At 47.0% G+C, this 71,708-nt stretch overlaps 2 protein-coding genes across 2 annotated transcripts; both read left to right on the top strand.

Moving 5' to 3' along the window:
* Positions 1 to 2,490: 2,490 nt before the first annotated feature.
* LOC121152403 (L-amino-acid oxidase-like) lies at positions 2,491 to 9,065 on the top strand. The gene is made up of 7 exons (XM_040974467.1): positions 2,491 to 2,532; positions 4,300 to 4,514; positions 4,857 to 4,969; positions 6,051 to 6,252; positions 6,715 to 6,783; positions 6,961 to 7,094; positions 7,575 to 9,065. Exons 1-7 carry the CDS (start codon positions 2,499 to 2,501, stop codon positions 8,428 to 8,430), a joined length of 1,623 nt encoding a protein of 540 aa, XP_040830401.1. The 5' UTR covers positions 2,491 to 2,498; the 3' UTR covers positions 8,431 to 9,065.
* Positions 9,066 to 23,914: 14,849 nt separating this feature from the next.
* On the top strand, positions 23,915 to 43,984 carry LOC121152164 (enhancer of rudimentary homolog). The gene is made up of 2 exons (XM_040974045.1): positions 23,915 to 24,270; positions 43,888 to 43,984. The coding sequence occupies exons 1-2, from the start codon at positions 23,915 to 23,917 to the stop codon at positions 43,982 to 43,984; spliced, it is 453 nt and encodes a 150-aa protein (XP_040829979.1).
* The last annotated feature ends 27,724 nt before the right edge of the window (positions 43,985 to 71,708 follow it).

Below are 71,708 nucleotides of genomic sequence, written 5' to 3'. Positions count from 1 at the left end.
TAAAAAAAAATTCAAGAGTTAAAGGACAACATTTAATAGCTGAATAAAAGAGGAGTGCCGTGAAGGCATGGGGGGAAAAAAGCTGGGTTCAAAGTTGCATTCACTAAAATGATTGAGAACTTCCATAATATGAAGAAAAAATGGGGAAACAAAATGCAGGAGGGCACAGAACTCGTAGTAGAGTCAGCCAAAAGCTATCCTCACCATAACACATAATCAAGCTCTTTTCATTTGAACATAAGGAAAAGACACTTGAATACATACATGAAAAAAAATCAATTAACCTATGGAGGAACCCCAGTCAGAGTCACAGCTGACCTCTCAGAGGAAACACTACAGGTCAAAAGAGAATGGAGCAACATATTCCCAATTCTAAAAGGAAAAAAAAAAAAAAGGTCAGCCAGGAATAACTACCTAGGCTTTCGTTTGTCTTTGAAAATGAAATAAAATTCTCCCACAGCAAGAAAAGCTTAAAAACTTTGCCTCTACCAGACCTGCCCTATAAATGTTGCTTAAAGATATATTCCAAACAGAGAAAAGGAATAGCACCAACCAAAAGCAAAAGCAACCTGCAGAACAAGCCAATAAAACAAAAGAAGACTAAATCAAACAGTGAACAACCCATTGCTAAAATGACAGGACCAAATCACTGCCTATGGATAATAACCTTGAATGTAAATAGCTTAAACTCATCAATCAAACATCATAGATTAGCAGACTGAATCAAAAAATAAAACCCATTTATTTGTTGCCTACAGAAGACACATCTCACCAACAAAGATATACAGAAACTGAAGGTGAAAGGATGGAAAATGGTATTCCAGGGTGATGGAAAGGGAGAATGCGCAGGTGTAACCATTCTTATGCTGGATACTGTAGACTTTAGTGTGAAAAGCACCACATAATGACTAAAGGATCCACTTAACAAGAAGAAATCACCATAATAAATGTATATGCACTATACATCTCCTTCTCTCTGTGAATCTGTCTTTCCAACAAAAACATTTTTTAAAAAGAAATAATCAAAACAAGGAGGCAAACAAACCAAACAGAGATCAAAAGAACCATACATAAGGTCAAGGAATCAAAGAGCTGTTTCTTTGAGAAAATCACCAAAATAGACACCCAACTAGCCCAACTAATAGAGGGGGGACATATGAATCAAAAACAATCAAATGAAAGGAAATATAACAACAGATGTCTCAGACACACATAGAATAATCAGGAAGTATTATAAGCAGTTATATGCCAACAAATCAGAAGACTTAGAAGAAATAGGTAGATTTTTGGAAACATGCAATCTACAAAAATTGAATGATATGGCAATTAATAATCTAAATAGATCTTTACCAGGACAAAGATTGAAGCAATAATTAAATCCTTCCCAACAGAGAAAAGTCCTGGACTGGATGGCTTCTACTAATCATTTCAACAAGAACTTACTCCAACCCTCCACAAACTACTCAAAATAATAGAAAGGGAGGCAGTCCTTCCAAACTCTTTCTATGAAGCCAACTTCACCTTAATAACAAAGCCAAATAGAGACACAGAAGAGAAAAAGAACTACAGAATGATATACCTGATGAACATAGACACAGACATCCTCAATAAAATACAATACACCAGACAGACCATTCACTCAAACCAGGTAGGATTTATCCTGATTTGCAGGGATGGCTTAAAATAACCTCTGCACACCACTGGGTGTTCTCGCTTCCCCCTGGATCCTCCGTGCTGCTGGTTTGGTGCACACTAAGCTTCTCTTGCCAGCCAGCCTGCCTCCACCCTGACTGTACACAGAGAACAAAAGCCTGTCTTGATACTGCAACCAGCTGCCCCACTACTTCGCAGCAGGAATTCCAGGGTCAGGGAAACCTACCTATGCTTAAAGAAACTGTGAGGGATCCAGAGGAAGGGGAGAAAAGCACTCTGTCACTTTCATATGAGGCCTGGGGACTATGCCCTGCCTGCCAATGAGTCGCTGGAAGAGACAGAGAAGGGAGTAGGCTCCAATACGAACTGCTGGCCCAAGTCCCAACCCTGGACAGACTCACAGGGGAACAGCAATGGCAGCAGGCACATTTTCTCATGGGAGCATTCAGGAGATTTGGTTCTGGGATCCCAGCAGTGGGCATCTAATGCAGCCCAGATGATCAGTCTCAACTTCCATTTCTTTCTGGGAGATATTCACAGCAGCTTTGTGGGGGCCCATCTGGCTCCCACAACCCTGCCTTTCAATGGCACCAGATGTACAATGGTGTGAGCTAGGCGAAGGGATGCTCCCTGGGAGGGTATATGATCAGGAGGAAGGTGAGGATGCATAGGATGAGGTCAGTGACCACGATCATTCATACCTCATAGGACACATCTTGACTGACAGGTCTACCCTGCTTGGCCCAGCCAATGAGGACAAGGGCAGGCTAGTGGGAGGAAGGCCAATTCCTGTTGGGGTAGATCTGGCTCTTCATAAGGAAAATGAAAGCTAGCCAGGATTCAGAATGAGCTGCAGCAGGGCCATGGTCAAGATGAACGGTAAGTGGGATCCCTTTAGTAGGTCTGAGAGAGGGGAACCTGAGGAGGTGCTGGATACTGGAATAGGGAGAGGAACTAGACTCAGGGTAGAAATACCCAAAGGATTTGAGATGGACTTCAGGATGAGTCTGGTTATGGGGTTATGCCAGGGGGAGGAACAGGGACTGAGACAGGGGAAAGGAGTTCAGTTGGGAGCTAGGAATGGTGAATCTTCTGAGAGGGGGTTAATCTAAACATATGGGACTGGTCTCTGAGGGTTGGGACTATTCAAGTGGAAAGATGTGGAATGGAAATAGTTCGGAAAAGTAGGAAAATCTGCTCAAGTTGGAAAATGGGTTGAGAGGTTGAGGTAGGTCTGGTAGGTGGAGAAAGGGGCTGAGCTGGAGGGACTGAGGTTGCCCCTGTACTTGACCCAGCTGGGGTTCTTGGTTCTCCTTAGTGGGTGGGCCCTGAAAATCTTTTTCTGTCACACTTGTTTGAAGACAAGCCTAAGGGGGAAGAGAGTGTCATGTGTGCCCTCCAAAAAAGCCTAGTGCTAGGAGAAAGAGGTAAGCATGTCACAGTTCCTGCCTGTGTACATGTGAGGTGCCGCAGAGGAAGCCACACCACTCGGCCCCTCGTTTCAGACTCTCAGGTGAGTTTCTCTGAACACCCGACTGCTTAATGGTGGAGAAGATCAAGTCACTCGGGACTTGACACCTGGCAGTTACTAGCTATCTGAGCCAAGGCTTGCAATCTTGGCTACACATTAAATACCCGGAAAGCTTTGGGTGGATAATTCTGTGAGGCTAGAGAAGAACAATAGGACTACAACTTCCCCCAAGGGAAACTTCCAATTCCCCACCCCTCCAAAGAATTGTATCTTTCTCCTTCTCACACATACATGTACACCGTACCTCAGAAATGCACACTTTTCCAAGAACACAGCCAGCCTCTGGCTCTGCTAGAACTCGGCCTTGTGCTCAACATGCAGTTAATAAAGAGCCCAGCACCCATTTTCTCACTCACATTGATATACTCAGTTCTACAATCCACCTCAGCTTCCCTACAGATTGATATTTAGTCATCCACGCTGTTCCACAAACACCATCCTCACACAGAGACATCACACATCATCCAAAGCAAGAACCACAAACTCAACTAGTCTCCTACACGAAATGACGTTCACACTCACAGACAGGCTCACACTCACATACTCACCATCAGAGCAGACACACCAACAGTCAAATTTGAACCTGCCCACCTTCTGAATTTCCAACTGCACGAACACATGTAAACCTGTAGCTCACATTCACAATCATAATAGTAATAATGACACAATGCTGCAACTAACACCACCACAGTTCATGCACACATTTATACCTCACCCAACACAACTGCCCCCACATACACACAGGCCCAGATAGAGAAGAGTTCAGAAAGTACAAGGAAAATGGAATTAAAAGGTAATCTTATTCAGGAGCAAATACTTTTGAAATCCATACACATAAGGGGTCTTCAAGAATCTTACAGAAAAAGTGCATTGTAAAAAAATTATGCATGGATTTCATGTTTTATTACCAACGCAAACTTACCTCTTAATTCTGTGCTCCTGGTACTTTTTGAAAGTAGCCTTGTACACGTATTTACAGCCACACACTCACCAGACATTACCCTGACCTGACCACTTTACAGTCATCCATGCAATCACATTGCCCCTGGGTAGGCAGGTAGGGCACAAGCCGAGGCCCCAGTACTATCATTTCCCGTTGCTTTCTCTGCCCCCAGGCATCCTATTCTTGGTGCTCCTGTTGGCTGCTCCCAGCTGCCTTGGTTACTTTGAAGACCTGGCCAAGTGCTTCCAGGACCCTGCCTATGAGTCGTTCCTTGTCACTGCCCAGAACGGGCTCCACCCCACCCCACTGGCCAAACGCGTGGTGGTAGTGGGAGCTGGCATGTCTGGCCTGGCTGCAGCCAAGACCCTTCAGGATGCTGGCCACCAGGTGAGGGAGCTTGGAGGGGGCTCAATTGTTTGTTTCCAGGTTGCTTTCTCAAATGGGAAAACATGCAGGGCAGTACAGTCACTCTTTAAACAATTATATGTAACCCACTGGATATCTGAAATCCATAACCACTAATCATTATTCATTGCAATTTGTGTTTTTATGGAGGAAAAGTGAAGTTAAACTTACAGGCAAGGGCCAAGAAGTGCTCTGCTCCTTGGGAGCTATGTAGCATCACTCATATGATCAGGGTCCCCCGGCTGGTTATCATCCACATCAAGAGACCCAGGGCTGGGCACACAGGATGTCTCTGCGCATGACAGCAGCTTCTCTGAACTCCAGGTGACCGTCTTGGAAGCCAGCAGCCACATTGGGGGTCGAGTGGTTACATTCAGGAACAAGGAAGAGGGCTGGTACTGTGAACTGGGACCCATGAGAATCCCCAAATTCCACAGGTGAGTGGGGGGAGGGGCGGTGAGGAGCAATGAGTAGGAAGAATGACAGGGAAGCAGGAAGGGCCCTGTTGACCTCCTGTCAAGGCCCTTTCAGGTTCAGTGTGTCCTGTGATTCAGCTCCGTGGAGCAGGACTAACACACATCTTCCATGTATCAGAGAAGAGCATGGCTCAGAGCCCAGAATCTCATGGAAAGTAACAAGCCCCAAAGTGACAGTTATGACAGTTGCTCTTAGCTTATACTCTTCTATGTCAATCACTTTATATTAAGATACAAAAATATTGTTTATAAATAATAATGGTTATAGTGAACACTTACTATCTGCTATAAGCATTTTATGTGAATATTTTTAAAGTTTGTCTGAAAGGCAGAATGCCAGAAAAAGAAAAACAGATCCTGAGATCTTCCATCTGCTGGTTCACTCCCCACAAATGGCTTCAAAGGCTGGGCCCAGATCAAGCTAAAGGCAGGAGCCAGAAACTCCATGATGCTCTTCTTTGTGGATGGCAGGACTCAATGACCTGAGCCATCTTTTCTCTTCCCAAGAGCTGTATTAGGGAGCTGGACCAGAAGTGGAGCAGCCAGGACTCCTATCAACACTCACATGGGATGCCAGCATCACAGGCAGCAACACAGCTTGCTGAACCACAACACCAGCCCCTGAATGGGCATTATTTAATTGACTTAACCCTGTAACTTGATACTCTTACCATTCTCATTTTCAAATCAAGAAACTAAGTATGTGACAGTAAGTGACTCGCTCAAGTTTCTCCCAGGAGGTGATAAAGTGTCTCCTTTAAATCAAGAAGAAACCAGATGGGGCTGGTATGGTTCCTGTCTCTACTTCTTAGTCCTATGGGCCGGGTTTCCCTAACGAATCCAATGCAGTGTGCTTAATCTCCCCGCTCCCTACATCCCCCAGGCAATGAGCACCCCCAGAAACAGGAAGTTAAGATTTGAGTTGAAGAAATAGTCAGCCCTTCCAGGCACACTAAGAGACACGGTTTTCCTGGAAATGTTTTCTGTTGTGACACCAACAGGAAAGAGAACAAGGGCTGTGTTATTTCTGTCTCCGCTCCAGGTTGGTTCATACCTATGTCAAGAAGCTTGGCCTGAAACTGAACAAATTCATCCAGGATGATGACAACACCTGGTACCTCATCAATGGAAAACGCTACCGCACCTGGGAGGTCAAGGCCAACCCAGAGCTCCTGGGCTATCCCCTGAGCCCCACAGAAAAGGGCAAGAGTGCAAAGGACCTCTTCCACCAGGCCATCACCAAGGTGTGCCTATTGCCTTAGCCCTGCCAGGGTTGCAAAAGAGGAGGGGCTGGCCTTGGGATACCTAGAAAGTGAATGGATGGGCACAAACCATCTATCTTCTAATCAAGCACTCTGATCTCCTTCTCCTAACACCCTCTGAGAACAATGCCACCTCTGTTCCCTTGTGCCCAAGTTGTCCAGGGGCCTTCAGCACGGTCAGTGCAGTGAGGGGAAAGGGAACTAACCTTGGTAGTGATCAGTCCTCCGGAATCACAGTGAATGTCTTCACCTTCAATTTTACTCTCCAAAAGTCTTTAAATGAAGGAGAGAGAGGGAAGGAGAAACACTTACAAAATTCCAAAATTACACCAGCCCTGGGCTTTCTGTTCCATTTCCTTGCCCCTACCCTCATCAGAAGTCATCCAAAAAACCAGAAGTACTAGCTCTAATCAAAAGCATCTCCTCTCCCCTTCCTTTTTGCAGCTCAGACAACATCTGAAAGCATCCAACTGCAGTCACCTGATATCCTTCTATGATTCTTACTCCACCAAGGCAAGTGAGGTGAACAAAACCCAGGAAGGAAGGGTTGTCCTCTAAAGCTCTTTTTCCATGGCCCAGATCTTCACCTCCCCAGAGCCCAGTCCCTTGTCTTGGCCATGGGACTTACTGGGCCCCTTTCTACTGTGTCTCCCACCCAACATTTCCATCTTTGCTGTCCCCCTTCCCTAGGATTACCTGCTGAAGGAAGGGAAGCTGAGCAGAGGAGCAGTGAAGATGATTGGGGACGTGCTGGATGAGGATGCTGGATACTACAAGTCTCTACTGGAGTCCCTGTGGACTAGCATCATCTTCCAAAGTGACGAGTAAGGCTGGTCTGGGGTCAGGACTGAGCTCAGCTTCCTCCTCCAGCACTCAGAGGAAGGCAGCTGCGATTGCTGGCAGCTGGGCCCCACACTAAGCAGATTCCCCCATGTAGGGAGTACCCATTCAGAGTCTGTTCATAGCCTGCAGAGGCTGCAACATTCTAGAGCGTCACCAAGGTCCCACAAGCAGGACAGTGGCTCTAGGGCTCCAGAGTTGCAAGGTGGCTGAGTCCTTGGGCTTCCACACCAGATGCCTATGGAACCTCAAGAACATCACTGTCTCTGGGCCTCAGTTTCCCAAGCTGCCAAACCAAAGATGCTTTATCTAAACTGTGCCTTAATACAGGTGAGGAACCAGAAGCCTGGAGCTCAGAGAGTGGGACAATGGGCCCTTTCCAGACTAGGTGTCTGACCCACAACTGGAATCAAATTTGGAAATGTCTCCTACCCTCATGCCTCCTCCTTTTTTCACTCCTGCAGCTTCTATGAAATCACTGGGGGCTTTGACCAACTCCCCTCTGGCCTCAGCGCCACCTTAAAGCCTGGCACCATCCACTTGGAGTCCAAGGTGGAGATGGTGATGAGGGATGGCTGTGAGGTGCGAGTCTCCTATCGTGCAGGCAATGCCAGTTCTGAGCTGCACAGCCTCACAGCTGATTACGTCATTGTCTCTGCCTCCGCCAAGGCCACACGCCTCATCACCTTCCGTCCACCACTGTCCACAGACAAGATGTATGCACTCCGCTCAGTGCACTATGCCAGCGCTACCAAGGTGGTGCTGGTCTGCAATGAGCGTTTCTGGGAACGCGACGGCATCCAGGGTGGCTTCTCCATCACTGACCGGCCCTCACGCTTTATCTACTACCCAAGTCACAGTTTCCCTGGAGGTAAGGGCACCCTGCTGGCCTCCTACACCAACAACGATGATTCCCTCTTCTTGTCCGCCATGAGTCAGGAACAGGTAGTAGATCTCGTCCTGGGTGACCTTGCAGCCGTGCACCAAATACCCAAGGAGGAACTGCGTCATTTGTGCCCCTCTTCTGTGGTCAAGCACTGGTCACTGGACCCCCTCACCATTGGTGCCTTCTCTGAGTTCACACCCCATCAATTTGTGGAGTACTCAAGGCAGCTCTTCCAGCCAGAGGGCCGCATCCACTTTGCGGGCGAGCATACCAGCCTGCCTCACAGCTGGATGGACATGGCCATCAAGTCTGGCCTCCAGGCTGCCAGGAATATTCAGGCTGCTGTGGATGCTGAGGCCAGAGTGGAACAGGTGCCTCCACATGAGACGTTTGCCAACCTCCGGAGTGAATCCCCACCCAGGACCAATCCCTGAGGGAGTCCGGTGGGAGGAGCCAGCTGGCAAGTACAAGGAAGAAGCAGAGACCCAGGAGAAAGCTCGCCGTTGGTCTCCCAGACAAACACTCAAGCCCTGGACCACTTTATTTCTGTTTTCCATTCCCTGCTACATTAGTCTAGACTTTTTTAGTTGTAAGTAACAGCCATTAATCTCAGACTCACTTAGAGAAATTTTTTTCTCCATTGATCTTGAAACTTTAGGGTGAGGTTGGTCTTGCTCAGAGTGACTGGGCTCAGAAAACTGAAAGAGCACCACTCTCCACTTCCGGCTATGCTCTCCTAATATCGTATCTGCTCAGGCTTAAAGCATGTTCCTCTAAATTCATGGCCACTGGAACCTACAAGCGTGACCTTCACTGCAACAGGATCCCTGTAGGTATAATCAAGATCCCATCAGCCTGACTTAGGGGGCGCCCTACTCCAATGGCTGGTGTCCTGATAAAAGAAGAGGGCAGTGAGGCGCACACTGAGGAAGACAGCCATGTCAAGATGGAGGCCGGCTGACACACCGACAACGTGGGGAGCAAGCTTAGTAGAAACCATAGAAAGCTAGGAGAGAGGCATGGAGCATCAGGTCTCTGAAGCTAGAAGAAAATAAACTTCTGTTCTTTTCAAGCATCCAGTTTTGTGGTCATTTGTTACAGCAGTCTAGGAAATAAAGTTTCTTACCTTCTTCTGCTTTTCTTCTGGCAGGGAACTCAGAAGCAATTCCAAAGATTATAACTTTTTAGGTTGCTATTCCAAGAAAACAAAGGGCTCCTGTCTCACAGAATTATCACGTATGTTTCTGTCTTACTCACTCACCTGCTTAATCAGAGACTCATTCCTGTGCCTAAAAAGTGGATCGTACAGGGAAAGCATCGTTGAATAGGTGGTTATGATCACTTGGGACACCCACAGCCCTTGCCTAAGTATCTGGGCCAAGTTCTGTCTACTGTGCCTGGGAAGGCAACAGGTGATGACCTAAGTGCTGGGATTCTTGCCACCCGCAAGGAAGACTCAAACAGACATCCAGCCTGCTGGCTTCTGCCTTGCCTGGCCTTGCCTTCTGCAGGTACTTGGGGAGAAAAACAGTGGATGAAAGACCTCTCTCACAATACCTCTTTTTCAACCCCTTTCTCTCTCCTCTCATCTCGCATGCTGTCTTTCTTTCTATCCCTTCCCCTACTCTGGTCTCTTCACATTTTAAACAAAAGAGAAAATGAATAAAAAATTAGAAATTAGAAAATAAATAAGACTACCCTGGACAACTGTGTACAACAAGGTGTAACTCCTTCAGACCTGCAGGATAGGGTAAGGAATATGGGGAGCTACTCCAGGGCTTGGTTAAGCCAGCTCCCTGGGAGTTTCCAAGGCAAAATGGGCAGCACCAATAGAGTTATAATTTACATAGCAAATGACAAGCAAGGTAAACTGAACCATAGAGTCTGGCTCCACTGAGACAGAAGTCTTTCTCCAAACTGTCCCTGGAGCCATTTAGACTGGGTAATATCCCTAGCATTGTGCCAAAGACATACATTCCCTTTTTAAAGAGTTACTTATTTTTATTGGAAATTCAGATATACAGAAATGGAGAGATAGGGAGAAAGATCTTCCATTCGCTGATTCACTCCCCAAGTGGCCACATCGGCTGGAGCTGAGCCGATCTGAACAACTCTTCGTCAAGCTTTGTCCTTCACCCAGAAAGGCACAGGGTCTGCAGAGGAGGGATCAGAATGAGGACAGAATGAATGGTGGAAATTTGGTTCAATCTGTGGCTTGCAGGCAAGTGTCTCTAGCATTTGGAAAGAAATAAGTTGGAGAGGAAATTGAGGAAGAATATCACAATGTTCACAAAATCAATAGGCAGGATCAAAACCAGTCTTGGGAAATGAGTTAAAGCCAAGGCAGGTAAGGTAGCCTGAAGCACAGTCAGGGCCATGCCACTGAAGCAGCCACCTGCTAAAACGGCACCATGGCCACTGAACACAGGGCACGGCTCCTGGGATCACTACCACTAGCCACAAGATACTCCCACTTCTGAGAGAGGAATTCTTCTCAAGGGGCAGGTGCCCTGGTGTAGTAGGCTAAGCCTGCAGCTGCAGCATCGGTATCCCCTTTGAATACTGGATGGAATCCTCGCTGCTGCTTGCCTATGGCTGGGGAAAACAGCAGAGGATGTTTTATTTTACTTAAAGTGGGAGGAAATTTATGGAAGAGTAAGTGCAAATAATGACCACATACAGAACACATGGACTTAACAGAAGTAAATGACTGTGGTAACTACCAAGAGAAAAGCATGCCCCATTTCTCCCTTGAATATATCAACCACAGAATCCATCAGATTGACTGGGAATTCTGGACAAAAGCTAACTGTGGGGGCAAGGAGAGTCCTGCCAACACCGTCCCTTGCATTGCCTGGACATGGTGCCTTCTCTGCTAGCCCCAGGGGTCATCTTAGCCTCTAGGCAGTATACCAAGGGCCATGCACAGAGCTACAAGCAAAAAGCAGCAAGATGTGGAAGTCGGGCCCCCTTTGCCATCCTTCCCGAAGCCCTTCTGTACTCATCACTGAGATGTAGACATCTGGCTTAATAGAGAAGAAGTGAGAGTCTGAAGGGGGATCATCTGACCCAGGGCTCCCTAGCATACAAGTGGGAGATCCTACGCCAACTGATGATCATAACAGGCAGTGAACTATCTGAATGCATCCTCTTTATAACTAAATCTCCATCCACAAGTAAGTTCTGTGAAATACAGGCAGCTGTTGTGAGCGGCATGTTAAGCTGCTGCTTGGGATGCTTACACACCAGATCGCAGTGCCAATTCAAGACCCAGCTATTCAATTTCTTTTTTTTTTAATTTAGTTATTTATTTATCTGAAAGGCAGAACCACAGAGAAGGGGAGGGCGAATCAACGAGAGAAAAAGATCTTCTATCCACTGGTTCATTCCCCAAATGGTTTCAACAACCAGGACTGAGCCAGGTCAAAGCTAGGAGTCAGGAGCTTCATCCAGGTCTCTCATGTGAGTTCAGGGGCCAAAGTACTTTGGGGACACTAGCAGGGGGCTAGTTTGGAAGTAGAGCTGCCAGACTTGAACTAGTACCCTTATAAAATGCCAGTGTCACAGGCAGTGACTTAATCCATTGCACCACAATGCCAACGCCCTACTCTGCTTCTGATCCAGTCATCTGAGAAGGTAGCAGATGATGACCCAAGGGCTTGGGTCCTTGCCACCCACGTGGGAGATCAACACAGAGTTCTGGGCTTCTTGTCCTAAGCCTGGCCCAATGCCAGCTGTTATAAATATTTAGAGTAATGAACCAGCAGATGAAAAATTTTCTCTGTCTCTCCAGCTCTGTGTTACTAGGTCTTTCAAATAATTTTTTAAATATCTGATTTTTACAAATAAAGGAATTGACAGCTAGAAGAACTGTTTTGTTGTAAGTTGCAAAAGACACTTTACATGTCTGCATGGATTTGTAACTTTAGTATAACCTGTAAATTAAATCCAAAGATCTCCCAAAGCCCCTGTTACAAAGTGATGCTGTCTAAAATATAGCCAGACCTAGTAGTGTCTCCAAAATCACTTTAGAGCTGGCACAAAGGCTCAATTGGCTAATCCTCTCCTTGTAAGCATCAAGATCCCTTAAGGGCACTGGTCCAGCCTCTCCATTTCCCATCCAGCTCCCTGTTTGTGGCCTGGGAAAGCAGTAGAGGATGGTCTAAAGCCTCATGACCCTGCACCCACGTAGGAGACCTGGAAAAAGCTCCCAGCTCTTTGCTTTGGATCAGCTCAGCTCTGACCATTGAGGTCATTTGGTGAATGAACCAATGGATGGAAGATCTTTCTCTCTGTCTGTCCTTTTTTTTTTTCCCCTGTAACTCTGCCTTTCCAACAAAAATCAATAAATCTTAAGGGTAAAAAAAAATTCAACCAAACAATTGAAATGCTCACTTTTCCTGAATTCCTAGCTATCCGAAGAGCTTCTATTCAGTACATAGAATCTGGCTCATGTATTTCTCCTTAGGACTAGACTTTCCTTTTCATTTATCTTTGTGATATTACAAAAAGATGCAAACTGAAGCAGGGTAAGCTTTTTTAAGAAATGCCTTAGAAAAACTGGAAAATTGCTTTCCTTGGAAGGCCCTACCTTGGTGTCCTGTGAGCACAGGAAGGTTAGCTCTGCCCTCCAGGCTCTTTGGCACTGGGCACACAGTTGGAAGCAAAGTGTTCCAGACTCAGCCAGTGCAACACACACAGTGGCTCCTTCATGTTGGCAGACTGGGATTTCCGGGCCAACACTGAGCCCCTGAGCCACTCAGAAGAGGACAAGTCCATAAAAGAGCTCGCATCCAAGATCCAGTTTGCAGAGGTGTGTCACACTTCACCCCAAGGAAAAGTTGGGGATCGCTTAAGGATTAAAAACATCCTAGCCTCCAAACTGAAAACAGCAAAACTGGAGCGCCTCAAGGCAGAAAGCAACCCCTGCGAGGCCACACAGCAGATCAGTGCAGGGCAGGGTCCAGGCCCTACCCTGCCTCTGTTTTCCTTCTGGTATCCAATCTCTGGCCCTGTCTTCTTGACACCGCAGAAGATACATGCAGCCTTCCTCTCTCCTGGAAGCATTTCTGTGTCATCGTCCTCAGAGCGTTGCAAATGTTCTGTGACACTGAAACCTTGTATTCTGTGACACACACCCCAGTGACTCATTAACTCTCCCGAAATTCTTTGCATCTTTTCACTGAATCATGCACATTCCATGTGCTGGCTCTGTGGCTCCGCAGGTTAGGCTGCAGCTTGCAGTGACAGCATCCCACATGCGCATTGGTTCAAGTCCCAGATGTTCCCTGTTAATGTACCTGGGAGAGCAGTGAAAGATGGCTCAAATCCTTGGGCTCCTGCACCCATGTAAGAGACCCAGAAGAAGCTCCTGGATCCTGGCTTCAACCTGGCCCAGCCCTGGACATTGTGGCCATTTGAGAGTGAACCAGCAGAAAGAGGATCTCTCTCTCTCACACACACACACACGCTCACACACACATACATACACGTTTTCTCTCTCCCCTCCTCTCTCAGTAACTTTTTCAAGTAGGCAAATAAATCTTTAAAAACCTAAAAATAAAAGCAGCTTTAATAAGGTGTGGAAAGTGCTAAAAGCTTTTCCTCTAAAAACTTTCCCTCGGGCCCAGCGCGATGGCACAGTGGTTAAGGTCCTCGCCTTGCACGCCCGGGAACCCATATGGGCACTGGTTCTAATCCCGGCGGCCCCGCTTCCCATCCAGCTCCTTGCCTGTGGTCCTGGAAAGCAGCAGAGGACGGCCCAAAGCTTTGGGACCCTGCACCCACGTGGGAGACCTGGAAAAGTGTCCTGGCTTCGGATCGCCATAGCATCAGCCATTGCGCTCACTTGGGGAGTGAATCATTGGACGGAAGATCTTCCTCTCTGTCTCTCTTCTCTGTATATCCGCCTTTCCAATAAAAATAAATCTTTAAAAAAAAAAATTCTCTCTATAATCAAGAACAAGACAAGGATGCCTGCTTTCAGCATTCTATTAAACATAGGACAAGAAGCCCCAACCAGAGCAACCAGGTAACAAGAATAAAAAGATATCCAAATTAGAAATGAACAAATAAAACTATCTCTGGTCACAGACAACATGATCTTATATATAGAAAATTCCAAAGATTTCATTTAAAAAAATGCTAGAAATAAATGACCAGAGCTGGGTTTTTTGTTTTTTGTTTTTGTTTTTGCTTTTGTTTTTGTTTTGTTTTGCCTTGTGCTTAAGCAAATGTTATACTGCTGGGAGAAAAGCACCCAATTACTGGCAGACATTCTGGGTCTGGTTAATGCCAGCATGGCCAGTGTGTCAGCATAGTTACCTATTTTATTTTTTTAAACATCTGGGCAGAGAGCCTGCTGGGGCCACCCTATTAATGCCACCATGAGTGTTAGGGGAAGGGCTGTGTATTACTAGGGGTTGAGGGATTGGGGATGGGTCGGAATGAGGGCCACTGAGGGCTTGTTTGACACATATAAAATGATTTCTGAGAGCTTCATGCATTGGGTCACTGCACTCACAGGTAGTCAAGGGAGCTGAGATGGATCAAAAGAGGGGATCCAGAGGGCTTCCCTGCGTCAGGCCAAAGCACCTGCCAACAAAAACCAGAGTTGGGACTGGAGATGGACCAGGCCAGGCTAGGTTGTAGCACTGCCGGTGCTCACAAGAGCCGTGTTTTGGGGTGGATCTGGTAAAGTTTCTTAGAAGTCACCCCAACTAGGCCATAGCACCTGCTGGCAAATATTGACTTGGGGACAGGCCACACTGGGCTGGGCCACAGCACCTACCAGCATGCATGAGAACTGGGATTGGGAGCAGACCTGGTAAAGGATGATTGGGAACACCATGCTAAACTACAGCACCTGCCAGTGCTAGAGACGAGCATAATAGGAGTTCATATGGGTCGCCTAACTAGCTCAAAGCACCCATCAGTATGCACAGGCAAGGTCTTGTGGGAAGGTTGGGCTGGACTAGGCTACAGCACCTGCCAGTTTGTATGAGAGCCAGGACTGGGGTGGGACTGACCAGGCAGCTGCACCCACTGGTACATGCATTGACTGGTACGGTGGACAGACAGATTGAGCCTAACTCTGTATCAGCTGACACACAAGAGCAAAGTTTGAAGACTTCCCTGGTGAAATTTTTTAGTGGATGCTACAACTAAACCATTCTGCTCCATCCCTGACATCAGGGAAAATCACAGCTATGTGATCCAATTCTGGAGCCCATGCTGTAGGACTGGACCACCTCAGGGGCTTACTATCACACAAGAATAAAAAACACACACAGATGAACATGAGAAACAAAATAATCAGCTCATCTAAACCAACAGAAGGCTTCTTCAAGTTCCTCATCAAAAGGCAGGAAAAGTCTGAACAATACTCTTGACCAGATTATGCAACAGGTCTGCGGACACACTGAGGTAGACAAGGACACGCCTTAGAAACAATTTCTTACCTCTAGTTTAACAAAGCCAACAACTTTTCAGAACAATCAAGGCCACTCCAACAAAACCCTGGAACATTCTTCTCCATGTTAGGACCGCAAATGACTGTCTTGTCCCCAGACACTGTTGTAGTCTGACAGAGAGGAGCTATCACTTCCCCCAACACACAATCCATTGACACAGGAAGGAAGACTGAATCATTTGTCTCACTCACCTACCCGCAACTCCAACCCCCCATCCTAAATCAAAGGTATACATGGATCTGTAACCCCCCACCCTTGTAATACAGATTAAAAATAAACATTTTAGTATCAAATATAAATAACAAACAAATTCAGCAAAGATGCAGGCTTTTAAACCAACACACAAAAACATACATATGAACAATCCAAAAAGAAATTTAGGGAAAAAAAATTATCAATAAAGGTTAGAAGTAAATTTAACTGGGGGGGGGTGGTGAAAGACTTGTATTTTAAAAACCACAAAACATTGCTGAAAAAAAGAGTGAATGGAACAAAATCCTGTGTTCATAGATTTAACCCGTCAATACTATGCAAAGCAATCTACAGGTCTGATATTATGACTGAAATCCCAGTGTTTGTTTCATGGGAACAGAAAAATCCATCACAAAATCAGGTGGCACCCCAAAGATTCCTGCCACTAGGCCACTGCACTGGACCCTGCACGTTTTGAAATCAGAAAGTGCAGTATCTCAGACTTGGTTTCAAAGGCTCTCGAAACTACTCAGGATTTCTGCCCCTAATTTTTAAGGGCTTATAAATCCCACCCCAACATCATTTAGACCGGTACTACCTGTAGCGTCTAGTCCTTTTCCCAGCTTGGAAAGCGAATAAAGCCTACATACTCGGGTCTTGTGAACCTTTCCCAACCCATTCACTGGCCATACAGACCAGCCTTTTCATGGCTTATCCGTGATTACATTTTCCATTGTAGGTGCCTGCAGCCAACCGTGGCCTGAAAGTTTTAGGTGGAAACTTACAGAATTAAATAGGGTATAAGTTTGAAATTGCAAGCTGCTGGGGCTGGCATGATAGTGTAGCAGACTACATACAGATGTTATTAGCCCCAAACTGTGGAACATAAACCCCTCTCAAGCACTCACTGAAAACTTGGCCACAGCAACCACAGAGGGCTGAAATCACACCACATATTTGCTTTTGCCACAATATGGTTGTTCCAGAAATCTGCTTTCTCCACTTTGTGTTCTGCTAGAGGAAGGCTGAGCTCTGTTTTGGGGGCGGGGGTGGGGGGCTCTCTTCAGTGTAGTTCTGCTGGTGTCTAAGGAAGTTTGAGCTACTGCTGAAGCATTTCCCACTGCACATCCGATGGAGTCACCAAGCTTGCACAGCTAATGCGAACACATGCTGAATAAGGCATGCGCTGCAAGAAGCTCCTACAGCACGTAAACGTATGAGTGTGCGTGCACACACAGAACCCTCTGTGACTTGCAAATGGCCTTAACCGATCCTTTCCGTGGTGGAGCTTCCCTGATATTCCAGGCATGTTAAATCACAGACAAGCGAAGTCTTTCCTTTAATAACACTGAACATAAACAAACAAACAAAAAAAAACACATCATCTAGCAAAAAAAAAAATTTTTTTAAAAAACTCTTTTATATTTTCTCACCTCTGACCTCATAGATGGAAAGAATGAACAGAAAATGTGGTAAAAACTGCTCCTGTTACCTGGATAAGATTAGAATTAGAGTGAAGGGATCCCCACTGTTTTGTTGTTAAGAGTTTCTCACCTCAGGGTACTGCATGAACGAGCCCTAAAAATGTAGACATTCCTTCTCAGAATTAAAATAACTTTTTTCTGATGATAAATTTACTATATGCTTTTTGTAAGACAGCATCAAGGTAGACATACTATTTGATCCACTTCCTTTTTCCCCAGCATATAATACACATCTTCTCTTGAGGAAGCTGCTTTGTATCCTGGTATTGTAAATATAGACACCCCGCAGGCCCCTGGGAGGGGAAAGGAAGCCGGCATGGAGCAAGCCTCCAGGACCCCTGAGGGAGAAACATACATAAAGTGATCTCCAGATGTTTGTTGCATCTGCCAAATGGACCTGACTGAGCCCTCTACAAACTTCTGTACAGAACCGGTTACACCAATGTCAGTCTCCTGATTGGTTCATGAGCTCATTAGCAAACACCTACCAGGTCAAGTGAAGTTTCCTCCTTTAGACATGCATGAAGAATCAGAGCCAGGCAATCTTGAGAGGTAGGTCCTGCCAGCCAGCCTCTCCCACCCAGGCAGCGTCCTGCAGGCCTCCCCCAACCCCTGCCTCCAGCTTTATTTCACTTTGCTCATCCCTGTGTCTATGTGCCTCATTCTTAGTAGTCACAAGACAAAGAACCCCAGCAGAGAAGACAGAACTGTGACTCACAAGACTGCTGCACTCCTCAATAAGCCTGGTAGAGAAGAGAAACTGGAATGAGAAGAAGCTGTGGCCCAGTGGGAGAGGAGAGGTTGTAACATGAAGAGGTGTAACTCCCAGAGCAGCAGCACAGTGTGCCACTTCCAAACCCGGTGAAAAGAAGCATCTGCCACATTGCTTGAGGGTGACAGACCCACACAGCTGGAGCTGCAGACTCCTCCTTCAACACCAGTTCCAACGCTCCTGCAACACTAGCACCCAGGTTACACTAAGGTGGTTCCAAGCATCTCCTTAGAAATCCAGTCAATCGTCAGTTCAAATCCTCACTCCAACAGGTCAGTTATTTGGGTCAGTTGTTTAATCTCTCTCAGCTTTAGCTCCATTGTCTATGAGAGGAGCTTGTAGCATCAATGTGGGAAATAATGTCCGCAAGAACTTTTGGGATGCCTCACATAGGATAGTAGGTGAATAGATAATGGGAACTACCTTAGAAAAGATATTAAGGACAATGTCTTTTCCTTTAAAATCAATGCCACGTTGGTAGGTGTTTGGTCTACACCTGATACCAAAGTGCCTGCATCCCAGCTCCAGCTCTTTTCTTGATTCCAGCTTCTGGATAATGAGCAGTGCGAGAGGCAGCAGGTGATGGTTCAGGAGATCACGTCCCAGCCACGCACGGGTGAGCCCTGGATTGGGTTCCTGACTCTTGGGAAGATGCAGTGTGTTATAAAATAAAGCACACTGACACAGTATAGTCATTGTCATATAGAGAAGTTTTCCCATTTGTGTGCATTGCTTTTAGGTTTAATTCATGAAATGAAATTTCTGGGAGAGAGGATATAGGCAATATAACATGGCTAATCTTGGCCCAAAGTTTTGAAATAGTAAAATAGAGGGAATTATAATACAAGAGGAGGGGGCAGGAAGTGTGCAAAGAGAAGAACGGAAGCAGAGCAATGATAAATTGGGGAGAAACAAAAAACAGGACAAGGTCGGGTTCATCTCGCAAAACCTTTCTGGCACGGAAAGTCAGAGGAAGGCAGGGTAGCCAGGAAGTATGCACCAGCTCTGAAATGCGGTACCCTAGTTTCTGTCCTTATCTGTTTATATTACCTGTGCAACCTTGGACAGATGGCTGTTTCCCAAAAAATCTGATAAATAAAAATATGTATTTCTTAACTGTGATGAATCAATAATGTATGTAGAGGTTTTCCATAGTGCCTAACCCAACTCATCACTCACAAATAAGCAATGGTTTTCAAATAGAATTCTGGCTAAATTAGGAAAATAAACTGGGAAATAGGGGCCCGGTACAGTGACCTAGTGGCTAAAGTCCTCACCTTGAACGCTCCAGAGTCCCATATGGGCACCAGTTCTAATCCCGGAAGTCCTACTTCCCACCCAGCTCCCTGCTTGTGGCCTGGGAAAGCAGCCAAGGATGGCCCAAAGCCTTGGGACCTGCACCCACATGGGAGACCTGGAAGAGCTCCCATCTCCTGGCTGTGGATCGGCACAGCACCAGCTGTTGCAGTCACTTGGGAGTAAATCATCAGACGGAAGATCTTCCTCTCTGTCTCTCCTCCTCTCTCTATATATATATGGTTTTGCAATAAATAAGTAAATAAATCTTTAAAAGAGAATGGGAAATAGAAAGGCCCATAAAAAACAAAGACTATCTTTAATCTTTTGATAAAATCATAACCACCTCAGTAAAAAGCACACAAAAGCTTAAAATTAACTGCACTTGGATATAGATGTAACATTCTACAATGAAATGACAGTAACAAAGGAATTATCGTTGTGGCATAGAAGGTTATGCTACTACTACCAGCAATGTCAGCATCCCATATGGGCACAGGTTCAAAACTGGGTTGCTCCACTTCCAGTTCAGCTTCTTGCTAATGCACCTGGGAAATCAGTGCAAAGTGGCTCATATTTTTGAGCCCATGCACTGGTGTGAGCGACCCAGTTGAAGCTCCTGGCCCCTGACTTTGGACCAGCCCAGCTCCAGTCTTTGTGGCTTTCTGGGAAGTGAATCTGTGAGTCAAAGACCTTCTGTCTCTCCCTGCCTCTCTCTCTCTCTCTCTCTCTCTCTCTGAAATTCCACCCTGCAGATAAAATAAATAAATCTTTAAAAAAGAAAAAACTAAGCAAATATCATTCTTGAAGGATATCTATAAGCTCCAAAACTGCTCTGTTTCCAAGGTAACTCCATTTTACTCCGGAGCAGGGGAGTGAGAGAGTGGTCTTTTGGGTCAGAACTTCAACAATCCACACTGCTATGATCACCAAACATTGGGCCAGCATGTGGGCAGCTGGCTTAGCCCCCAACCAATGTGCTAGCTCCAAAAGCCTCAAAGACAACATCCTGTTTCACTCTAATCATAAACAAATAAAGCAAGACAAATCAAAAAAGGCCACTCATTTCAGCCCCCAATTTCAAGTGCTTGCAAATCCTGCCCCAATATCATTCAGACCGATACCACCTGTAGCGTCTAGTCCCTTTCCCAGGTTGGAAAGTGAATAAAGCCTAAATACTCGGATCTCATGAGCTTTTTCCCAACCCATTCACTGGCCATACAGACCAGCCTTTCGATAGCTGCTATCACTGCTTAACAGTGTTTTCCTGGATGTCATATGCAGAACAGTGATACAAGAAACAAGTATTCAGTCAAACAAGTCATACAAAAAACAGCCATACAAGAAACAAGTATACACACTAAAAAATAAAAAACACTCTAATAGTTTGGTTACAGACAGCCTGAGTAGCCAGAAAATCAGAGGCAAGATCATCAACTGGGAAAACTATTTGAACTAACATTCAATGATCAGGGTAAGCATAGAAACAGTATTTAATGAGATGGCTTGATAATAAAAACATCTATAAAATTCAGTAGTTTATTTATCAGCAGTAATTGTATCAATCAGGATTCTTGGTTATAAGAAACTAATTAGATGGAATCAATCTCTCTCTCTCTCATTTTCCTTCTCTCTCTCACACCCCCATCTTTAAGGTAAATATTTTTTTAATCCTTTAGAAAGGAAACACAGCAAATCTTTCCCACACAAGAACGTCTTTCACTGTTGTTAATGCATATGCATTTTTAATCTCTAAATTTTATAGATCAAAGTTCGTAAGAATATCTGATTACCCAAAGCAAAATCAAATGACAACTCATTGGTGACCACAATCAGGGACAACAAGGAGTGACCCTTTTGAGAGTGGAACATGTTGGGCCAGTGGGCCATACAAGGCCTGGGAAAATACTGGGGACTCAAACTTCAACAAATCTATAGAAGACTAATCTTGAAGCTAAAATTTTTGTATGACAGTTAATTAATAATTTTTGCCTGGGCTGGGGATGGGAAAGCACCCAACAAGTGTACCTGAGACCTGGGAGGAAGGGAACAAGCCTGGCAGAGGGCAACAAGGGGCTCCCCTGCTGGATCACTGGACAGCATGAATTGGGATGGGAGCAAACCAGGCCGGGCAGGACTACAACACTTGTTAGCCTCATGGGAGCTGGATCAGGGAAAAGTTGGACTGGATTAACTGTTCCTTCTGGTGCATGCATAAGTCAGAGTGGGTGTGGGTTGGTTGGGCTTTGCCACAGCATCAGCTGGCATATGCTGGCACAGGGGCAAATTCTGTCAATTAAAACTGCAGAACCACCTGGAGAATACAAGATCTAGGAGTTGGAGGTAGCCAGTAGGGAAACAGTGAGTGTCTCCTTTTTGGGTTGCCACTCTCACTGGTGAGCCTGAGAACCAGGACTGGGATAGGCATGGCTAGACAGAGTGTGGCACCCACCAGCACATGTGTGTGGGCTGGATAGTGGGGCTGGTTGGGTTGAACTAGGCTTCGATGCCCATTGATATATAGGAGAGCTAAATGGATTGTGGGACAGACTGGACTAGTCTGCTGTACACACTGGCAAGCATGGGAACCAGGGCAGAAGGCAGGCCTGGTGGGGGTTATTGCAGGTTGCTCCAACTAGGCTGCAGCTCCCAATGGTGTGTGTGAATGCCAAGTGTGTGGCGGGCAAGATTGGGCTGGACTGCAACATCCATTGGTTTGTGTAGAAGACAGGGCTAGAGGCAGAATTGACCCCTCAAATGCAACCACCAGCATGTGTATAAGTTGACTGGGGCGACAGACTGTGCCGGACCCTGTTTTGGCAAGTACACACAAGAATCAGGTCTGGGATCACCTCAGATAAAGTTTCTATGGGGATCCCTCCAACTAAAGGAAGGAGACAAGGAGGGAAGCCACACCCAGCCTCCTAAACGCCTCTGCACCCTGGGAGGGAGGACAGCCACACAGCAAACAAAAATGCTTTTAACTGCTGCTGTCTGAAAGTCAGAGAAGGCCACGAAGACAATGTCCTGGTTTTTGCCTTCTTTCAGAGTTACAGGGTCCTGTGCCTTATGTCAGCTTCACTACCTGCTATGAGTCAGCTGAGGATAAACAAAGACTCCAACTCCAGTTGACAATGTTTCCTTTTGCTTACACATGGCTGGTGTCATTTATTTATCATACTCCATTGGGCTGCCTTCCTGTGGGCATTTAGATTATGATCTGGAACTTTTTAAAGATGTAAATGTTTATTATACTCAACATGCTACCAGGAAATTAACTACTGGATGAGGTCACTTACAGAAGTTCATGGGTGTTGGAAGAGAGTGGAATTAAAAGATAAGTTCATTTTGCCATGACCTTGGAGGTACCCAAACACATGCAAGCAAAGTTCCCGATAGCAGAGAGCAGAGCTGCTTCACAAAGAGGAAAGCAAATCCATAGAGAAATCTTTTTGCATTCTAGTAAGTCTAGTCCTGACGATTTGCTTCATTTCAATTCATATTCTGCAATAATTCCCTTTATTTTTCCTGTTTCAACCAAAAGAAGGACAAAGAGAAAGATAAAGCATTCTTTTGTAAGGTTCTGAGATCCTAGATTCCAAGAACACACTCAGAGACCTGATGAAGCTCCAAAATCAGGAGCCATGCTCAAGAAAAACTGGAAAGAGCATGATGAAGAAAAGGCTGCGTGTCTCCAACTCTGAGTCACTGCAAGAAACAATTAATTACCAGGCGCCCCAGAGAGGGAAGAAGGTATCTAAAAACTCTCAGGTTCCAATGCTCGGGAATAGAGTGAGACTGGAGACTACCGGCAGTGTTTTCCAGGGAGCAAGGTCCTGGGGGGCATCCCACACAAGCTCGGGGTGCAGCACCCCTGTCAGAACCAACCGCTGGCTCTGCAGCCAGCAGAGCACAAGTCCCCAGACCCCTCAGCTGAAGCTAAAACTCAGTTTGTGCAGCTCTGCTAATCTCAGGAGGCGCCTGAAAAAGCATCTCGCTAAAAGAGAACTCCCAGTGCTTAACACAGCAAAAGAGCAATGAACAGGAAAAACATCTGACTTATTTGAAGCACAATCATCTGGAAGTGTTTACCCCTCCTGAAAACAGAAGCAAAACCTATGAGCCAAAATTAAAAAAAAAAAAAAATTGGGGGGTGACATTTGGCATAGCAAGTAAAGCCACTGCAAGCAACACCAGTGTTCTATATAAGCACTGGTTGGAGACCTGGTTACTCCACTTCCAAGCCAAGTCCCTGCGAATGCACCTGGGAAAACAGCATACTATGGCCCAAGTGCTAAGGCCCCTGTGCCAGCAGCATAGGAGACCCACATGAAGCTCCTGTTTTCTGGCTCCAACCTGGACCAGTCCTGGCCATTGCAGCTACTTGGGGAGTGAACCAGTGGGTGGAAGATCTCTGGCTGTAATTCGTTCAAAATAAAAAGTTTTGACCCGAGTTTGAATCCTTTAAAAAAAAAAAGTGAAAGGGAAAATAAATGCATCTCGATTTAATGTGGATTTTTTAAAATAAGTGTATCCATAGGTTCATGAAAAAAAACCATGTGAAGCTTTGTAGTGACTGGGTATTTGAAATGAGGGAGAAAGCCGGGCTCCTCTCGCGGGGATTGGCTGTTGGCGGAGTTGCAGCTGGGCTCCTGTGCAGCGACGGTGTCGGTAGTGGCTGCAAAGACCAGAGTTTGGCGCGATGTCTCACACCGTTTTGCTGGTGCAGCCGACCAAGAGACCAGAAGGCAGAACGTATGTGGACTATGAGTCTGTGAACGAGAGCATGGAAGGTGTTTGTAAAACGTACGAGGAACATCTGAAAAGAATGAATCTCAACAGTCCATCAATCACGTATGATATCAGTCAGTTATTTGATTTTATCGACGATCTGGCAGACCTCAGCTGCTTTGTTTACCTGACTGACACCCAGACACATCAGCTTTATAACAAAGACTGGATCAAAGAGAAGCTCTCCGTGCTCCTCCGCAGGCCCAGCAGGCGGGAAAGTAATGGAAATGGCCACAGCATGGGGCTGGGGGCTGGCTTGGAACACAGGTGTGTACAGCCAGCTGTAGTGGGGGGGTTGTATTATAGTAATCCTGTTTCCATTTTGTTACACTCTAGCCAAGATTGAATGTATTACAGGAAGCAAGGCTCTTGTTCAATGTGCAACCCCCATTGCCTCTATTTTTTTTTTCACTTAAAACATTTTTATGAGGATTTAGATGGAGATTTTTTTTTTTGTCAGTTAATATTGAATATTGGTTCCAGACTGTTGAGATCTGCTTTTAGAACAGTCACTATACTGGCCCTTGGAGACGGGATGGGGGGTGGCTCAGTTTAGTTATGTCCTCAAGACAAACTTAGTGGAAAATAAATGTTCTTTAGTTATAAAAAGAAAAAAGAAAGAAGAAGAAATGAGGGAGAAGGGATCTGACCACAGAGTCCGAAGTTGGAGGAAAATGTGTGTGAAGTCTCTTGGGGCAGATGCTGTATCAGTAATGGGAACAGTGAGGGCTGTTCTCTTAGCCTGCCCAGAAGTTGAACTCTGGCTCCATTATTTTATTTACTTGGCTGTGTTCAATATTTACCAAATATATTACCTTGGGCAAGTTATTCAACTTCTCTGAGTATCAGAATCCATAAAGAAATCATTATTAATTGATAAATAATCAATAAAGTAGAAACTGTGCTATTGTAATTATAAAACAATCGACGCATGGCACTTAGTCAAATGCTTGTCATATAGTAAGCTTTCAGTCCATAGACCATTATGATAATTCAATCACTCATTTGAAGGTTTTTCACTTTGGAAATAACAGGTTGGTGCATAGCACACACTAATTCTAGTTCACATTCCAAATGGTTGCAATGTCACAGCTGGGCCAAGCCAAAGCCAGGAGCTTCATCTGGGCCTCACACACGGGTACAGGAGCCCAGGGCTTGGGGTAGTCTCCCACTGCTTTCCCCAGTGCATTATCAGGGAACTAGATTGGAAGTGTAGCAGCCAGGGCACAAACCAGTGCCCATGAGAGGCCAGAGGCATAGCTAACTATGCCACAATGCTGGCCCCAGAATGTTTTTTTTTAAGTATATATACCAAGTGTACTTTGCTTCAAACACACCCTGACATATGGCTTTGAGGTCCGTCAGCCTCCCATGTCCACCAGTTCTGCAGAAGGGCAGAAACCACACTCCTCAGACACACGCACTCGGGCCTCCCTTTAAGGAGCTCCAGCAAGCTGGCCTCCCAGCCTCAGGTCCTCATCCTTGACTCTGAATAAACTCAAACTTTGAACAGGTCTCCGACCTAGCAGCCAACATGCCCACCAGGATGCCCAAACCCCACGTGGAAGTACCCGAGTTAGACTCCTGATGCGATCACTGCTCCCATAGACCCCGCGAGGCTGTGGTGACAGTGCTAGTAGCTTAGTTCCTGAGTCTCTCGTGGTGGATGGACACTTTCTCCCCACTCTCTGCCTCATGAGTAGGCAAAGTGTGTGTGTGTGTGTGTGTGTGTGTGTTGAACAGTCTCACTTCATTCCAGTCAGCACTAACTATATCTCATTCCATACTTCTCCATGTCACTACCATTTCATTTCTGAAACTACAGTTATGCCCCACGGTTAGATTCCACACTTCCTTCCAACTCACAGACATTCATTCTACAAGTTTTGAACTGAGAGCTTCCGATGTATGCAACCACACAATTATTCCATCACCCCTTTGCTAAGCACTTTGTCATCACTCTCTGTCAACTAGGTATCAAAGATGACCAGCTGCCATCAGCTTCATGACCTTTCTCATTTTCTCCTAAAAGCCTGGTAAAAGGTGCATGTTCACATACTCCTGGGAAGGATCTGGAGTCTGCTGAAGCAACCTGCGACACATGAAATTTTCATTAAGATCTTTTCACCCTAAATGTTGTGAAAAGTGTGAACCCTGACCCTGATCAGTCTGTTTCTTCTACCAGCACAAATATTTTCTGCCCAGGAAGATGCACTATGCATACCCTCACAGGTGTTATGGCCCCTACTGGAAGAAGTAAACCCCCCTGTCCAGCTGTAGGCAGCTGCCTAGGCTGCCTTGTACCCAGGCAAGTGTTACACAGCTGGGAGAAAAGCAGCCAATAGCTGGCAAGCATTTGGACCCTGGTTAGTGCCAAATTTGTCCTAACTATACCAGTGTGTCAGCATAGTTGTTTATCATTATTATTATTTTAAGATTTATTTATTTTTATTGCAAAGTCAGATATATAGAGAGGAGGAGGAGAGACAGAGAGGAAGATCTTCCATCTGATATTTCACTCCCCAAGTGACCACAACAGCCGGTGCTATGCTGATCCAAAGCCAGAGGCCAGAAGCTCTTCCAGGTCTCCCACGCAGGTGCAGGGTCCCAAGGCTCCGGGCTGTCCTCAACTGCTTTCCCAGGCCACAAGCAGGGAGCTGGATGGGAAACGGGGCTGCCAGAATTAGAACCAGCATCCATATGGGATTCCAGTGCATTCAAAGCAAGGACTTTAGCCACTAAGCCACCATGCCAGGCCCTATTATTATTTTTTTAACGTATGTGGGGAAGCCAGGAAACGCTGGGCTAGGACATACCACCCAGACCCCAAGATGGGGGGGGGGAGGGTTTGGAGGAGGAGCTGCAGCTTGCCTGGGGAAGGAGTCTGGGAACACGTTAGAATGAGTGGCTGAGGACATGTTTGACAGGAGAGGAATAACTTCTGGAGTCTTCTATGTACTGAGGCCACTGCACTTGCAGGTAGGCAAGGTAGCTGAGATGGAGTGGCTTAGATGGGGAAAACCAGAAGGCATGTCTTGGTTCAGACACCCTAACCTACGTGGGAGACCTGGGCTGAGCTAAGTAGTATTGCTGGTGGCCCATTGGTACATGCAAAAGCTGGGGCTGAGGACATGCCTGACTGAGCTAGGTCACAGTACCTGTTCACAAGTGTTGGAGCAAGGAATGGGCCACAGCAGGCTGGACCACAGCATCCACCAGAACACAAAAGAGCTGAAGCTGGGGGCAGATTCTGTAGGGCATTTGTGGGCTCACCAGCACCCCATTGGTTTACATGGAAAGCTGGGTATGGTGACAGGCCAAGCCAGGCTGGACCACAAAATTCACCTCACAGGAACCACCTGGCCTGGGAACCAGGTTTGGGAGGAAGCCTGGATACACTAAAGGTAGAATTTGTCAACCAGTAGACCTTGGAAAGATTTTTCTCAACCGTGAAGCAACAAAACCAACAGCTTCTCAGAACCATCAAAACCACTCTACTTAACAGCCTCAGAATACTCTTCCCCATATTGGGGTTTCAAAGCCTTCATCAACGGACTGTCCCTCTTCCTGGGTGCTGATGTAGTTTGATTGCAAGGAGCAGCCCCTTCCCCTCCTCTTGTGGACACAGGAGAAAAAAAAAAATGAAACATTTGTGCCACCCACCTTCCCCCATACCTGCCCCTCCCCATGCTAACTGAAGGCCCACATGAACGTGCATCCTTCTCAGTTATGTAAATAATAGTAAAAACAAAACAAAATGATTTTTTTAAAATGTCTGTCTCTGTAGGGGCCTTTGCAGGAACCACCGGTAGGGAACACGGGCCCCATTTCCTTTAGTGGAGGTGAGAGAATTGCTACTGAACAGCAAACATTCCAGGAGTGCTTGTTGGATGACTGCACAGATGGGAGATAACATTTTGAAAGAAAACCTTCAGATACTTGAAAAGAACAAGTTGTTCTCCTGATCCAACCTAACCAGGGATGCTGGCCTTGGCAGAATAAAACAAAAACAAATAAACAGAACCATAACACATTTAAAACCATGTGTTTTAGAGCAACCCATGGGGCTTATCTCTCCAGATACAAAGCCGCAGGCTGGAGGCAATACAGACCTTGGACCACCCACATGGATGGACTGTGAAAATGAGGATGGGCCTGCCTGTCCCTGTTAACTCTGCTCCCATCTTATTCCTGGCCATATTTTTATCCTACGGCTTTGCGGAGGGCCATGCAGTTGGGGCGGACGGCACAGGGGTGTGATGAGCACAGCCCCTCAGCACAGGGGTGTGATAAGCTGCCAGGAGTTTCTGGCTGCGTGACAAGGCCCAGCAGAATATCTCTAATCACCTCATTACTGCTTCACCCCATCATACGGACACTTGACTACCTCTCTGATATTTTATGTAATTCTCCAAGGGTGACGTTGCTTTTCTGCAAGTGTGAAATGATTTCTGTAACCAGTTTAATACTGGAAATTGATTTTATCAAGCATGTTATGGTAAAAGGGTCTTTAGCAGCTTAAGACAATGAGACATGGCTAAAAGCATACAGTAGACAAAATTGAGCCTGTTTTGTTACCATATGTCTTATTGTGTGCCGACTTTTGACCTGGAACTTACTCTAAGATGCATGATGTTCTCCACAAGAAATGGCTTAATAGAGAATCAAGATGGCGGAATGGGGTAAGGACACGTTTAATCAGACGGAGAAACATTTAATCAGGATGAAGCAGAGAGGACATATTTCAGGAAATAGGAAAGGACAGAACAACAGCAGAGCGGTACCTGGAGACTGACAGACACAGGAAAGCAGCGGGCACAAGGGTGTGGTGTTGCAGTGAATGAAACTCCAGCACGGCGATCTGAACTCCAACAGCAGCCAGAACTCCACCAGCAACCAGGTGGGAAGGGACTTTCACTGGGAGCTTGGGAGGTGAACCCAGACAAAGTACTGTCTGTCCTGCTGGTCCGTTGGATTTGACCAGGAGCAGATACAGAGCAGCAGATCCCAGGCTGGCAGTGTGAGAACAGCGAGAATTTCATAGCCCAGTCAGCCCCCTAGAGCTGAATTGTTCGCCATTTTGCCTAAGGAGGAAAAGGCAAGGGAAAGGACTGAGCATGCTCTGAGCGGGGAGTGAGCTCATTTCTGACTCAGTGAACTGCAACAATGTGCCATTCTACGGGTTCCATCCGGGGCAGGTCTGGGTAGCCCTCAGATCTGACAGCCAGCAGATCAAGAACTGTTGTGGTAGCACGTTGGGCGCCATTGTGTGCACTGTGGCAATAGCTTTGGGACAACAGAGAACTGTGCATGTGATGAGCTCACGAGAGCTTTGTGAGGTCCCGCAGGAAAATAATACCAACTGTGACATTGTACCAGTCAAAATAGGTCCGTGTGGCACCCAGGCCTAACGTTCAACAGGTTCCGACAAGATCAGCGCCACCAACAACCTAACTAGATAGGACACCTGGTGTCTCTCTAATCCTGAAACCCACTCCAACCGGAAGAGGGGAGAAAGGTTGCAGAGACAACAGTGCAGCCTCAGCACAGTATCACAGGAGGTGGAGAGTGGTGAGCCAAGAGCTGGGGCTGTGGAGACCACGGTGGATATCTAACAAAAGAACCCAGACCTGGAACTTGCTGGAGGTTGTGGCAAAAGTGGCTGCAAGCAAAAAGTCGTGTACCAACTGCAATAAGTAAAATCACATTGGAGACCTATGGGTGACACAGCTTAGAAACCTGCCCCAAGAAGAAGACTCTGCTAACCAGAAGTACAATGATCAAGAGCAAAAGAAGAGACAAAGGCACGATGAATATTACTGAGCACTCCCCTGCAAAGGAGCAAAACCCTATGCCAACCTCAGAGTTAACTGAGGAAGACATCGAGAAAATGGGGGACACAGAATCCATAAGACTCATTTTGAAGATTCTGGTCAAAAATGAGAAGCTCATGCAAGAGTTCAAAGAATTTAAGAAAGCAGTAAAGCAAATCAAGGCTGGTAGATCAGAAATTAAGAACACAGTAGAGCAAATTACAAGTACAGTGGAGAGTCTCCAAAATAGAATGAAACAAGCAGAGGAAAAAATCTCAGAATTGGCAGATATTTGCTGTCACCAGGGGGAAGCAAACAAAAAGCTGGAAGCAGAGCTGGGTAAAGCTTAAAAAAGTATTCAAGAATTGAAAGACACTATTAAGAGGCCAAATATAAGAGTTAAGGGAGTTCCAGAAGGTGCAGAAAGAGAAGCTGAGTTTACAAATGTATTTAATGAAATAATAAAGGAAAATTTCCCTAATCTGGGGAAAGAATTGGGAAACAAGATCCAGGAGGGACACAGAACTCCCAACAGGCTTGATCAAAAGCAATCTTCACCAAGACATATGATTATCAAACTCTCTTCAATTGAACATAAGGAAAAGATCCTTAAATGTGCACGTGAAAAACATCAATTGACAATTAAGCTCACAGGAGATCTCTCACAGGAAACTCTACAGGCAAGAAGACAATGGAGTGACATATTCCAGATTCTAAAAAAAAAAATTGTCGGCCTAGGATAACATACCCAGAAAAGCTTTCTTTCATCTTTGAAAATGAAATAAAATTCTTCCAGAGTAAAGAAAAGCTAAAAGAATTTGCCTCTTCCAAACCTGCCCTACAAATGATTCTTCAAGATGTTCTCTTGACAGAGAAGAGGAATAGCACCTACCAAAACCAAAGGCAAACAGGAAGAACATCCCAGTAAAATGACAACAGAAGACTAAATCAATGAATAACCCATTCCTAAAATGACAGGACCAAAGTACCACCTATGTATATTTAACTCTGAATGTAAATTGCTTAAGCTCAATCAAACATCATAGATTAGTAGACTAGATTAAAAAACAAAACCCATCTGTTTATTGTCTGGAGGAGACACACTCCAACAAAGATCAACGGAAACTCTATCACATGGGTTTTGTTGTTTTCTGTTGGTTTCATCTCTTCAAAACACTTTCTTCTGATTAAATCATTCAATGACTCGTAGATCATACAGTGGCATCATTTTCTTCAAGAAGGTTCTTGATTTTCACTTCTTCAGCTACACGTTGGACATTTAATAGCATGTTGTTTAACTTCTTGGTGTTGTTAATTTCTTTTTTCTCTCGGATATTGATTTTGTTTTGTGGCTTTTCATTTAAGGGATGGTATAGTAGTTGTGTAATGGAGACTGTCACATCTAGTAATATGTCATTTAACTTCATGGCATTGTAAATTTCTATTTTTCTTTCTATTGTTGATTCTGTATCATGACTTTTCATTTAAGGGAATGTACAGTAGTTATGTAATGGAGACTAGCAACCAGATGTGAGGATGTAGTGTGGTGTGCATTTCTGTTTCCAGACAAAGATGGACTTACAGTGAAACTGTGTATATTATGTTTTGACAATAGGATTCTGGACTCTCTGCCATTGTCCATGCCCGCAATGATGAACATATGACAGAGTATGAAGAACTATATGTTAGTAATGATATAAAGGAACTGGGGGGGGGGGGATTGGGGAGGGGTTAAGGGAATATGGAACTGTATCATAAAATGATAGCAATAATAATAAAATGTGAAAATAATAAAAAATGAAATTAAAAAAAAAAGAAATGGCTTAATAATATCTTGGAATAGATGGCATCATGGAGGTACAAAGAGTTTATTTACCGTGCAGCCTCAAACTGCTACAACACATGAAATGACACATTTTGGCTTCCCACCACGTAAAACAGAAAATATATGGGGCATCTATCTTTTTTTAATTAATTTATTTTTATTGGAAACACAAATATACAGAGAGGAGGAGAGATAGAGAGGAAGTTCTTCTGTCTGTTGACTCACTCCCCAAGTGACCGCAATGGCTGGTGCTGAGCCAATCCGAAACCAGGAGCCTCTTCCTGGTCTCCCACACGGGTGCAGGGTCCCAGGGCTTGGGACCATCCTCAACTGCTTTCCCAGGCCACAGGCAGGGAGCAGAATGGGAAGCCGACCAGAACTGGCACCCATAAGGAATCCTGGCATGTGCAAGGCAAGGATTCTAGCCACTAAGCCACCGCGCCTGGCCCGAGTTTTTAAAATTTTATAACTCGAAAGATTTGCCATCATCTTCTTTTAAAAATGCATTCTATTTTCCAACACTAAAGATCTGTGCTGTTGCCCAGTCCATCTGCCTTACGCTCTGGCATTGCTTCTTCTGGTCTGAACTGGGCCAACCTAGAACCAAGAATTCCTCCACGTGAGGCCCTGAACCTAGATGAACCCTAAATAACACAGAGATTTAGCACCAGCCAACCAGTGCCTGTGCAGAAGGTGAGGGGTGGCTCTCAAGTTATTTCCCTATTTCAAGGGCTGATTATCAGAATTCCTGTGGAGAAAAACAAATCATGCAGAAAGTTTCTTATGACCAGTACATGAATGGGGACATTTAAGGTTCAGGTTCAGGAGAAGAGAGAAGGACTTGCAATCTGTGGAAGAGATTATAGAAAGCAGTGCTTCTGGTTTGCCTGGTAAATACAAGAAGGTAGAAAGTCTTTTTGTTTCTTTTTTAAGGATTTATTTTCTTTTTGTTTGAAAGGCAGAATTACAAAGAGAAGCAGAGACAGAGAAATTTTTTCCATCTGCTAGTTCATTCTCAAATGCTTGCAACCACTAGGGCTTGGCCAAGTGGAAGGAGCCAGAAGTGCCTTCTGGGTCTTCCACGTGGGTTTAGAAGTGCAAGCATTTGGGGCTTGTGCTGCTGCCCAGTACATTACCAAGAAGGTGGATCAGAAGAGGAGCAGCCAGGACCCAAACAAGCACCCACATAGGATGTCGGCATTGCAAGCAGTGGCTTCGTCCGTTATGCCACAGTGCTGGCCCACAAAATCTTTCCTTTTAAAACTGTATTTTTTGGTAATAAAAATGAGATCTGTGTAGATGCAGAGGCAGATTAATATATTTTGTGAAAGGACTTTAGACCACAGGAACAGAGATTTGCAATAACAAACAGAACACATAGGGAAGAACTGAAAGAAATAAAACTACTAGAATTAGAAAGATATAAAAAGAATTATCATGATGTGGGTATTGTGGCACATCAGGGTAAGCTGTCACATCCCGTAAAGAAATGCCAGTTTGAGTCCTGGCTGCTCCATTTCTGATTCAGATTATTGCTAATGCATTCTGGGATGCAGCAGAAGATGGCTGAAGCACTTAGTTCCCCTGACACCCACATGGGAGGCCTGGATAGAATTCTGGGCTCTTGGCTTTGATCTTGCCCAGCCACAATCACTGTGGGCATCTGAGGAGCGAATCAGAAGAAAATATTCTCTCTTGCTCTTGCTCTGTGTGTGTCTTTGTGTCTGTCTGTCTGTCCTTATAAGTAGATGAAGAAAAAACATTTAATGCCCACTCAGAGTTGTGGGGGAAGGTCTGGGGATCCATGAGCAAGTGTGCATGGACCCCCAGCAGGTGGGCAAAGCCCCAGGTCTCACCCACACTGTCGGACTCGGGAACCTGTGCATGTGCAAGCATGGGGGACTGTGTATTGCTCAGGAAAGGGGTATGGGCATGTAAGGAGTAGAGGCCCACAGAGGGAGAACGTGACAGGTGAGGAATGACCACTGCACTTGCAAGTAAACATCATGGAACTAACTGGCATGCAAAAAAGACTGGGTCTGATTCTGTGGAGGATATGTGTGCTCATCCCTATAGGACTGTAATACCCACTGATTTGCTCCAGATCTAGGGGTAGTGATGGGCCAAGCTAGAAATGACCATGGAACTCACTAATACTCATGGAACCTGGGGCTGAGAACAGGTTGTAGCACCTGCAGGCACACCCACGGATTAGGTGTGGAACAGACCCAGGTGCAACATCCACCAGCACACACAAAAACTGAGAGTGGGAGACGGACTAAGCCAGATAGTGAGGGGCCTAGACCCGCTGGCATGCATGAGATCCAGATCTGGCAGTGGGCCTAACAGGTGAACTTGGAGAATTCCCCTGGTCACCTACTTTCCCTTATGCCTTGACCCTCTCCACCCTATTTGGTGGTCCTCATGGGCCTGCAATTTTGTCAGCTATGTAAACAACATCAAAAATAAGTGTTATAAAATAAAAATGAAATGAAATAGCGAGTTTAGTCTGCCACTCAGGACACCCATATCCCGTATGGGAGTGCCAGTTCAAGTTGCAGCTACTGAGTTTTGGATCCAGCCTCATGCTAATGCACCTGAGAATGTAAAAGATGATGGCCCAAGGACCTGGGTCCCTTCCGCCAGTGTGAAAGCCCTGATGGAACTGCAGGCCCCAGGGCTGAGCGCCGTCCAGCTGCAACCGTTATGTACAAGAAATCCATTTCTATCTGCCCCACCCCAACTATTCTTCTCTCAATCTATCTTTCAAATAATCTTTTTATTTTTTTTAAAGATTTATTCTTATTGTTTTTTTATTGGAAAGGCGGATATACAGAGAGGAGACACAGAGAGGAAGATCTTCCGTCCGATGATTCACTCCCCAAGTGAGCCCAACGGCCGATGCTATGCCGATCAGAAGCCAGGAGCCTCTTCCGGGTCTCCCACGCGGGTGCAGGGTCCCAAAGCTTTGGGCCATCCTTGACTGCTTTCCCAGGCCACAGGCAGGGAGCTGGAAGGGAAGCGGGGCTGCCGGGATTAGAACTGGCACCCATATGGGATCCCGGGCGTGCAAGGCGAGGACCTTTAACCACTTGCGCCACCGCGCCAGGCCCCAAATAATCTTTTTATTTTAAGCTTACACTTTTTTAAATGATTTAGTTTGTTTATTGGAAAGTCAAATATACAGAGAGGAGGAGAGGCTGAAACAAAGATCTTCCTCCGCAGGTGGCCACAATAACCAGAGCTGAACCGATCCAATGCCAGGAGCCTCTTCCGGGTCTCCCACACAGGCACAGGGTCCCAAGGCTTTGGACCATCCTTGACTGTTTTCCCAGGCCACAAGCAGGGAGCTGGATGAGAAGCGGGGCTGCCAGGATTAGAACAAGCACCCATATGGGATCCTGGTGTGTGAGAGGACTCCAGCGGCTAGGCTACTGCACTGGACCCTAGAACTTACATTTTTAAAAAAACAAATACTCTTTTAAGATAAATAGTTTACTTTAAATGTTTTTAAAATTCATACTGAACTAGCTCCCACACTGGAATACTTCTAGTTAGAGACAACAAAGCTTCAAAAACAGATTTGGCACCTGTGTCATCTGCGATATTGGCTTGTACTTTTGTTTTTACTAAATTCATTTATTTCATTTTTTATAATACAGAGAGTCCAGTATCCTATTATCAAGATACAGAAAACAATTTCATTAGGAGCTCATCTATGATTTGGAAGTAGAGATGCATGGGGCATTGTATCTTCACATCTCAATATGATAGTCTCTATTACATAGTTACTATCCATCCCCTCAAATGAAAAGTCATAAAACAAAATCAACAACAAAAGGAAAAAAGTTACCAACATGAAGTTAAATAACATGCTACTAAATGACCAGAAAAAATGGAAAAATATTAAAAAACCTCCTTGAAACAAATGATTCAACAGTGTGACCTTTGAGTTAATGAGGAAATTAATAAGAACTTTTTTTGAATGAATGAAGATAAAACCAAAATATCAAGATCACCAGATGTAGCAAAAATAATATCCAAAGGGATATTGACCTTGTATTTAGCATGAAGTTTGCCTCATATCAGAGAGAACACAAGGTATTTTAGGGAGGGGGACTTGGCTTACTTTGCTACACATAATGGTCTCTGTTGGATCCATGCGGTTGCAAGTGGTAGCATTTCATTCTTTTTGATGGCTGAGTAGTATTCCATAGAGTAGATGTACCTCAGTCTCTTTATCTGTTCCTTTTTCAGTGGGCGTCTAGGTTGTTTCCATGTCTTGGCTATTGCAGATTGTGCTGCTGTAAATGTGAGATTACAGGTCACTTTTCCATGTGCAGATTCCCTTTCCTTTGAATATATTTCCAGAAGTGGGACAGCTGGTCATACAGCAGATCAATCTTCAGTTCTCCTAGCACTCTCCATACCGACTTCCACAGTGGCTACATTAGCCTACACACTCACCAACAGTGAAGGAGGCGTCTTTTTCTCTACTTCCACACCAGCAGGTGTTGTTAGTGGAGTTCTGAATGTAGGCCAATCTCACTGGAGTTAGGTGGATCCTCAGTGTAGCTTTCATTTGTTTTTCCCTGATAGCTAGGGAGCTTGAGCATTTTTTCATGTGTCTATTAGTCATTTGAATTTGCTCTTCTGAAAAATGTCTGTTAATTTCCCTCACCCATTTCCTCACAGGGTTGTTGGTTTTGCTGTCCCTGGGTTTCTGAAGCTCTTTGTAAATTCTGGATATTAATCCTCTACTTGTTGTGCAGTGTGCCAAGATTTTCTCCCATTCTCTTGGTTGCTTCTTTGTTGATCATCACCTTGCTGTTCTGAAGCTTCTTAGTTTAATGTAGTCTCATTTGTTTATTTTGTTTTTGACTGCCTGTGCTTTTGATGAATTTTCTAAGACGTCTTTATTAATACCTGTGTCTTGCAGTGTGCTTCTTATGTTTTCCTCTAATAGTTGGTGCTTTCTGGGTGCAGATTTAACCCCTTAATCCACTTAGAGCTGATTTTTTAAAATTTTACTACTTTATTATTATCATTTTAGGATACAATTCCATAGGCCCTAGATTTCCCTTAAACCCTTCCTAAATATACCCCCCTCCATTGAGTTCCCCTATATTATTACTATAGTATAGTTCTTTATAAACATTAATATGTCCATCATTGTGGGCATGGACGATGGTTGAGAGTCCAGCATCATATTGTCAAGATATAGTTAGCAGTTTCATTGGGAGTCCATCATTGATTTGCATGTAGACATGCATACTGAATTGTATCCTCACACCTGGATATGATAGTCTCCATTGCACAGTTACTACATCCCCTTAAATAAAAAGCCACAATACAAAATCAACAACAGGAAGAAAAAAAGAAATTTGCAATGCCAAGAAGTTAAATAGCATGTTACTGAATGACTAATGTGTTGCTGAAAAAATGAAAAAGAAAATTGAGAACCTGCTTGAAGGAAATCATGCTACTCTCTGATCTATGAGTCAGTGAAGAATTTAATGAGGGCCCTGCACGGTGGCCTAACGGCTAACGTCCTCACCTTGAATGCACCAGGATCCCATATGGGCATCAGTTCTAATCCCGGTGGCACCACTTCCCATCCAGCTCCCTGCTTGTGGCCTGGGAAAGCAATAGAGGACAGTCCAAAGCCTTGGGACTTGCACTGGTATGGGAGACCTGGAAGAGGCTTCGGCCTTCGGATTGGCTCAGCTCCAGCGGTTGCGGCTGCCTGGGGAGTGAATCAACAGATGGAAGATCTTCCTTTTTGTATATTTGATTTTTCAATAAAAATAAATCCTTTAAAAAATAATTTAGTGAGAAAGAAAGTGGTTTTGAAGAGATAAAACTGAAAACAAAAACATCAAAATCCATGAGATATAGTTTCCGCTGATCTTTGTTGGTGAAATATGTCTCTTATAGAGAATAGAAGGGTTTTGTTTTGTTTTTTAATCCAGTCTACTAATCGATGACATTTGATTGATATGTTTAAGTCATTTACATTCAGGATTAATATGAATTGAGTGGTAATTTGGTCCTGTCATTTTAGCAATGGGTTGTTCATTGATTTAGTCTTCCATTGTTATTTTACTGGGATGTTCTTCACATTTGCCATTGGATTTGGTTGGTGCTATTCCTCTTCTCTGTCAAGAGAATATATTTAAGTGTCATTTGTAGAGCAGGTTTAGAAGAATCATATTCTTTTAACTTTTCTTTACTGTGGGAGAATTTTATTTCATTTTCAAAGACGAAAGGAAGCTTTTCTGGGTAGATTATCCTGGGCCAACAGATATTTTTAGAATCTGAAATATGTCGCTCCATTCTCTTCTGGCCTGTGGAGTTTCCTGTGAGAACTAAGCTATGAGTTTAACTGCCATTCCTCTATAGACTAATTGATTTTTTTTTCCATGAGCACATTCAAGGATTTTTTTTTCCCCTTATGTTCAATTGAAGAGAGCTTGATTATCATGTGTCATGGTGAAGATTGCTTTGGTCAACCCTGTTGGGAGTTCTGTGCCCCTCCTGGATGTTGTTTCCTAATTCTTTCTCCAGATTAGGGAAACTTTCCCTTATTTTCATTAAATGCATTTTCAAACCCAGCTTCTCATTCTGCACCTTCTGGAACTCCCTTAACTCTTATATTTGGCCTTTTAATAGTGTCTTTCAATTCTTGAATACTTTTTTAAGCTTTACCCAGCTCTGCTTCCAGTTTTTTGTTTGTTTCCCCTACTGACAGGAAATCTCTTGCAATTCTGAGATTCCGTCTTCTGCCTCCTTCATTCTATTTTGAATACTCTCCACTGTACTTTTAATTTGCTTCACTGTAATCTTCATTTCTGATGTATCAGCTTTCATTTGATTCATTTCGTGTGTGACATATTCCTTAAATTCCTTGAACGCCTGTTTTATGTGCTTCTCATTGTTGATAAGAACCTTTATAACAAGTGATTTGAGTTCTGTGTCTTGATGTCTTGCTCAGTGACCTCTGAGGTTGGCAAAGGTTTTTGCCCCTTTGCAGGGAAGTCTTCAGGAATATTCATTGTGCTCTTGGTCATTGTACTTCTGGTTATCAGATTCTTCTCCTAGGGTCACATTTCTAAGCTGTGTCACCCACAGGTCTTCAGTTTGATTTTACTTATTGCAGTTGACGCCCTAGCTCTTTATTTGCAGTCACTTGTGCCGCTCCCTCCAGCGAGTTCCGGGTCTGGGTTCTTATGTTAGACTTCCACCATGGTCTCCATAGCCCCAGTTGTTGGCTCAGCACTCTACCTCCTATGAGCCTGTGCTATTGTTGCACCGTTGTCTGTACAACCTTTTTCCCACTTCTGATTCAAGCAATTCCCAGGATTATGGAGACACCATCATTGTTGGTGGTATTGATCTTGCTGGAACCTGTAGGCTGTTAGGTCTGAAGGACACACAGACCTCTTTTTATCCATAAAATACCAAAGTCAGTATTATTTTCCCTGTGGGACCAGTATATAGCACTGAACTCAGTGAGTTTGCTCCCAGCTCAGTGCATGTGCAACTAACTGCTGTCTCTGTAGTCTTAACACCTTTGCCACACTTCACCTTGGATGGAACTTGTAGGATGCCACATTGTTGCAGTTCACTGAGCCAGAGATGAGTTCACTCCCAGCTCAGTGCATGTGCAGTACTGTCTTATAGCCTTTGCCTCCTTAACCAAAATAGTGCCTGATGCGGCTCTAGGGGAAGGACTGGGCTGTGAAGCCCCCCTGTTCCCACACTGCCTATTTGGGACCTGCTGTTCTGTCTCTGCTCCTGGTCAAATCAAGCAAACCAGCAGGACATGCAGTTCTTTGTCTGGGTTTAGGTCCTTAATTCCCAGTGAATTCCCCTTCCCACCGTTTTGCTGGTGGAGTTCTGGCTGCTGGTGCAATTCCGATCACCACTAGCTGAATGCCACTGGGGAATCGGTCACTGCAACATCACACCGTTGTGTCCACTGCTTTCCTGTGTCTGTCAGTCTTCAGGTGCCCCTCGCCGATCTGTCCTCTCCTATTTCCTAGAATGTTCCCTCTCTGCGTCACACTGGCTAATGTTTCTCCATCTGTTTAATCATGTCCTTACCCTATCCTGCCATCTTGAGTCTCTTAGAGCTGATTTTTGTGTAAGGTGACAGGTGAGTTCTTGCTTCTTACCTTTGCAGGCTGTTATCAAATTGTCCCAACAGTATTTGCTTAAGAGAGCAGGTGTTTCCCTGGATTATTTTCAGTTCTCTTGTCAAAGATTAGTTGGCTGTACATGTGTGGGCTCCTCCTGAGGTTTCTTTTTTCTGTTCCATTGATCTTCTCTGTTTCAGACCGTTTTGACTAGCACTGTCCCGTAATATGTCTTGAGGTCTGGAACTGTGACTTCTTCAGCTTGATTTTTATTTTTCAAGATGGCTGTGGCTATTCATGGTCTCTTGTGTTTCCAGATGAACTTTCATGTCATCTTTTCTATTTCTGAAAGGAACGTATTTGTGATTTTGTTTGGGATTCCATTAAATCTGTATATTTCTTGGAGTAATATGGGCATTTTGATGATGTTGGTCCTGCCAATCCAGAAACATGGTATATTTCTCCGTCTTTTAATATCTTCTCCTATTTCTTTTTTAATGTTTTATAATTTTCATCATAGAGGTTATGCTTAATCCAAGGTACTTAAGATTTTTCTTTGTTATTTTAAAAGAGACTGTACTTACAATTTCTTTCTCAGCTATGGAGTTATTTGTGTATTCTAGGGCCATGGATTCATGTTCGCTAATTTTGTATCCTGCTACGCTGCCAAGCTCTCTTATGAGTCTCAGTAGTCTCCTTATCGAGTCTTTTGGCTCTCCTATGTGGAGAACCATGCTGCTTGTGAACAGGGATACTTTTATTTTCCTCATTTCTGATTTTAATCCCTTGGTGAAAGTGGACATCCTTGCTTATTTCCAGATCTTAGTGGAAAACTTCCAGTCTCTCTCCAGTCGGGCGTTTCATATGTTGCTTTGATTGTGTTGTGAGACATTCCTTCTACACTTATCTTGTTTAGGGTTTTTAGCATGAAGTAGTGCATTGTGTCAAATCCCTTCTCTGCGTCTATTGAGATGATCATATGGCTTTTATTCTTCAATTTGTAGATGTGGTGTATTATATGCATTGGTTTGTTATGTTAAACCACCCCTATTCTTTTGTAAGATTTATTTATTTTTATTTTTATTGGAAAATAAGATTTACAAAGAGAAGGAGAGACAGAAAGATCTTCAGTCTGCTGGTTCATGCCCCAAATGGCCATTGTTGAGCCAATCCAAAGCCAGGAGCTAGGAACTTCTTCCAGGTCTCCCACATAGCCCACATGACCCAATGGCCCAAGGCTCTGGGCCGTCCTCTGCTGCGTTCCCAGGCCACAGGCAGGGAGCTGGTTGGGAAGTGGAGCAGCCAGGACATGAACTGGCTCCCATATGGGATCCTGTGCATGCAAAGCAAGGATTTATCTACTTGGCTACTGCACTGAGCCCCTTTTCTTGTAGCATCCTTGAATGAGTTTGGCCCAGAGTATTTCTGACCTCATAAAATGCATTTTTCTCATACTCACCCAAATGTTAGATGTGCTTTCCAGTCCACTGACTTGTTTTCTAAACAATTGCTCTTGGGCCCAGCGCAACAGTGGTTAAGGTCCTCACCTTGCATGCCCTGGATCCATATGGGCGCCGGTTCTATCCCGGCAGCCCTGCTTCCCTTCCAGCTCCCTGATTGTGGCCCGGGAAAGCAGTCAAGGATGGCCCAAAGCTTTGGGAACCTGCACCCGTGTGGGAGACCCAGAAGAGTCTCCTTGCTTCGGACCGGCATAGCATCGGCCGTTGTGCTCACTTGGGGAGTGAATCATCGGACGGAAGATCTTCCTCTCTGTCTCTCCTCTCTGTATATCCACCTTTCCAATAAGAAAATAATAAAAAAATAAATCTTTAGAAAAAACAATTGCTCTTAGTGGCTGTGGGATACCCTGGCTGTTTGAGTGCAGTTGCTGTTACTGCACTTTTCATGCAGGGTAAAACCACCAACCCAACCTTAGGCCAGCCCCTTGAATTTCAAATTTCACATCAGGTACAAGGTATTGGAGAGATTAAAGAGCACCAGTGGCTAACAGGAAGACATCTTACTAAATACCAGGCTTTGCTTTTAGGTGTACCTGGTCTGCTTTCATGGTATGTTAGGTCCTCAATCCAAACACTTTTCTGCAATCAGAAGGTACTGAAAAGCTAGTTCATTGTGTTCAGAGACCATAGAACAGTTCTACTCCAGCAAATGAATGTTTGGAAAACCCGGATTATGAATGGTTCACTGATGGCATAGTTTCTTGAAGGAAGGCAAGACATGGGGGCCAGCACCATGGTGCAGGAGGTCAAACCTCTGACTTTAGAGCCAGCACCCCATATGGGTGCCCATTCCAGTCCTGACTCCAGTCCTGCTCCAGTTCTTGTCCAGCTCCCTGCTAATGTCCTGGAAATTCAACACAAGATGGCCTGCATGCACCGGCCCGTATACCCACATGGGACACGCAAATGGAGTTCTAAGATCCTGGCTTGGGCCTGGCTCAGCTCCAGCTGTTGTGGCAATCTGGGGAGTTATCTCAGGAGTGAGCCAGTGGATGTTCTCTCTCTCTCTCTCTCTCTCTCTCTCTTTCTCTCTCTACCCCTCACACCTCTCTCTCCCTTCCTCCCTCTTCCCTCTTCCCACACATACCCTATCTCTCCCTCTGTATTTCTGTAACTCAGACTTTCAAACAAACAAATCTTTTTTTAAAAATCTGGGAAAGGCCAAAAAATCTGCATTCACACAAACCCCAAGTCTGTTTTCCTTGTGCTATGTGCACATGCAGTAATTTGGAAACAGGAACCAAAAAGGCAACATTCTGCCGTTAAACGTGAACTGGAAATCTTAGCACTGCTCCAGGCAGTTGTGCAGCGTCTGAAAGCAGCTGTTACCCATTATCAAAGGCACCACACAGAAATAGTCACATCCTCAGAGAAGGAATACTGATGGACAGTACAGCAAAAAGCAAAGATAGCTGCCACTCAAAGAGTTCTAGAAATGATTCTGCTATCCTAGCCTCTGCTGGAAATCCCTGCTCTACCAGACCGAGGATCGAATGGGCCCAGCAGTGAGGTTATGCTGGACAGTTCAGTCTTTATAAGCTTCAAATCGTAAGAGCAAGCACCCAGTGGTGTCTCAATAAAAACATCACAAGAAAAATAAAAGGAAAGAGAAATACCTGACTCTACCCATCTGGGGAGAGGGGCCTGAATGTAGATAGTCTCTTCTGTATTTGGAGGGAAAGGAAGATAACGGTTTTAAGGGAAGTAACTAGATCCCATTTCCTCTGCCTATGAAGCCATGGTGCCACACCCAGCCATCTCCATTCCTCACTGCTGTACAAAGCAGAGAAACCTGCCCTGGTGAGGACTGGCAGACTGACTTAGTAGCACGGCCAAATGGTCACAGACACTTACCTTATGGATGTTCCCGTGTGATGGATAGAGGCCTTTCCAACCCAGACAAACTGCAAGAAATATCCAAATCACTGTTTCATTCACTTTGATTCATACATATAGAACCACATATGGCAAACAATCAGTTTAGGTCAGGTGCAGGAGGCTCTGACAGGTCATGGCAGCAAGACGATCCTTGTGGCAGAGTCCAAAAATCGTGAACAACCAACCTCTCAAAGAGATCTAGATCCCACCCCAACTAGTTACTGAGTAAATGGATTGGCGCTCCTGTGAAGTTAGATCACAGGGATTCTCTAGCTGTGTGTATCTGTCGAAAAGTAAACCTCTACTGTTTTTCAATAGGAAACTAATTGAAATACCTGCAGGAAGCTACTTTAAGTAACCTCCTCTATTGCCATGGGAAACTGAGCCCAGATCACTGTCCAGGCTCTATTACAACCATATGATTTTGTGGATTCCATTGCTGAAGTGACCATGAACAACCAACTAGTTCTAAAACATCTACTGGCAGGAAAAGGTGGAATAAATGCAGCAACTAATGAAAACCCGTCACACTTACATTGGCAAAAGTGTGCTCAGAGAACAATATACCAAGGTTTATAAGCAAGCCAAGCTGTTCTATGATTCTGGTAAGCCTGTCAACTTCACCATCTGGGAGGCAACAGGAAGTGCTGCTCTCTCCCTGATGTGATTCTTCAGCTGTACTCTTCAATGCTCATGTTTGTCTTTTCCAGATCCAACAGTTACACGATTGAAACCATGGCCGTGAAAGCATCGCATCCACTGTCAACAAGCGACAGCAGACCTCCAACTCCTCAAAGATGTCTCTAGATACTTCAGCTGGAGATGTTTGTTACTTGGCTAGACAGGAACAATGCCCTGACACAGCATGAAGAAGTTACTGAACATAGACCTTTTTCAAACCTGCCATTAAGATCAAATGATGAGCATCTCTGAGGGAGGAATGCTATGGGAACATAGGCACTTACAAGCAGAAGTTAATGATTAACGTCTATCTAGGGGATTACATTTTCCACAACCATGGCTGGTCTGCCCCAGGACAGCTGCAGCCAACACATATGACATCCTGGCTCAGCCCACATCACGGGTCCCCTTCTGTATATCATCCAGGCTCCCTTCTCTCTCCATGCATAAGCCAGGCCTCCCTCCCCTTTCTGTACGTGGTACAGGCTCAGCTCGCACACACCAGGGGACACCCTTCCCTTTCTAAGTGACAGACACTGCAAGTTACAAACTTGTAACAAACTCTCACTGGAAATATCCACCAGGGCTGCAGGATGCGTCCCCCTTCCTAGACCTTGATGTCACTAGCATGACATTATATAAGGGCAGTGCTCAATCCCCACCCACATCTCTGCCCCTTGTGAATAGTTACTAACTCTGCTCCAGATGTAAGCCCCAGTGCCTCCAGAGGGAGAAGGGATAGGCCTAACCTCCTTGACTGGCCTCTTATTCCTTTGTGGAGGACTTCGCCTTAATGGACATTATTTTTTGGTTGTTGTTGTTGGAAGATCCTCCTTGGAGATGCATTCTTCTTTGTTGTCCTTTTGCATTATTGGCTGTTTTGTTCATGCATGACTGCTTTTTTGAGCTTGCACTTTCATTTTGTTCCAAATAAACTCTGCTCTTATGTACATTTCCAAGCCTCCACTTTTGAATTCTTACATGCATGGAGGTAAACCCTGCAGTAAGCTGAGTCTAGAGCCCTCTAGTCCCACAGCACTGCATGAAGACCTGGGTGAGTTCTGGCTCCTTGCTTCAGCCTGGCCCAGCCAGGAATGTGGGAAATGAACTAGCAGATGGAAATTTTCTTTCGCTTTTGATTTTTTTTTTTGTTAAAAAATGTTTAAGGATATATTTTATTTAAAAGTATAAAGTTACAGAAAAAGAGAGAGAGAGAAGCTGAGACACAGAGAGATCTTCTGTCTGCTGGTTCACTCCCCAAATGACCACAATGACCAAGACTAGACCAGTCCAAAGCCAAGGATCCAGGAACTTCTTCTGAGCCACTCATGTAGGTGCAAGGACCACCCTTTGCTGCTTTTCCCAGGCCATTAGCAGGGAGCTGGATCAGAAGTAGATCATCCAGGATTTGAACTGGCTCCCATATGGGGGTCTTCGCATCACCAGCTGTGGCTTCAGCTAGTATGTCACAATACCAGCTCCAGGAATTTTCTCTCTGTGTCCTCCTAATACCTAAAAAGTGATTTCTCATAAATTAAGCACTGCAATAATCCCTCCGATATGAGTGAACAAGAAGTACTTCCAAAGTGAAAGTGTATCCACTTTGATTTACATCGGAGATAGCTTGTATTATTACATTGGAGGTGGGTACTGTGGCACAGTAGGCTGAGCCACTGTCTGGATTGTCTGCTTCCCATTCAGAACATCCGGTTTGAGTACCAGCTACTTTGAGCTTCCAATCCTGCTAATGGCCCTGAGAGGGAGCAAACAATACCCCAAGCGCTTGGGTTCCTGTCATCCAGGAGGGAGACACACGTGCAATTCCCACTCACGGCTTGAACTTCTCCTGGATCGCACTGGAGGGGCAAGCCAGCAGATGGAAAGTCTCTTTTCTTCTCTGTCATTCTGCCTCTCAGATAAATAAATAAATAAATAAATAAATCTCTTTTTTTTTTACCAAAAAATAATGGTTATGATGCCAGAAAAAAAAAAAAAAACGTGCAATAAGACAGCAGATAACTAGAATATTCCAGACAAGGGAAGAGTGTGCGCAAAGATGCAAAGCAAAGAGAAAACACTGTTTTCATAGAAAAAGAAATAACCAGTCACACAGAAAGAACACAAATGTAACGGAATGTAAGTTTGGACAGGCAGCCAGAAACAGCATTGTGAGCTACGAAGTCTTCTCCGACTAGTTGAGAATGCAAAGTCTGTGTGTGTGGAGCACCGGAAACCGTCCTGTGTGTGCCTACGGGAGGCTCTTCTTGCTATGGCTGCTGTCCTCACACCTGTGTGATAATCAATCCTTAAGTGTAAGCTTGCAGGGGGCCCCCCTCACAGGTACTCTGTTCAGGTCTCTTGTCCGCAGCCTCCTGCGCTGCGCTCCCCAGACGCCCATGCCAGCTCTGGTCCTCGGCTCAGAGGCATCGCCCTGCACCGCCCCTGCCTGGCTTCCCCTCAGGCTGCTGGGACCTACAAACTGTCCTTGACCTATAAGCTTGAGCAATCACAGGACTCTCTTGCATTGCCTTTTGCGTAGCAGCTGAAAATCAATTGCATATCTTGTCCATGGTTTTTATTGTTTCAGGCGGGAGATGAATCTTATCCCAGTTATTCCATCTTGGCTTGAAGAGACATTTTAGTTTGTTTTTTTTTCCCCACAAATTTATAACCTCATGCTCTCAAAAGAGGAATGCAATTATATGAAAAGTAGAAAGAAGGACTAAATGTTAGCACTAGCTTTTCTGGCTCAATTTGCAAGAATCAAGTCTTTAAAGAAACCTTAGAAAATTCGTTTTTCTGGTTTACTGGCTGCCTTTTACTGCAAGGTAGAATAGGAATCTGACATCACGGCATGCAAACTGGGGGGTCACCCAGGAGACAGTAGAGGGTGGTTACTGAATAACCAGCTAACACCCTCAGCCCATTACCTTATACAGTCACTGTAAGTATTCATTAAATATTCCTATTCATAATAGAGGTAATAGATTAATAAATGCAACTGATTTTATTTTTTTTTTTTTTAACTTACTGGTTTGTTTTCTTGTTTGAAAGACAAACTAACAGAGATCTTCCATCCATTGGCTCTCTCCCCAAATGGCTACAGCAGCCAGGGCTGTGCCAAGAGCCAAGAGCCAGGAATTCCATCCAGTCTCACATATGACTGGCAGGGATCTAAGGACTCAAGCCATCACCTATTATTTCCCAGGCAGATTAGCAGAGATCTATATCAGAAGCAGAACAGGCAGGACTCCAATTAGCATTCCAATAGATGCCAGAGGCATCCCAAATGATAGCTTACCCACAACACTCACCCCTCCAATTAATTTTAATCCCTTTTGAAATCCACTAGACCTCCCCCGCCCCCAGCTGTAGGCAACTGTCCAAGCTGTAGGCAAGTGTTGGACTGCTGGGAGAAAAGCAGCTAATAGCTGGCGGACATTCTGGAGCTGGCTAATGCCAAATTTGTGTTAACTATATTGGTGTGCCAGCATAGTTACCTATTTTATTTTTCTTTTGTTTGAAAGATAAGGGGGTCGGGGAGGCAGATTCCTGCATGCCAGCAGAGGAGGGTCTGAGGACTCGCACCCACATGAACAGGAACCCAAAACAGCACAGCACACTGCTGGAGGACTGGGTGTGGGGATCAGAGGGCCTGTGGGCATGGAGGGCTGCGGAATGGGCAGAGAAGGGGATCTGGGGATGTGTGGGAGAGAGGACTGCTAAGGAGAATGTGACAGGTAGCGAGTAACTTTTGGGGGACTTCCAGCAAACAAGCTATTGCACTTGCAAGTAAACAAAGGGGCTAAGTGGGGGTGGTTTGGAGAAAGGAAACCAGAGGAATTTTCAAGACCAAATCAACACACCTGCCCATATGGGAGATCTGAGCTGGGCTTGCTGGTATCAACCAGCATTTAGCAGTGCACATGAACGCCATGGAGCGGAGGCGTGCCTGGCAGGGCTCAACCACAGTACCCACCAGTGCGTGTCGGGACAGGGGATAGACCATGCCAGGCTAGCCCATGACACTAACCAACATGCAAGAGAACAAGGTCTGAGAGCAGATTCTGTGGGATTCACCCCTGTGGGAATGCCATAGCAGTTTGCTAGAGGGCTTAAAGTGGTGACAATCCAAGTGAGACATGACCATGGAAATCATCAACACTCATGGGTACTGGGGTTGGGAACAGGCTGCAGCATCCATAGGCACACCCAAGAATTGGGCGTGAGTGGGCAAGACCAACATCCATCACCACACAGAAAGGTCAACTCTCGGGTAAGAAGAGCCTGACATCTGCAGGCACGCATGAGATCCGGATCTGGGAGTGGGCCTGATTGGGAAATTTGGGGAACTCCCCTGGTGGGTCATACCTCCCACTGGTGGGCACGTGAGTCATCTGGGTTTTGGTGAAGCCAGACAGGACTGCTCCACTCATTGGCAGATGTGTGGGTTGGCTCTGGAAGAGCAGACCCAGCAGGAATAAACAAAACCATAACACACTGGTGTGCACAGGGGCCAGGATGGTGTGTGGGACATGCTGGGCTAAGCTAGGCTGTCTCAACTAGTGGTTTGCATGAAATCCAGGGATGGGAGCAGACTGGACAGTATATATCAGAGTTGGGGACTGATGGCGAGTTAATCCAGGCCAGGCTATGGCATCTGATGACAAAGGCCAAGGCAGGGGATGGGTTATGCCAGGCTGGGTCAGAGCAGCCATAGTCACATGCAAGATCTGTGGCTGGGAGGGACCTGGTCAGGGAGCTAAGGCAATATCCCAGCCAGACTCTGGTTCCCACCAGCAAGCGCGAGAGCTGGAACAGGGGTGCCAAATTGGGCTGTACATGGCTGCAGCATCCCTCAGCATGGGTGTGAACTGGGTCTGGGGTGCACCAGACTGGGCTAGGCTCCAGCACCCATTAGTGCTCACAGGAGCCATGGAAGGTATAGGACAGGTTATGCCAGCTCTTGGCACCCACTGAACCACATGAAAGCTGGGTCAGGGGTGGACCAGGCAAGGCTGGACTGTAAGACCCAACTGTAAGAACCTGAGTGAGTGTAGCTTTGTCAGACAAGGCCAATGTACCTGCCAGGACAGGAGGTAGGCCAAGTCAGGATGGGCCAAGAACCCACCGATGTGCATAAGATTGGGACTAGTGGTAACCTGGTAGAAGAACTTGAGAAGTACCCTCAGAACATGCCCCACATTGGGGATCATGGGATGACACTGGGCGGCAGTCTTCCATCCCCGGGTGCTGATGTGGTTGGGCTCCTGGGAACGGTCCTCCCCCTTTCTTTTCACACTTTCTCCTTTACAGGAGGAAAAAAAGATTGGAGGCAGTTGTCTCATCCATTTTCTTTTCCTTTTTTTTTTTTTAAGACTTATTTATTTTTATTGGAAAGTCAAATATACAGAGAAGATGAGAGACAAGGAGGAAGATCCTCTGTCTGATGATTCACTCCTCAAAGTGGCCCCAATGGCCGGTGCTGTGCCAATCCGAAGCCAGGAGCCTCTTCCGTGTCTCCCACACAGGTGCAAGATCCCAAGGTTTTGGGCCGTCCTCAACCACCTTCCCAGGCCACAAACAGGGAGCTGAATGGAAAGCAGGGTGACCGGGATTAGAACTGGCACCTATATGGAATCCCAGCGCATTCAAGGCGAGGACCTCAGCCACTAGGCCACTGCACCAGGGTCTCATCCACTTTTACCCATCCCTTCATCCTCCCTACCCTAATCGGCGGTCCACGTGGCCATGCATCCTTCTTAACCATGCAAATATCTTCAAAAATAAAATAAATTTATTGAAACAGAAAGACAAGAAACAAAGACAGAAATTAATTCACTAAACCAATAACGAAACAATTTCCTTTTTAAAGCACTCACAACACCACAGACTTTGGCAGAGAAGAGTAATAAAGCTGACAGTCTTCATTGAAATCAGACAGTTTAACTCTGAACAAGGTATGTGGATGAGACTGAGAAAACAGAGACCCTGAGCAAACTGGGAGAGAATCCAGTCCAGTGCTTCTCAACAACAGTACCAAGTACACAGCAGACAAGGGTGGCCTCTGCGGCAAACGCTTCCTGGAAGGAGAAGGGATGGGAAGAAGACGGATGGAACTGAAGTTTTAACTCATACCATATATAAAAGTTAACTAAAAACGAATTATAGACACAACTGCTTCAGGCCTTGGTCGGGGCGGGGAGGTCTCCTATCAGACCCCCAAATCACAGAAATGATAAAAAGGAGGGGGGAAGGAAAGGACTACAACAAATCAGCAAGAGCGAAGAGACAACCCACACAATTAGAGAAAATAATTACAAATCAAATATCTGATAAAAGGCAGATATCTAAAACACCAAAGGTACTTTAAAAGCCCTCAATTTTAAGAAAATAAAACACCTAATTTAAAAATAGGGTAGGTGAAAGACCTGAATGAACATTTCTTGAAAAATACAGTCTTTTGGGGCCCGGCAGCGTGGACTAGCGGCTAAGGTCCTCGCCTTGAACGCTCCGGGATCCCATATGGGCGTCGGTTCTAATCCCAGCAGCTCCACTTCCCATCCAGCTCCCTGCTTGTGGCCTGGGAAAGCAGTTGAGGATGGCCCAAAGCTTTGGGACCCTGCACCCGCATGGGAGACTTGGAGGAGGTTCCTGGCTCCTGGCTTCGGATCGGCATAGCACCAGCCGTTGCGCTCACTTGGGGAGTGAATCATTGGACAGAAGATCTTCCTCTCTGTATATCTGACTTTGTGATAAAAATAAATAAATCTTTAAAAAAAGAAGAAAAGAAAAATATAGTCTTTTGCAACTAAATGGATGCAATTGGAAACCACTGTGCTTAGTGAAATAACCCAGGCCATAAAGATAAATACATGTTTTCTTTAATCTGTGATAATACACAAAGTACAAAAACTGAGAGGAAAACTTGGGAATTTGATTATTACGTTCAGCCTTTGTTTATTACTTCTAAGGAACAGAAGATATTTTGATTTTTGTCTGTTTACTTTTTTCTTTTCTTTGCTATTGCTATTTTCTATTTGCCACTTATTGATATTGTTATCTAATGGAGTTTTAGACATGCAAGAAAATACATATAAAAATTTTTAAAGACATACAAATAGGGTCCGGCACGGTAGCCTAGCAGCTAATATCCTTACCTTGCCGCCAGGATCCCGTATGGGCGCCAGTTCTAATCCCAGCAGCCCTGCTTCCCATCCAGCTCCCTGCTTGTGGCCTGGGAAAGCAGTCAAGGTGGCCCAAAGCCTTGGGACCCTGCACCCATGTGGGAGACCCAGAAGAGCTTCTGACTCTTGGTTTCAGATCGGCTCAGCTCTGGCCGTTGCAGCCACTTGGGGAATGAATCATCAGACAGAAGACCTTTCTCTCTCTCCTCCTCCTCTCTGTATATCTGACTTCCTCATGAAGCAAAAATAAAAATTAAAAAGACACACAAATGGCAAAGAGGCATAAGAGAAAATGCTTGTCATCACCAATCACAACAGAAATATCGATGAGATCCCAGTGGGATGCCATCTTACACCTGTCAGAATGATTACTGTCAAAAATACAAGATAATGAGAACTGGAGAGGATATAGAGAAAAAAGAATCCGTATGTCCCAATAATTGAAATTGCCGGAATTGAGCTGATCTGATCCAAAGTCAGGAGCCAGGAGCTTTTTCTGGGTCTCCCACAAGGGTGCAGGGTCCCAAGGCTTTGGGCCGTCCTTGACTGCTTTCCCAGGCCACAGGCAGGGAGCTGGATGAGAAGCAGGGCCGCTGGGGTTAGAACCGGCATCCATATGGTTCCTGGCATGTGCAAGGCAAGGACTTGAGCCACTAAGCTATTGCACCAGGCTCTTGATGTCCTGCATTTGTGTTTGCTAAGTATGGAAACTTTACTTGCAGGAAACAGAAACTAAGGCATTCAATCCTGGATGTGGCTTTAAGAAACAGACCCAGCCCGAAGAAGCAGATTCAGCCTGGAGTAATAGGCTAGTGGCTAAACTCTTGCCTTGCAGGCACCAGGATCCCATATGGCACCAGTTCATATCCGGCTGTTCCACTTCCCAATCACTCCCTGTTTGTGACCTGGAAAAGCAGTCTAGGATGGCCCAAAGCCTTGGAACCCTGCATCTATGTAGGAGACTTGGAAGATGCTCCTGGTCAGCTTAGCTCTGGCTGTTGCAACACTTGAGGAATGAACCAGTGGATGGAAGATCTTCCTATCTGTCTCTCCTTCTCTCTGTGAATCTGCCTTTTCAGCAAAAATAAACAAATCTTTAAAAGAAACCATAAAAAAGAAGAAAAGAAAAAGAAACCAACTCTGAAATAGAGTTGGATCACTTGACACCTGGATGGCAACAAAACCCATCCCCCGTGATAGGTGCAAGACTGACAGTCCAAGACTGAGGCTGGGGGCAGGGCGGGGGGAGGGGGGCTGCTCATGCTTTCGCTTGTACTGAACTGGGTGGTGTAAGGTTGAAGGCGATATAGATATATGGTTTTTTTTTTTTTTCATTTGAAAGCAAGGACAAAAAGAAAGCTCCCCATTTACTGATTCACTCTACAAGAGCATGGAACAGCTGAGGCTGGGCCAGGCAGAGGCCAGGAACCCAGAACTCAGCCTGGATCTCCCCCATGAGTAGCGGGGACCTAAATAGTTGAGCCACCCTAAGCTGCCTCCCAAGGTGCACATGCACAGGAGGCTGGAGTTGGGAGCACGGCCACCGAACCCAGGCACTCTGGTCTGGGATGTGGATGCCCCAAGCAGGGTTTAAACCACTGTGCCAAACACCTGTGTCCAGGAGCAGGCCATTTTCTAGCACCAATAAATCACGCTGAACCATCAGTGAGAGTCCAAATCTCCTCCTTCGTGATCCTGTGCCGCGAGTTACATTAGAATGGAGAGTCTGGGGTCCCTTGCACATAACTTATCCATGACTCCTGAACAAGTACTCTCATCATCCAGGGGGTGACTGCTGTCACCGCCCACCCAGCCTAAGGACTTGGTGCATCTGTAGGGATTAGAGAGCACCAACCTAGGACAGGCAGCTCAAGTCACACACAGCTGGCGTCCCATGGTTACACACTCAGTCTCTGTGAAGGCTCAGTAGAAAGCATTTCTCCTACAGAGAAATTATAAGCTTGCTTCAACACCTAGAAATCCCCCCACAAGACTGTTGGAGCTTGCCAGAGTTCCCACGTGGTATCATCACCCACCACGGACGCTTCAGACTGAGGTGCCAGGGCAGCGGGCATCACAGCTGGACCTGCTGCATACTGCCTCTTTACCTTAGGTCCTGAACAAAACTGGAAGCCTTGTGAACCATGCAATAAAAGGAACCAAGAAATATTCCCAAGTGTGGTCCACGGTACCTCCTGTACACGAAGACGCCCACCAAGTGTTGTGTTTCTTTCCCAACAGTAAGAGGTAGGGGGAACAACCTGTCCCTTAGCTTGGAAGGAAGAGCTCCTTTAGGACGGGGTTGACAAACAACAATCTACAGGTCAGGTACGGGTGCAAAACAGTACAGTGTGATCCATGCAGACTACACGTTAACATAGAGAATTACAGAATCAATGAGCCTAGCCCTGAATAAATGCATGTGTGTTTTCAACTGCCATCCCCTCCCTTCTAAAGCTGCAAACTACCTTTACTAGAATCTCCTTTCCTGGGTAGTGTCGAGCTAGAGTTGGCCAACTGAAAGGAATCTGCACAAAATTTAGAAAGTGTAAGCGAAGGAGAAGGCCGTACTCGCTGGAAATGTTTGCGTCCAAATACGTGAAGAGACCAGAGCTTCCCACAGCCCTGGAGAACGGCCTCCTCGGCTGCTGCACACTGCGCTGGTGGGAGCTGCTCAGGTTGTCGGGAGCTGCAAAGGCCTCCAAGCAAGCTTTTCAGAACCGTGCAGTCCGCTGCCTTAGCGGGACAGAGCCTGTGTCGGCTTCTCCGGCCTTCAGGAACAGTTTCTTTGACCTTCGCTCCCGCAGTTCAACTCTTCCCACAGTTGTGTAAACTCCTCATTCTGTGTCCAACACTTTATTCCCAGGATACACAGCAGATCCTAAGAAGATCTTTCGTGCTGGAGATGGGTTTTGGCATTCTGTTCTTTTCCAAACTGAAATAAGTAATGAGCTCATTCACGGTGGAAACAACACATGCCTGTGGCAGGCAACGGAAATGCAGTTACTTCATTTAATATCTGTAGCCAGCTGTGGTCATGGGCCTAGGCATGGTCACGTAACTATGGCAATGAAAACGTCACGTTAGCTGTAAAGGAGACAGGACTGTAGGATGGCCTGGATCCTCCTCGGTGAGCGGGACGACTTGGTGAAAGAATATGGCAAGCCGGAAGCTGACATACTCAGCTAACTACTTGTGTAGAAAACTGGAAAACATGACTAGCTCGAGGGAATCCCTTATTTCTTGAAGTGCAAAGTCTGGACTTCTAAAAAGCAAAATCAGGATCTACTCTTGAGGTTGACCAAATGCATATAGATTAAATTCATCGCCTGGCTTTTTAAATAAAATTAGTATTATATTGTTGCTAGACCCAGACATGGACTTCCGGACCAACAGTGGGAACAGTCATAGGAACAGTCCAGTGGATGTCAACACCTTTCCACTGCCCAAGCAGGCCGGTCCTCTTCTGTGGACAAAGGCAGTTGATCCTGGACAGAGCTGTGGTGCAGCATGTTGAGCGGCCGTCTGCAGTACTGACATCCAATAGGGGCACCAGTTTGAGTCCCGGCTCTTTTACTTCCAATTCAGCTCCCTGCCAGTGTGCCTGGGAAGGCAGGAAAGGATGGCCCCAACTGTTTGGACCCCTACATCCATTTAGGAAACCCAGATCCTGGCTCCCGATTTGGGCCTGGCCCAGCCCTGGTCATTGTGGCCATTTGGGGGATGAACCCGTGGATGGAAATCTCTCTCTCTCTTTCTCCTCTTCCTCTATTGCTTTCTTGCTCCTCCAGCCCATAGCGTGTGTGTGTGTGTGTAACTCTCTACCTTTCAAATAAATAAAATAAATCTCAAAAAAAAAAAAAAAAAGAAAGAAAGAAAGAAAGAAAGAAAAGGCAGCTCTTCATTCCATCTCACGGTCTTAAGGCCCCAGCTGGGACATGAACCAGCATCCATGCTGGATCCTGGCGCATGCAAGGCAAGAACTTCAGCAGCTAGGCAACTGCACTGGGCCCCTGGCATCCTTTCATACATTCCTATCGCGTGGCTTATATAAATTAGGTTGATAAGAGATTAACAAGAATAATTATCAATTGGAATAGAACAAGTAGAATCACATGCCATAATAAAAAGCTATACAAACGTGATGTCTTTTTCTTGAATCGGGACAGATATTACTATCTTTGTATTACAGCTGACTGCGGGTGTGGGAGACCGCAGAAAGTGAGAACCCAGATAAAGAGGGGGCGACGGGAGCTCTTCCGGCGCTGCTGCCAAAGCTGTTTACTGAGTCCCGCAAGAGGCTGCCACACGGGGGCAGTGTGGTATCTTGGAAAGTTCTGGAGTTCCACACGGGCCTCAGCGACTATTTTCTCATAAATACAATGGGGGGGGGGGGGGGGCCCCTTTCTCATAAGGTTATTGTGACCGCAAATGAACTAATCACGACAGTCTCTTAAAGCCGCAGCAGTCTAATCTGCTACCACTCGGATGACGAGTGTGTGTTAACCCAGAGTAAGATCCACCACACAGAGACTGCCAAGCGTTGCAGCACAGGGGCAGAGGTACAGGTGAAACACCAAGGTAGAGGTAAAAGAGCAACTGTCATGCAACACCCTCCTAACCAAGCACCCGAGTCAGAAATGGACTCCACCTTGGCCTTGCATACACCAGCCCTCTCCGAAAACCCTGGTTCCCAGGACGGATCCCACTCCTGAGGCGGGCGGGCGGCGAGCTCTCCTGCTTTCCAGGAAGCGCCACCCAGAGATCAGCAGAGGGCGACAGCTCCCCACAGGTGATGGGCGCTGGCCCCACAAAGACGGTCTCTAAGCCGCGGTGTTCACCCCACCTCCTGCAGCACACAGAACAGCGCAGCAGAGACCCCTGGCTTTGGTAACAGCGAGCCCTGTGCTCGAACTTCACTACTACTTATTACTTTTAACAGGTAACATCACGTCCCCAAGCTGTGATGTCCTTTCCTGGGAGAAAAAAAAAAACCAGGGCACACAGGAGCGCCTGGGCCGCAGGGTTGGTGCTAATGCTTGGGGAGAATATGAGTAACGGGCCAAACGCTGTCCAAATATTAGTCGTTTTTAGGCATCATAACGACTAAACTAGTTGATTCTCACAGTCCTGGAGTCCAACACGACTCCCATTTCTCAGCTGAAGAAACAGAGTCAGTGGAATGTGTTTCGTGACCTGAAGCATCGTAAAAGTCACAAGTCTTATTTCCTGAGCCCCCCCCCCCCATCAACCATTGCACAGTGACTGCTGACCCAGAGAGGTGTGCATAACCCCTTTTGAAACTGTATTTGGAGCCCCGGGAAGGAGCAACCTTCTGTCCCAAGGCCACGCAGTGAGTCCCTGACCGGGTCAGACCCAGAGGAGCCATCGCACTCGGCCGTCAGCGCCGTGATCCAGGCTCAGCCCGCCACCTGGCTACCCTGCTCCGTTTTACTGTCCCTAAGAGCCCGTCTGGGAGTTCACATCTCCTTGACTAGACTGGGAGCTAAAAGAGAAAACTCTCAAGGAATGTTTGTTATGGAAACGCATCCACGGTATATTTCTAAAGCCACAAACAGTAAGTACAACGTGATTCCAGTATGTATTTATGTATATTGGCAGAGGACAAAAGTGGAAGGCCATGACATCCAATGGTAAAAGTGCTTATCTCTGTGGTGGAATACGGGGGACTTTTCCATCTGTGGCTCACACTGTATGTGTGTGTGTGTGTGTGTGTGTGTGCGCGCGCGCGCGCGCGCGCACGTGTGTCTGGATGTCGCCAATGAGATTTTACTTATATGATCAGAACAGATACCTGTGAATGCGTTTTACACTGTTTCAATCTTCCATTTACAAAACGACACGGGGAGCTGGCATTTAGCCCAGCAGGCTCGTGTCCCACATCAACGTCCCTGGCTTTGATTCCAGCTCCGCATCACGGCAGACTTCGGGAAGCAGTAGGTGCTCAAGTAACAGGCTTCCTATCACCCATGTGGCAGACCTGAATTGAGTTCCCAGCTTCTGATTCTGATTTAAACCCAGCCCTATTGCAAGCGTGTAGAGAGCGTGAACAGCAAATGCGAGTTCATTCTCCCCCTCCCTCTCTCTCCCCTCCCTCTGGTCCTCTAACAATAATTTTAAGAAATAACTATTAAGAATCGGACATCAAACTGCCCTTTCCTTTGCACTTATTATTACTTCAAAATAATAGCCTCCCTGAGCCTCATTTTCCCCACCTAAAACATGGACAGGGCTCCCCAGTCCGCCCCTTCACACACAGTTTGAGAATCTCCCCGTGTCTGCCTCAGCTCATTGCCCCTGCAGTGTAGCCACACCTGGCAGTCGTGGACCACCTGTCTCACCTGCCATCCCGTTCATGAATCCCTCCCCTTGACTTGGCTTCTGTCTTCTCCCCTACAAACCAGACTCTTCAGCATGAGGTTACTGTGACCTCCCCGTCGCAGGGCGCAGGGCTTCAGCACCGTCTCTCCTCCCTCTCCTGAGCCCCTCTCCTTTCCCACACAGCGAGCTGCTGTCTCCATTGCTTCCTCCTTGGAACAAAGTCTCCCCTCATCTCAGATCACTGCTGGCCCTGGCCTTGGTCCCTCAGCATCGACCTGCAGCTCCCCCAAGGCTCTGTCCTTCTCAAGAGGAGTTCCTGAGCGCCAAGGCCTCTCCCCACTCTTGTTAGTCTTGCTTCGATAGCTTCACCCAAGCCGACAATTTCTGACACCTTTAGTACAGGAATGTCCACAGGTCTGTGTTCACATGAAGTACCCATCTGACTCCTGAGCCCCGGGCCTAAACAGGAAGCCCAGATGGGCTCCACTCTGTCCTCAGCATGTCGGAAACTGAAGCCCTTCTCTCAGTCCCCTGCTCCATCCCACCAACCCTCTTCCATTTCTACTCCATAAAGACTACCCAGGTGTTGGTCATCCAAGGCCCAGCTCCACGGTCACTCGTGGAGACTTCTGTCCACTTCCTGTGGTGCTGGAGCCCTTCAGTGGCCTCTGCCTGCTCCTTTCTTTCACTCACTCAGAGGGCATCTCCATGGCCCTGCACGCCTCGCATCTGCACCATCTCCAGGGCCTCCCCTGCGGCCTCCCTGCCTCCACACCATCCCTGCCGCCAGCCCATCAGACTGCATTGTCAGGGTCCCACCATTCTCACTGAGCACTTCACAGGTGGCAGATGTGGAAGGCAGCATCTGTATCCTCACCTCTCCGCTGATCCTGCACAACAGCCATGCAGGGAGAAGCGTGGCTCCATTTCAAGAGGAGGAAAGTGGGATAGAGTTGAAGCAGTGCCCACCCTGGATTACACAGCAATACAGTTCCCAACATCTGGGGCTAGGACGCAGAGTCTGATCTGGCTTCAAGGCTTCTGCTCTTGCTCTGCCACATCGCTCTTTTGCCTCTTATTCCAGAATCCCAGGACATCTGCCCCCTTCCCCTGACCTCTGAGGACGCTCCGATACAGCTCACATGTACCTGCCCAACCCTCCTTCATGCAGTGTGCCCAGCTGGTGCCCTCACAGCTCTCCATCTTGACTGCACTCTCCACCTGCCCACTTCAGCACCTTAACCCATGTCTTCCTGCCACCCGGAGCAAGTGCTGTTGACTCAGCCCCATCTCCACTTATCTAATACTTCCCTCCTTCAGAGTCACCTCAAGTATTCTTTCTCCATGTAGAGCAGATCATGGCTAATGAACAGCCAGCAGAAAAACAGGACTGAGACCAAGGGACACCAGATTGGAGCACTTGGTCCTTGCCCAGTTACGGCCCTTCTGGAAGGTCCTGGGGGTGGGGGTGGACCCTTCCTTCTGGGCCTCAGTTTCTCCATCTGAGAGACCAGGAGCCCTGGATGCTCTAACTGGCTGGGACCCTGTAGTCATGTGATGCCCTGAAATGGAAGTGAAGCTGCCCTTTTCTTGAATCCCTTTTGACATTCACAGAATGAAGAGAATGTCAGGCCTGGGAAGGACTTCAGAGAAAAAGTAATCCCACCTCCTCACTCTCCCCCAGGGATGCTGATGGTCCTGCCGTGGGGCCCTGGCCCTGGCCAGGCATCTGGGGAGTGGTGGGAGGAAGGCTGGGTTCTTTGCACAGCAGGACCCATCTCTGTAGGTCCCCAAGCCCGCAAAAAGTGAGTGGGAGGAGTTAAAAGCGGTGAAAGCCTCAGCGCCTGGCTCTAGGCCTGCAGGGTTTAGTTTGCCCAAGTTCTGGGAGGCCCCAGTAATTTTCCACAAGCTGCAGGCCAACCGCCCAGGACGTGCACTCTCCCCTTGCCCGCAGCATTCCTCTGCACATTCAGGCACCAAAGTGGCATTCAGGGCCCCACTGGGGGTAGAAAGGGAACAGGGAACAGAGATCCAGACACACAAAGACTTGCAGATAAGGGCGCAGCCACAGGCAAACAGACCCCAGGAGATAGCTGCAGATCCTGATAAGGCTGAGGTACCCAGACCAAAGCTATGCACACGGCAGCTACAACAACCCATCCCTCCAGCGACAGCACAGCCTGATCCCACAGGCACACATAAATCAGCCCAGGACAGAGGGATCTCTGCCCGGTACACAGACGGGCACAGGCACATTCCTATCCCACAGACCTGTCCCCATACACCCACCACCCCGCTCCTACCCCTTAGCTGCCCCCACTCCCTGTCTACATCAAACATTAGTCAAAGAATCGGGGAAACTCCTGGGCTGCCCCAGTACTAGTAGGTCGGAGAGTGGGAAGCAGAGAGTAGGAAGGGAGCTAGACAAAGTTCCCTCTGCACTGAGAATTCCAAAGGAGTCACTGGATAATCCCCACCCTGCTCCTGGGAGGCCCAGGCAAGGCTGGATCCTGGGACACCCCACCCTTCACCCCCGCAGCCTTCTCCAGTCCCTGAGGGACCAGTTTTCTCCCCGGCTGGAGGCTCAGAGCAGAGAAGCACCTGGAAAAGTCATTGCGTTGGTTCATCCCCTCTCCGTCTTCCTCCCACCCGCATGCTCCACTCTGCCTGATACCTTCAACTCACCCATCTCCTTGCTCAAGCCCCACGTCTTCCCACAGGACCCTGTGACTGAACGCCTAGTGGTAGATGCTCAGCGAAGAGCAGGTAGCCCAGCTGGGGGTCTTCACACGTGGGTCTCCATACATTTCGGAGGGGAAATCCAGGGTTGTGGAGCCAGTCTTGGTGGTCTCAGGACCTCAGGGAGCTGGCTCCGATTCCCTGACCGTGTGACCCAGCATTTATAAATCAGGAGCAGTAATGCCAGCTAACTCTCACCAATGTGTATAAAGAGCTTATCAAAGGGTCCGATTGCAATTTCTGAATTCACCCAGAAAGTGTCCTGTCATGTTTGAAGAAAAAGCCATCAGGGGTGGAAGAAGATGAAGAGGAAGGCCCTGGGGTTCCACTGGGGCCCCAGCCTTCTCCCTCCCACTCACTCACCCCTAGAGGCCCACGCAAGGGAGCCCAGCCGCTAAAGAATGCTCCTGCCCATTCAGGGCGGATTCTGTGCTAAACCTGTGAAAGAGCCGTGTAGGACACACAAAAGTCTTTCTTGAGCAGAAGTGCCCCGTCCTGCCCCCCCCCCCAGAGAAATAGTTACAGGGAAGAAAAGAAAGAAAGAAAAGAAAACGAAAAAGTAGCATTTCTTCAGACTTTAATTAAAGGGTTGTGTCACTCAGGACGAAGGAGGCGACCTCTCCCCGGCTCAGCATCCCTGTCTGGGAACTGGTCACCCTTGCTAGGCTACATTTTTGAGAAAGTCCCACATGGGGCAGGTGGCTCCTCCGCGCCCACCTCCACAGCCCACTACCCGTTCCCACGCTGCATGACCCCAGCCGGCCGCGCCGTCAGCCGGAAGGGATTTGCAGCCCCAGAGGGATCAGCTGCGGCGGCACAGAGGCCGCCTTGTCCCGGTGGGGCCCCGAGGCCACGGCGGGCGGTCGGGTGGCGCGGTCACGTTGCTCGGCGGGCGGCTGCGCTGCCAGCGCCCACCCCGCCAGGCCGGACCTGGGGCAGCTTCAAGGGCCGGCGCCGGATTTCCTGGCCCGGCGCCCAGCACCCCGCGGGCTGTTTGGGGGCTCGGGACTGCGGGACCTCGGAGGCGCGAATGGTTCCCGCCCCAACTGGGTGGAGGCGCAGACGGTTGCGCATTCCCTGACTGCTCGTTCCTACACCAACCCACCCAAACGGTCCATACTTCTCTGGGCAGGACACAGCCCTGGTCCTGGCTCCTTCCCCTTCCCGTGCCTACTCATGGCCAACCCGACATTTCCTCAAAAGTAGCTGTGGACCTTGGGACACCTGTTAGCTGAGCTCAACTGAGGACAGGCCGGAGTGAGGGAGGCCTATGCGTGTCTCTGTGTCTCTGCACAGGCTCTGGCTGTTGGAGGACAGAGGGTAGGACTCCAGTCGGGGTGCTCTGAATCCGGCTTGGAAGCCAAACCTGGGGTACCTGGTTCAACTGTTACGTACTGTCTCCGGGTTCAGGGATCCACTCTGACTGTGCTGAAGTGGAGGTTGGGCTCCCACAGGGTTTCTGGGTTTCCGGGTTTCCAAGAGTGGTTGCAGGGACTGCTGAGTTTGCTGATGCATCTGGTAGGGTAGCTGGGACCTGTTTCCGGTGTCCTGAGTCCAGGTGATGTGATCCTCTCCAGGTCAGACTAATAGGTAGGGGACCCCATCTCAAGTATATGGTCCAGGGTCTGGGCTCCAGCCTTACCCTTGTGGACCCAGTCCAGGTTGACTTGGGAATCCTGGACAGGCATGGTGCATTTGACCACAGTGGGCCTGTAGGAAGCCATCCCTGTTAAGCTCCTGCCCTAGTTTGACTCCTCCAGGACTATGGGATGCCCACTGACATCCGTAGACCCAGTCCCAGTCTCCCGCTGCCCTGCACTGCAGGCTCAGAGCTCTCTGAGGTCAGGGCCCCCATTGCTCCTGGCTTCCTCTCCTGAGGCCTCATTCCAGATGAGCATGCGCTCCCATGCTTGTTCAGTCACCATCCATTCTGGCAGGTGACCCTTTAAGAAGAAGAATCTGTTTAGTTTCTAATACCCCGGATGGCGGAGTGAACGCTAATCGGATTTGGGAGTCTGTCTCCTGCCCACACCAATCCTCCTTTCCAGGCCACTGCACACATGTGACAGCAGTCTGGGACAGCAGGGAGTCTGCAGGACCATGCCGCGGTTAGGAGACCATTAGCCCAGTCAGGCCTCTCTGAAGAAGCTGTGTCCCAGACATAGACAAATCACAAACCCTGTGAGGTGATCTACAGCAGTGCCCTGTTTTCTGGGCCACCCTGCACGGTCGGGCACAGGAGCACAGATACAGGCCCACACACACCTCTCACAGAAGGGGACCAAGCCAGAGTTTGTGCTAGGGCCTTGGCAAATATTTCCTAGTCCTGGAATGCATCTTGTAGGAATCCTTCATTGCATTAAGGAAACTGAATTCCACAGAAGGGACAGGGATAATCTGAATATACCTGGTTATTAAATGTGGCATTGGGGGCGGGGATGGTCTGGCACAGCAGCTTAGTGGCTAAAGTCCTCACCTTGCAACTACTGAGATCCAATATGGGCGCCAGTTCATGGCCCGGTGACCCCACTTCCCATCCAGCTCCCTGCTTGTGGCCTGGGAATGCAGCCGAGGATGGCCCAAAGCTTTGGGACCTTGCAGTCACATGGGAGACCCAGAAGAAGTTTGTGGCTCCTGGCTTCGGATCAGCTCAGCTCCAGCCCTTGTGACCACTTGGGGAGTAAATCATCGGATGGAAGATCCTCCCCTCTGTCTCTTCCTCTCTGTATATCTGACTTTCCAACAAAAATAAATATTTAAGAAAATTAAAAATGTGGCATCAGGGGTCCTGTGTTGTGGCTCATGGGTTAAGCCATCAGCTGCAGCACTGGCTTCCCGTATGTGCACCAGTTGAAGTTCCAGTGATTCCACTTCTAATCCAGCTCCCTGCTAATGCATTTAGGGAAGCAGCAGATGACCCAAGTACTTGGGTCCTTGAACCCATGTGGCATTATGTGTTTCCATGTGGGAGACTTATAGGAAGCTCTGGCCCCAACTCTGCTGTTCATTGCAGCCACTTAGAGAACTAGTAGGTTATAGAAATTTCTCTCCCTCTTTCCGTGATTCTGCCTTTTAAACAAACCAATCTTTAAAAAAAAAAAAAGTCAACATCAGGATTAGAACCATGCTCTCTGCACAGTACCACCCTGCTGCTCACACACATGCACACATAGCATTAACACTTGTGTGTTCAATTCCTACACCAGCCAGGGACTGTCAAAGCTGGTGGGGACCTCAAGAAATCACCTTGTCTGTCCATTTCATCTTATAAGCAGAAAGTAGCGAAGGGGGTTATTTAAGGTTTCTAAAGTTACAAAGTAGCAAAACCAAACAGAATCTACATTTTTATAGCCCCGCAGAGTTACATGTATGTACTTCCACACACCACAGTTTACCTGGAGACTCTTGTACATACAAACCCAAGAGCACACACACATGCTTGCCCCCACAGCCTTTTATATTTCCTACATATATGCATTTGAGTGCACCTTCACATACACCATTGCACATATGACACACACACGTGCTTATACAACACATGTACATGCAATCCTTACTCTGGTGTATCTACTCACACACTCACCCTTCCTCACTCATGCGAGGCCAGAGAGCTGAGTTGATCAGAATCCCTGTGTAGTTCAGATTGGGAGCTGCACACTGAGCCTTTAGCATGGGTGCCTTCAGGCCAGCTTTTGCGGGTGAAGCTGTTGCTGGTGACACTAGCATCCTCTATGAGTGTTCGTTTGAGCCCCCTCTGCTCCACTTCTAATCCCTCTCCCTTACTGGGAAAGCAGTGGAAGATAGCCCAGGTGCTTCCCGTCCCCCGCCCCCACCCCCGGCCACCATGTGGGGGACCCATATTGAGTTTCAGCTTCCTGGTTTCAGCCTGGTCAGACCAGCCATTGCAGTCATTTGGGAAGTGAACTAGCAGATGGAAGATTTTGCTCTGTGTCTCTCCCTCTCTGTAATTCTACCTTTCAAGTAAATAAAGCCTTAAAAAAAAAAGTCAGCGTGGGCAGGCCAATCTTCCACCTGCAGCACTTACATCTCATGTGGGCACATGTTTGAGTTTCAACTGCCCCACTTCCCATTCAGTTCCCTGTTTATGGCCTTGGAAGGCAGCAGAGGATAGCTCAAGTCTTGGGCCCCTGGACTCATATGCCAGGTCCAAAAGGAGCTCCTAACTCCTGGCTTCGAATGAGCCCAGCTCTGCCATTGCAGTCATTTAGGGAGTGAACCAGCAGATGAAAAATCTCTCTCTCTACCCCGCCCCCTCACATTCTTCCTCTTTAACTCTATCTTTCAAATTAAAATACATTTTAACAATGGGTGCCATGAAAGCAGCATGGCGCTGTGTGGGCGCTGCCTGACATGGCCATCAGCTATCCCGGAGAGTGTGTTCTGCCAGCACTCCCCACAAGCCCAGGCAACTTGCCTCACATCACCATGGCCAAGGAGACAGCCCAGAAAGTGCCGAGTCATTGTCTAAGGTTGCCTGGGCCAGGTTGGCAGTAGAGCTGGTCCTGGCTTGTTTGCTACCATTTGTCCTCTGCCTGGAGCCGTGGCGGGGGAGACTCGCTTCCCTGGGCCAGACCCTGAGTCATGAGGCGCTTCCTGCACCCAATGGAGAGGAGGATCCAAGTGCCAGGATTTAGGGGCAGAGCTGCTAATGGATTTCTCAAAGTTGGTGAACCAGCTAACTGGGGCTCCTGAATGACACCTTGAGAAGGTTCCATTAGACCAATTACACCTTTCCAGCGGCTGAAATGTGGTACACACATCCACACCAAAACCCTGCTCAATCTTCTAACAGATGTACGTGGTATAAGGAGCAACCATTAACAGAGAGTGGGAGCTCACAAGGAGCTTTGTAAGCATAGGGAAAATTGGAAATAAGGAAATAAGTAACAGCCCACAAAGCTTCAGATATGGCCATGAGGCTAGCAGGAGTCTGCCATTCAACGAACATTTACCAGGTGTCTACTGGGTACTGGATTACGACACAAAACACACAAAACTGTCTGTCAAGGAACCATGGCCCCAGAGTCTCAACATGACGTGCACCAAATGTGAGTAGGTGATGTAGATGAGTGAAAAGCAAGACTGTAAGCAACAGGGAGTGGTGGGGCTTGTGTCAAACAAGAGTGTCCCTGCCCTGCCTAAAACCCCCAAGCTTGAGAATACTTGCCGTCCCTTTAACACCAAAGAAAGAAAGAAGGAAAGAAAATGCAGCTTGAGGTTCACACCGGGTTCTGAACTCCAGAGCTCAAACCCTGGCATCTGAAGGAACCCTTCCGTGGGGACCAAAGGAGCTGGGGCTTGATCCTGAAGGCAGGTGGCAGATGCAGGGAAGCTTCTTGCCAGGAAGTGCTTTCGGCTGCAGAAGTCTCCCAGGAGGCTCAGCACCCTCATACTGTGCTTACGAGAGATGCTGGAGCTGGGCATGTGCAGCCCAAGAGCTGGAAAGCAAGGACAGCGTTTTGCTCTGACCCATTGCGGCTGTGATCTGGCTATGGCCACGCTGGCCTCACGTAACTCTTATTATCCTCCACCCCAGCTTCCTCTGACCCCCAGATCTTCCACTGGTCACCCCCACATTGGATAGAAAAACAAACTAGATTTGAATCTCTCACATTTCTGCAGGCCTCCACCAAGGGACACCTGCACGCATGCGTGCAGGAATGCTTCCTGCACTGGGGGAGAAGAAGTGCTTCCTGGGCTGCCTAGAGAGACTACCTGGGAGAGGGCCCAAAGGTCCCAAAGGGGAAGCACGTCTGTTCTGGGAGGGAGAGAGGAAAAAGAGGGAGAGGCCACCCCCCCAAAAAAAAAAAACCACTTTGCAATTTGCTACTGTGTGCATGGGTTGGTCCTGGCCTAAAAATATGGAGAAGTGAAAAGTTGCTGGATGTGGCCTCAGAAGCTCTTGCTTCCTGACTCAGTCTCAGTTTTGCTGGGTGACAATTGGGAATCTCCTGCCCCTCTCCAAATTTCAGCTTCTCCTTGTAAGAGATTTAGAGTAGCGCCCGCCTACAGACCTACAGTGTGTTCTGTGTTGTGGAAACGTCAGAAGAGCCACAGGGATCAAAATGCCTGATTTATCCTCTCCACCACTGGAAGTCCCCTGGGGCCTCTAGGGATTACACTGGTATTCAGGCAGGGGTGAGGCACCCCTCAGTTCACATGCCATTCTCACACTACCCAGGGCAAAAGCAAGCCATGGCCAGGTACTCAGCGTGGCTCACACCCCTCCACAACACATATACAGCCCCTAAATGCTGGGTTGGGGGCCTGGGAGCCGCCCCGAGCACAAACTAGCATCTGTCCCCACCCCCACCAACTACAGCCCCCTCCTGGATCCCTCATTAAATTATTCTGCCCCACTAGTCCTGGGCTCAAGCTGCCTTTGATGTCTACCCATCTTCTTACTTCTGAAGCCAACACCAAGCGAGGCTGATGGGCTCTGACAGCTTTCCCCAGGGCCCCATAGTGGCAGGAACACCGCAACCCACATTCACACCCACAGGAGCACATGTTGCAAGCCAGGCACAGCCAAAGCTCACACATACACATATATACACACATACTACACATATACACGGGCCCTGTACAATGGTGCCGACATGGACACTCCACATTCGGGAGCACCCACACACATTGGCAGCACCCACACACACCCTCCTCCTACCTGTGCTGTGGCATGGTCACTCGGCAGCTCTGTTCCAGGGGCTCCTGTGGTCTTTGCCTCAAGTCCCCCTTGACAGCTAAGGCCTTCTATCATCTCACCCCACCAAGGGAAGGGATGACCATGCTGGTGACTCCATCATGCTATACTGTTGTGATGATGACCCCAGGCAGCCTGATTCAGCTGCTGGTAGCTCAATCACAGACTGCATGACAGCAGTAGACAAGGTATTCTCTTCTCTGCACCCGTTTCCTTTCCTGCAGAATGGAAGTGACAGCAGCGCTCTCCCAGTGTGCGTTAAGGACATCCAGCATTTCATCCTGAGCCTCCCCAAATACATATTTTATGCATTTAATGTTTATTTATTCATGTTGATCTGCTCAAAAGGTGGAGTGAAAAAGAGAGACATACACAAAGAGAGAGGAGATCTTCCATCAGCTGGTGCACTCTCCAAATGCCCATAACAGCAAGGGCTGAGCCAAGTTAGAAGCTAAGAGCCCAGAATCCCAAATGCATCTCTCCAGGGTTTAACAGGGGGCCAAGCGCTGGAGCTGTCATCCGCTGCCTCCCAGAATGTATTCGCAGGAGCTGGACTGAAATTAGAACAGTCAGTACGCCACCGTGCACTCCCCATGGGTATTTCACAAAGACAATGTGGATTTCTTAAGTGAGCAAAGGAATACGGAATGAAAACGAGAGTCAGAAAAGGGACCCAGGAGCAGGGTGGTGAGGGGTATCAGCCAAGAGGATTATGAGTAAGTAACTCAATGCTCCTGAAATCCAAATAGGGGTCAGAAGCAAGCCGAGGGCAGAACATCATCAGCTTCACAGTCATCTTTCATTTGGTCGTTGATTTTCTCGTCTCTAAAGAGCATCATTGTGCAATCTTTCTTGCTCATACAGAAAAGTGGGCGCTGCCCTGACTGTGCTCCCCGCTGAGCCCACCTGACCCCCATGTATGCAGAGTCCTTCAGTGACACTTGAATCCTCTCTCCCTAAGACAGGGAGCTCAGTGGCTCCTCCAGGGCTGATCCCACCCCTATTTCCTACCCATGGAGGAAGGGATGAGTCAACCAGGAAGGGGAGAGAGAATAAGGATGACGGAGCTGGGGTAAAGGAATCGAGGGAAAGATTCTGCAAGATGTCTCCATACTGGACTCCCCCAGACCAATTCCTTCCTGTCTTCCTCCCCTAGCCACAGTGTTAGTACTGATTTGGAGTAGGGGCCAGGAAATAGGAGTCTAGAAACAACAGTTTGACTCTTCAAATTCTCCCTGCCATGAGGACTGCTTGCCTTATCAAGAGGCAACCAGGGCTGTCACAAGATCCTGGAACTGCAAGATAACAGCATTATCAACACCCACATGCCTGTGTGGCCCACCTGCTCCACGGCAAACATCAGGCCTGGTACTTGTACTAACAACAACAACAACAACAATAAAACTAGTGATGTTTACTCCATATAAGGATACTCCAAAACATCTGCAGAAACACAGGATGAAGAGTTTTGCAGCAGTTTGAGCTGTTGTTTGGAATGCCATCATCTGTCTAAGGCCATACCATCCTGAACGTGTTCGATCTCGTCTGGAATGCCAGCATCTACCAGTTTGAACCCCGGCTGCTCCACTTCCCATTCTGTTTTCCACTAACGTACCTGGAAAAACAGTTGAGAATGGCTGAAATACTTGGATCCCTGCCATCCATTATAGAGACCCAAATGGAGTTCCAGGCTCCTGGTTGCAGTCTCTCATGAGACTTTACCCTTTGAACCCCTTTTGGTTCTCATGTCAAGTGTCCACAACAAGAACTATCACCATTTTGGAAGCGACAGAACTGAGGCTTGCTTGTTTAAAGGTATTCTACTCTCTGTAGTAAGAATCATTGCAAGCACTCTTCAGGCACTTTGTAGACTATAACTCATCAATCTTTATACAATCATTAACACAGCCTTATTTGTATCCACCTTACAAGAAGGGAAACAAGATGCAGAGAGCTGGGGCAAGCATTGGATGCAGCAGCTACAGCACTGTTGAAGATGTCTGAAGCCCTTGTTGCAGTGCCTGGATTTGAATCCTGCCTCTACTTTTGATTCTGGCCTCCTGCTGGTGGCACCTTGGGAGACAGCAGGTAATGGCTGAAGCAGTTGGGTCTCTGCCACCCACCTGGGAGCAGTGGATTGAATTCTCTGGTCCTGGCTTCTGTGTGACCCAGCTCCAGCTACTGCAGGCATTTGGGGAGTGAACCAGCCAGATGAAAGATTTCTCTGTGCCTTCCAGTCTTTTTTTCAAATAAAAATAAATGGAGTTTTTAAACTATGAAGGATGGAGAGACGCGCAGGAACATGCGGGAGACCTGGACACAGAGGATAGGCCATCGGTGTGAGTGTGCTGCTTTGCCCCGCAGGCAGTGCCGCCTTTCACAAAGCAGAGCTGGGATGTGAATGCGAGGGAACCAGCCATGTGGAATGGGTTTGGAGGGGGAGGGCAGCCAGATAGGTGTCCCGATGCATGGGGAGACTGGCTCCCTGCCAGCCCAAAGGGGACCCATTGCAAATGAGCCCAACAATACATAGGATCTCCATTCCTTCTGTAGGGCTCCCCAGTCTGCCTAGGGCCTCCCAAAAAAGCCCCTAAATTGGGGGAGATGAGAGAAGCCACCTCCCATCCCCTTTTCCCAGCCAGAGCTACATGAGCTAATCCCAGGGAGAAGACACATTAATGCGAGAGAATGGGTCTCAGCCTGCTCCTGCTGAGTCAGCAGGAATCACAGCCCTGGCTGCCAGCTACGTGAGCCCCTGCACACAGGCCACCAGCCACCCCTGCCTCCCTGCAGACCCAGCAGGGCCCCTCCTTTCAGCATCGCTTCACATGCCTCCTTCCCGCTGACCTGCTCCCAGCACACCCTCCCACTCGGCAGTTCTAAGGCTTCGTCTCCGTCCACTTTCCCAGCCACAGATCTGCTTCTTGTCACTCTCCCCTCTGCCCCCAGAAGACAGCCACCTCCTCCCTGAGCAGAGACCCAATCCTGGCCAGGATAGCAGTAAGTGGAGGAATGTACTGAGACATTTTCTCACGCCCAGCACATTGTCAGGTGATCAGCTCATGTAACCCAGGGGTCACTGCCACAACTGGTACTGCTCTCAGTAAAGCCACTACCCTCTTGGTCATCATCTCAGCCTTCATTGTCACCACCGCCACTGACCTCCCACTGCCCCCCTTCCTATCACTGCTGCATCGCTGTGATCACCACTCCTGTCACCACTACCAGCAGCAGCAGCCAGGCTACTATCAGGTTCCTTGTTGACACCAGTACCCACCCGGCTAGCATTGTCTTCAAGATTGCTCTCCTAGTCCACTTTCTGCTGCTGTAGTGAAATGCCCGAGACTGGCGATTGACACAAAATGGGAGCTTATTTGATTCACGGTGCCGAGGCTGGAAAGTCCAAGTGTGTGGTGCTGGTGTCTGTGTGGCCTCTGATGGAAACCATCCTGCTACATCCTTGGCCAGAGAAAGCCTGTAGCTCAGGCCTTTCTCTCCCTCTTATTAAGCCCCTGACGCCATCATGGGGTCCTCATACTCGTGATCTCATCTAAGCTTAGTTACCTCCCACTGTTAACATATGATTTCAGGGATTTAGTTTCTAACATGTGAACTCTGAAGGGATGCATCCATTCTCCTGCTAAGGCAGGCAGGGTCACCAGCACCATCACCACCACTGGCACTGACACCAACATCACTGCCAACACAGAGTATTAGCCTTATGCCAACCCTACTGTTCCTGTCGTTATCTCCAAGATCATTGTCATTGTGTCAACACAAATATGACCCTCAAGTGCAACACCTACACTGAGTTTTCCATCATCACCAATGCCAGATGACCATCACTGTCACCAGCACCGCTACCACAGCCATCACATCACCATCGTCACACTACCCACCACTATCGTTATTGCTTCCACACTATCATGACCATAATCATCGCCATCCACCCTAACATCTCCATCAGTGTCACCACCACGGCAGCCGTAACCTACCCTGATGTCCCCATAACTGGAAGGGCTCTTCAAAATTCCAGAGAAAATGCCTCTTATGAAATATTATGCATGGCAAAAGAATTTTGCATTCAAATGCCTATATTTTAATTTCACTTTTACAGGATCTTTTTTTAAAATTTTATTTATTTTTATTGCAAAGTCAGATATGCAGAGAGGAGGAGAGACAGAAAGGAAGTTCTTCTGTCTGATGATTCACTCCCCACGTGACTGCAACGGCTGGTGCTGTGCCGATCCAAAGCTAGGAGCCTAGAACCTCTTCAGGCCACAAGTAGGGAGCTGGATGGGAAGTGGAGCTGCCGGGATTAGAACTGGCGCCCATATGAACCGGCACATCCAAGGCAAGGACCTTAGCCATTAGGGAACAGTGCCAGGTCCTTAAAGGACCTTTTTAAAGTATTGGGTTTTTTTAAAAGACTTAATTTATTTTTATTGAAAAGTCAGATTTACAGAGAGAAGGAGAGACAGAGAGAAAGATTTCCCATTTGCTGGTTCACTCCCGAAGTGGCAGCAACAGTCAGAGCTGAGCCGAACTGAAGCCAGGAGCCAGAAGCTCCTTTCAGATCTTTCATGGACAGGTGCAGGGTCCCAAGGCTTTGGGCCATCATCTGCTAAGGCAGGGAGCTGGATGGGAAATTGAAGAACCAGGATATGAACCAGTGCTCATATGACATCCCTATAGATGCAAGGTGAGGACTTAGCCACTAGACTGTCACGCTGGGCCCTTAAAATGTTGCTATAAATCAAAACCATTATCACTACCATCACACAATAGTGATTTTTTTTTAAAAAAATTCTTTTTAATTTGAAAGAGTTACAGAGTGAGGCAGGGAGAGACATGGAGAGGC

This window comes from Ochotona curzoniae, unplaced genomic scaffold (genome assembly GCF_017591425.1).
Source record: "Ochotona curzoniae isolate NIBS_2020 unplaced genomic scaffold, NIBS_Ocur_1.0 contig_2404, whole genome shotgun sequence".
NCBI lineage: Eukaryota > Metazoa > Chordata > Mammalia > Lagomorpha > Ochotonidae > Ochotona > Ochotona curzoniae.
This window is presented reverse-complemented; position numbering and strand designations above follow the sequence as displayed.

Bases quoted from the DNA above. Each gene is read 5' to 3' on its own strand.
- LOC121152403 (XM_040974467.1), top strand. From the start codon at position 2,499: ATGAGCTGCAGCAGGGCCATGGTCAAGATGAACG. The intron at 2,533-4,299 runs GTAAGTGGGATC...CTCTGCCCCCAG, and splicing joins GGCCATGGTCAAGATGAACG to GCATCCTATTCTTGGTGCTC. The intron at 6,253-6,714 runs GTGTGCCTATTG...TCCTTTTTGCAG, and splicing joins TCCACCAGGCCATCACCAAG to CTCAGACAACATCTGAAAGC.
- LOC121152164 (XM_040974045.1), top strand. From the start codon at position 23,915: ATGTCTCACACCGTTTTGCTGGTGCAGCCGACCAAGAGACCAGAAGGC. The intron at 24,271-43,887 runs GTGTGTACAGCC...TGTCTTTTCCAG, and splicing joins GGGGCTGGCTTGGAACACAG to ATCCAACAGTTACACGATTG.